This window comes from Agelaius tricolor, unplaced genomic scaffold, assembly GCF_023055355.1.
Source record: "Agelaius tricolor isolate 1412-34295 unplaced genomic scaffold, bAgeTri1.0.p SCAF_9, whole genome shotgun sequence".
NCBI classification, from domain to species: domain Eukaryota; kingdom Metazoa; phylum Chordata; class Aves; order Passeriformes; family Icteridae; genus Agelaius; species Agelaius tricolor.
Window position 1 is genome coordinate 30,153,996 of NW_027269269.1, and position 60,948 is coordinate 30,214,943.

The 60,948-nt window shown below is 38.0% G+C and overlaps 1 protein-coding gene across 1 annotated transcript; it reads left to right on the forward strand.

Annotated features, from left to right (window-relative positions):
* Positions 1-21,545: 21,545 nt before the first annotated feature.
* On the forward strand, positions 21,546-56,337 carry GUCA1C (guanylate cyclase activator 1C). The gene is made up of 4 exons (XM_071433460.1): positions 21,546-21,749; positions 51,626-51,775; positions 54,456-54,543; positions 56,207-56,337. Exons 1-4 carry the CDS (start codon positions 21,546-21,548, stop codon positions 56,335-56,337), a joined length of 573 nt encoding a protein of 190 aa, XP_071289561.1.
* Positions 56,338-60,948: the final 4,611 nt, after the last annotated feature.

Sequence of the window (60,948 nt, forward strand, 5' to 3'; positions counted from 1 at the left end):
TCCTGGGCTTCTGCTGAGCTGGGTTTGTGCAGCTCTTGAGCTGCTGGGCCACCATGGTAGCATTCACTTGCTGCACTGAAGCTCTGTGCACTAAACACCGAGAGATTACAGCAAGACAAACCTCCAAAAGGCATTTGTCACAAAGCAGGGGCTGATGTAAGATGGCCCCACGTACTGAATCTTGCTTGTTTTAGATTCATTGAAGAGTGAGTTTCTTGAAGGAGGAATTTTTCTCAGTATTTTTAAAGGGTTCTTTTAAAAATAAAATAAAAACAACTAAAACAAACTCTGGGTTGAAAACGCTTTTGGAGTGTGTATAGTAATTGCTTTTGTGCTTTCTTTTCCAAGAACATGAGAAACCTCATTTCAAATTCTGAGGTAGTTTTAATAATTAAAGAACCACTAATTTTTCCCAAGGGATCATTTGTGTGCACAGGCCAGAGTGTCACTGAAACACAAGTTTTTCCTTTTGTCATTTGACAGACAGAGGCACATGGAAGAGAAAACACAGTCAAATAAAAAAAAAATTTAAAAAAAAATCTGTTCTGTTAAATACCACATAGGGAAGACCAAACAATCAGATCAAACAAAGGGCAGCCTATGGCACAGTTGCAGGAACTTCTGTACTCGGTAAGTGGTATTTGACTTTATAGGAAGAATTAATACATTTAATGTTGAGCTGGTTTGGTTAGGTTTTAATGCATAAATTATGACATTCCTTAGCATTTCAATGGATACTAACTTCCCTGGAACAATCTCCAAGTCCCCCAGAAATAGGTGTGTGCTGCTTTTGCTGTTGTTACATGCCTATTTTCATGTAACTTTCTATTGTTTCACATTTGCTGCACATCTAAACACAAATCTAAGGTCAGCTCTAGCTTCTTTTATCATAGTGGTTGTTCAGGTAAGCATTAACATGGTAATATCCCTCAAGCATACAGAATTGGGTGTCTATTTGAAAATTTCTCTCCTAGGACCTTTACCCTGCACACTGATCTTAAAATTGTAAACATGGGGATTAAATTTTACCATATCTCATTTCTCAGTGAAAAGTTTTCTTGTAATTATAGATACTGGCTATATGTTTTAATATCCTCATTTTGAAACCTGTTGGTAGTTCAGAGCAAGATATGGATTTTTTCTTTCTCCCATTGACAGAGGCGGTGTGAAATTCCAAATTCAGAAATGTTAAATGTTTGGTGTGTTAGCAAGTGCTTTGAAAAAGGGCATTCATTTGCTAAACCACAAATATTTCTGCTCATCTTTTAGTTCACAAATGATGATGAAGCTCATCTTCTGTAATGGTAATTTTATTACAGTGATTGGATCAACTCAGGATTAAAGCTTCTTAGATTTGGCAGTAACCTCTGCAGGTCATGCTTTTGACAAGGGTACCAGTTGCATTGTTTATGTGAAGGTTTGATTCTATTTGTTTTTCCATTAGAATAGCTCCATTTTAGAGATAGTTACTCATTGTACTTTGTTACCTCTTTTTATTCAGAACAAAAAATTAACTTTTCTTCAATTAGATCGTTCTCACATTCCCTCAAGCATCAAAAAGATAGAACCACTTTTATTTCACATGGCTTAAAACTCTACCCACACACACATCTTGAAAGATTAAAGACAGGAGAAGGGTATATGTGTGAACTAAGCAAATGTCTTTGCCTTGAATAGAGACCTGGCCTCTCTTACTACAGATTTCATTCTCGAAGGAAAGGGATAAGAATGGTAATGTATATACAATTGGAAAAAACCATGGTGTTATGGCTCCTATAATTCACCTTGCCCCACATTTCTGTGTTGTGCTAGAAAAAATAGAATGTCAGAGAGTAGTAAATAAAGCTGTATGTTAATACAAGTCTAAATTATAAGGAACAGCATGAGTAATGCTTTTAATTAAACTGGCTGGTATAAAAATGTCTTGGTGCTGTCAGTCTTCATGCTTTAGGATGCACATTGATCACGGAAAAATTTATCCCCTCCCAACCCATTCTTTCTCCTTTCACTGTAACTTCATTGAGTATGAGCATGACTCTTTGCATTCTGGTTTGTTTGCCTTTCCCCGTTGTTGACTCCAGCTGAAGATTACATGAAATATTGGTTTAACCTGATAAAATAATGCCTGGTCATATTAACAGCAAGTAGTAGAGAGACATTATGTGGCCACATGTGAACTGATTAGGCTTTTATTGGTTTTCTGATTTCCTGAAAAAGAGGTGTGTCAGATCTGTCTTAACAAGATTAACCTGTCATTAACCTAAGTGCTAGGAAAAAGATAATGGCTTGCAAGCCAATAAGCTGGTAATAGAAAACTATATTTTTTTTCCTATAGCAGTTAATCAGTGAAATGCAAAAGCATCCAGTTTCACTCACATTTTTCTACAAAAACTGCAAGCAGGATGTTGCGCCTGAAAATGGTGCTTTAAAGAGATGCCTCTCTCCTGAAAGCACTTAAACCAGAACTGTGAACTGGGATTTTTTAGCATGGAGTTATGTTCATTCATTTTCCAGAAATGTGATTTAAGATCTCCTCCATGCACCCCAGGCACAGAAGCGCAAGTCACATGTGGAATATCTTCTAACAATTTCAAGACTTTTTCAAAAGGAAACATATTCTGCAATGTGACACAAAGAAAGAGACATCCCAGTGATTGATTTCAGATTGTGAAGGCATTCAATATGCATGTTTTTAAGGTAAAAATACCTCCAGCCTAGCTTGGCTGCTATGTAATTTTGCAGGTACCTCTTCCCAATCTCAAGGAAATCACCCATTTTGTGAACCGTGAATGCAGCTAAAATTGATGTGAAAAACAGTGGTCCAGAAATTATCTGTGTGAGGAATTTCTTTAAAATGCCAGAGCTGTTCTATGGTAACAAATTGCAACAAAATTGAACACAGGGGTGATGCTAAACCTCCTGCTGCTTAAAGAAACATCTTTTAAACTGGTGTCTTATCGTGCTGTACTACCAGTGCAGGTTGAAAGCATTTGTGCAAAAGTATTATTTTACCATGGTTCCTGTAAACCATGACAAAAGGCTGTGCTGTGGCAGGAAAAGTAACATGGATGGACTTTCAATGTCTTAAAGCTGTATGTAATACTCTTAATATGGTGACCAAGCACTCTAAATCTCTGGCTTGGGATATCATTTGCCTTAATTACTTGTGGATCATCTGTCTTAAAGTGCTGACTTGTTCTTGAAAACATCAGGTTGGTGATGCAGTGAAAGTCAACTGACAAATCTGATATATAACTTCAATTAATATTTTCTTAAAAGTAGTTACACAAATATAAACAACTTAGAAAAATGTAAAAGCCTCTAAATAGCAGGTTTATCTTTTCATCTCTCTCTTTACCCTCCTCTCCAAGTAAAAAAAAAAAAAAGAAAAAAAAAAGAAAAGAGAAAAGTATTGATATAGTATATGAGGGCTAAAGACCTTTAATACATATTAACTTTCAGAAATGGAAATTTTGATAGCCAAAGGCCAATATCCAAAATTATGAAGAAATACTGCAAAAGTAATTTTTTGGAAATACTTAGAATTGAATTTTCCAGAATCAAGAGGGCAAAGCATAAGAAGAAGTTAAATCAGGTAAAGCTTAGATGGTATTAGCAGGTTATATTAATTGATTTGTTGTAGCATTGGGATTTTTTAGAGCACAAGGAGTATAAAAAAAAACCCTAATGTCATTTTTTAATTGAACAAAAGAAATCTGCACCAATTTCTGGCAATTTTGGTGGAGAAAGAGAAGAACTTTCAAATCAAGGAGTAATAGCAGTATATATGGATAGCAGGTTTGCATTAGGAATTAGCAGTTAATTTAAGAGCAGAACATTCCTGAGTTGATTGAAAGCAAAATAATTCCATTAAGCTAAATGTCAGTATAGCTCTGAGTGCTTATTAGCACACAACTGTTTCTCATAAGGGATACAAAGTTTGACACTGAGCAAGGCTCCAAGGCTGTGTTACACCTATTATCGGATCTTGGAATTTATCCATTTTGGCGTGCTATCACAGGAAACTGTTTAGGTTGCAGTCCTTGTGGTCAAGATGAACCATTGTTGTGTTAATTTTGTTTACATTTTGTTCCATGCTTTTCCTTCAATTGAATACTTGACCGTATGCAAATAAACTCATTTTTAAGAGGGAGCATGCATGATAAAATTGCAGCATAAATTAGTATCATCCGGCCCAATTCTTGCAGATCATACCAAATGTTACAAATTAAATTTCCCACCAACTGTATCCTTTCTGTAATAGATGGCCTGTTCTCCTGATGTGGAAACAAAAGTTGAGTCTATACACAGTACTTGGTGCTGTGGAGAGCACCAAGACATCTTGAGGACACTTTTTTGTTTTACACTAATTTTTATTTGAGCAAGCATTCACCATAACACAACTTTTACTCACCCTGCATCATTCAATCCTAATCTGTTTTTAATTCCTGCTTAATTACTATTCTGGTTGTCCTACAAATGGTGAAAAGCTATAAACTTATCCCAAATGGCTATGCTTTAGACATTAACTTTTCAAAATTACTGCATCATTCTCCCCAGGTATGCCACCCCCACAATGCTTATATTTTGTGATTACATGAGAGTTTCTTTTAGCCCTTCATCACTGTCTCAGTTTGTTACACCTCTTCCACTGTGATTTGTCATTCCTTGCCTGGTTCTCTGCACAGTCTTTCTCTCATTTTTATGTTTTAAGCCACGCAAACTCTGGCATTTTGGCATAATAAAATAAGGTAGTAATTTTTACTACTACTAAGCCCAGACTCTTTGTGAAAACTGGCCTGGGTTTTCTTAAGTTCCTGGATATCTGGCAATTTCACATGCACTGAGATCAGCCATTTAATCTGTCACATGGAATAATGTAGGATACCTTTGATGGATAGTTTGCAGAATACGTTTTATTCCTGTTTCAGATCTAGCTGAAATGTCTCATAATCATTATACCATACTTTACCTCATTTTTATGTGTTCAGATAGGTAGCTTATTACTTTTAACACTCCTCATCATGCCTGAGTGGTGACAGTAATAGCTTCGCTATTGCTTTCTATTTGTAGGAATGTGTTGTTAAGAACTGGAGTAAGTTACATCTGTCCTGATCCTTTCCTTCCTTGGAAAGCATACATTGCTTCCTTTCCTCATCCCTTTAATCAGCTGTTGGGCCTAGCTGGCAATAGCTGCATCAACACATTCAATGGCACAGCTAAGCCTTCTCAAAACTGGATTGAAAACTCACTGTGGCCACCAGGGAGAAACAAGAGCAGTAATTGCTCTTCCTCAGGCTGGGCCCTTTTCATCCCCTGACAGCACCCTGCTCTTGAGGAGCTCTCAGTTTTCTTTTCTTTAATTCTGGGGGATTTGAGGTGAGTTTTGGTGTTGGATTTGGTTTTCTATTGTTGTGTTTGGGGTTTTTTGGTGGGGGGGAGAGTGTTTTTTTGGTTGGGTTTTTGGGGTTTTTTGGGGGGTTTTTTTTGGTTGTTTTTTTTTTTCTTGTTTGGTGGGGTTTTTTGTTTGTTTGTTTTGTTTTTTTCTTTAAGTTAGAAGTTTGCCTGTCTTGTTTTGTGAACTAATAATTCTTGACTTTCCTTGACTTCTACACTAGAAATCTAGCTCCATGATTAACTTTTGTAACCGGTCTGATTTCATTGTGCTGATAATCAACTTTCTCTTATGGTAAAAAACGTTTCAATACTGTACAAAGACACTACATAAAACCATCTTTCTGGGGCATCTCTACTGATAAGCAGCAGTGCACATGGACAGAAGATAATCAATGCCAATTACACTGTGAAAAAGAATCTGCTATTCTCAGATGGTAACTCCTATCACCTCTATAATAAAGGCCTGCTACCAGCCCTGTTACAAATCCCCTTTCTTCTGAAATATGTAACAGTTCTCTAAAATAAAGTTTTGTATAATAAACCTAATATACAAGAGCAAGTGTGAAATTACCCACTCACTTTTCAGTAGGCAATTAAATAGGGCAGTTGAAGTAGTTCTGTGCTCTACAGAAATGATGGGAAATTGTACGCCAGTAGGTATCTCAGATCAAACAGGGTTTTCAGTTTCTGTCTCCAATAGACAGCCTGCACTCCACTGAGTGCTTTCCCTGCAAAACCAGTCTTGTTTCTACTTCTTCCTTTTGGACTTTGCATGTCTAAGGGCAGAATGAGCAAAGAGACTGACCTGGCACTGGGAGGTTCAAGCTGCCTCTGTCAGATTTTCACAGCAGCTGTGAACAGCCTCATTAGTTCAACCACATCTCTTAGACGTCTCTATATCTGCTTATGATGTTATTTAGTAACCATCAGCAGACAGATATATTGATATATTTAAGATAATTAAGTCAGTCAAAGCACTTGCAAAGTTTAATCTTTTTCACCAGATCTAGTAAAATGCTTTGTGTGTACTTACATATATATATATATATATATATATATATATATATATATATATATATATATATATATCTTTGTTCTATATTGTGTATATTGTGGCCAGCAACTGGGTATCCACCAGCCACTCTCACACCCTCACCATCTCCATTCCCCAGGAGCTCGAGGAGAGAATAGGAAGAGAAAAAGTGAGAAAAATTTGTGGTTCAAGATAATGACAGTGTCATAATCTGTTTTATGATAACAATGAGCTGGTGTTTGAAACGGTATTGATTGAAATGGGAAATAACGAATACACAAATATTTATAGCTCAGCTCCACCATTTTAAACCCATTAACATCAGTGGAACTGCTTCTGATGAAAATGGAAGCAGAGGTGAAGTAGGATGCAGTTGCACCTGATGAACCAGTAGCATCTGACTCTTGTTAGCTACAACCTTGTTTTTAATCAAAAGTAAGGTAGGTTAACACAAAGAAAACCTGAATTTATTGTACAGGGCATTTTATAAACTTTGCTTCAAGAGGGGTCTGAGGACTTGTTTTGGAATGAGGCTTTTCCTAGATTTGGGTGTGATTTTAGTTGAGTCTTATGCATGCGATTTTGCCTTCTTTACCCACTGAAATGATTATTTTATTCTTTTAAAAATTTAAATCACAAGTGCAGTCAATTTTGAAAAACTAATAATAATTCTACAAGCCACATTTTTCTGTAAATAAATGCCTTTTGATATAAATTATATCTATAAAATTCTTGTTTATTCTTATTCTTCTTCATTTACTGGTAATTTATTTTATAAGTATTGGGTTAAGACAATAAATCTGACATTGTTGATGGAAAACAGCCTCAACTATTTTCAGAAAGATTTTTAAAGCAGTGATTAAACACCTATTTTCTAAACTGCAAAAAAAAAAGGTTATTTCTAAGACCCTGCTACTCACCCAGTGTATTAAAATCTAGGACTTGTCCAAGGCCTCAGATCCCTTAATCATGCTTAGTTTCAGTGGTACATTTTTAGCATGTAGTTAGAACAATATAATTGCTACTTTATGCAGCTGCAAAAAAATGCTTAACTCCAGTGTGCCAAACGCAACACGTAGTCTTGCAAGGCTTGGAGCAACATCTGCTCTCATAAATTTGATATAATAATACTCCCTAGGCCAGACTGTTGGATGTCTGACCCTACTCTTGACACAGTGGTTAAATGCAATGTAGCATTCAGCCAACTATCTTGTTCTTTTTTGAATATCCATCATCCGAGTGTAAAGACATGTAGACTGTGGCTGTGGCAGAGGTAAGATAAATGGAAAAGGCACCTCAGTAACACTAATGCAGGTGCTAAAATAGTATTATATCACAATGAGGTAGTATCTTGACAAATAGTAGTACCTCAATTATTTATCTTTATGTGGTATCTTGAACTGCTGCTGTGTGCAGCATCAATTTCTGCACTTTACAGTACATATCAAAACTGGGAATTGTTGCTTTGAATTTTTTCATGTGCTTCTTTTAAAGGTCAGTGAAAGGAAGCCCACCAACGTTTTCATTTAAGCTTATTTCTCAAATAATGTAATGTTTCTGAAGATGGCAACAGTCAGAATATTAGCGTGGTACTGAAATACTAGATATTTTAGGATAAAATATTCAACACTTTTTTAAAATCCAAAATACAGAACACTTTGTGTTTCTTAAAAGTTTTTGTCTGCTTAACTTTATTTTTGTGCAAAAGTGCCTATTCATAAATAGGCAATGATGAATTTTGTTAATTGTTTGATTTTGCATGTTTAAGTTAATTCATTTCTAAAGTTTCATTCCACTTCTTATTTGCCCTTTAGTAAAATTTACAACTCTAACTCACTTGTCTCCCTGCTAGAAAAGCACCTGTCTCCTGCTGGATGAAAGAATATGTTGAAGGATGACTTCTGCTCATCCCTTACTGATATTGAACTCCTTTGGGCAAAACAAACTATTTAATCTACATTTATCCAGCTTGCACTGTGTGTTTTACACTCTACCCTGCACAGCTAGGCTGTCAAGGATTCCATGCTTTTCCAAGAAACATGTACTCTTGTTCCCAAAGCACAAGCAAACATTTAATACCTGAGCTATTTTCACTCCACTTCTTCCAAACTCTTCCAACCCTTTCTCTTCTGGAGAAGTATTAGTACCATCATCGCTTGGTAGTACGATTAGTACCCTTCCGTACCATCGGAAGGGCTCAAACCTACTTGAACTTAGCAAGTTTTCTGTCAGCTCTTCGCTTTCACTTGGCTGTTATGCCTAATTTTGTTCTGCCTGGCTGAAGTGGCAAGGATAGTCACCCCTTGCTCCCTGCTTTCTGGACCAAGCATGCTTTAGGATTGTGCTGCAGGGTTGGAGAAAACCAGAGTTCCCCAGCACAGAGCCCTGGGAAGAGTATTCTCAGCCCAATGGAGGTTTCACCTGATTCCAGAGCCCTGACTCAAAAATAGGGACAGCGTTGTCTGCCTGATTTCAAGTTTTATTTTGACACCAACTGTGGTAGCTGTAGCATGTCAACAGCTAAGAAGCCATAAGAACTGCTGAGAAAGAGAACTTCTAACTTCAAGTTCTTCTTCTTCTCTCTGCTTATTTAGTATACTGAAGAAGTCTGTACCATACGGAAGCTGGTGCCATGACAGCATTCATGGGATCTTGGGGTCCTCCTTGTGCATGTCTAGGAGAACACTGGAAATGCCAATCTCTCATCCAAGACAAGCTTTCCTATGCAAATGATTTAGAAATCCTGCTGTGCTTCACCTTGTGTACAGATTGTTTTCAATAATTTTTCAGTCTGTTTCAGAGCCTTGTGGGCAAATTTGAGGACTGTGAAAAATACCCAGAACATAATAAACCTCTGACCAAGTTTCTACCAGTCTAGGACATGTGCCCTACAATTTTATTCTAACCAGAAATTCTCAGGCACTCGGTGATCACTCTGGAATGTGATTTTGTAACACTGTGCTTGGGTGAGAGTTAGTTTTGAGGGCTTGGCTGTTGTTTGTTTCTATAGGGGCAGTGCTGTTCATTCGTGTGAGCAGTGATTTTAATAAGGAAGGGAACTGAGAGATTCCTCCCTTCGCACGCTGAATTCCTATTTTACAACATTATATAACTCTAATCCCTGTTTCAGCACTTCAGCAGGATGAAAGTGGCAGGTATTTGGCACTTTTCCTGTCACTATCTCTATAGTGTAATGGTGGATTTAGCAGGGTGAAGTGAGGATTTTCATCTCTTACTGCCTATTATGTATGTCTCTGAAGCCAGTAATAGTCATCCCTCCTGTGGGTATTCAGGACTGGTGTTTAAGGGCCGAAAGACTGTTCCTTTTTCTGGACAGTGAGTTGAATAAGCTGCAAGTAGTTTGTCCTTGGATGAGGGAGGAAATATTTGGTTTAGTGCAGAACTCAGCGCTCAGGAAATTGTGTAAATTTAATATGTAAGTTTTTGGCATATGTTGCATTTCTACCAGATTTGGAGGAGGAATGAGGATTTGAGAGTATAGCTTTGAAACATTGCACTTAGAATTTAAAATGGGAGCATTGTGGCAGCAGTGCTATCTAAATTGTCTTTGTCACTCTCTTTCACTTTTTAGTGCATTTTTAATTTGGCTTGTGATGCACTACATGTTTTACATAGGCATAAAATACCAAATTTACTCACTTGGCAGACTTGTCTCATAAGACTGTCTGGTCTGTAGTAAAAAGCAAAGTGTTAAGTTAGGTTCTGAAGACAGAAGCAGTAAGTGGTTTAGATATATTCAGCCCATCTTTGAAAAAAAGGAGCAGTATACTAACTTCTTATTTAAAGATTATCAACTTGTGAAATAAAAAAGCAGAGATATGAAGAAGTTTTAAATGTAGTTATCAGCAAAATCATGACATTTCTGTTCTAGTGAATATAATTGCTGTGGCCAGCTGTTTCATTAAGATTGTTAATAAAATGACTCTAAGTTATTTTCTGAGGTAGAAAAACAGTTTCTTAATTAGAAAAAATGTTGAAGTCATTCAAAAACATTTTAGTAATTTTGACAGAGGAAAAACTGCTGTGTTGTGTTTGTTATTCTTTTATTCAGTAAATGCAGTTTGTAGAAAAGTGAGAGCATGCTGCAATTGAACTGTCAGATTTTATGTCATGCATTAAGCAGACTCTTCAAATGTGTGTTATAACCACGATACAGCAGCCTTATCACTATTAAGTGCCTGAAACTGAGCAGATGCCCAGTAAAATTGCCAGAAACAGCAGTGGCTCCCTAAGGTGACTTTTCTGCCAATAGAGAAAAATGCACTAAACCAAGCCTTTCAACACAATTCTGTGGGAAAAAAGAACAACCTTAAGGCCAGAAGCACAGACATCTGAAGTGCTACCAGTGTCAGACTCGTTGCAGGTAACACTAAGTTTGCACAAAGCTGATTTCCCCTGCTCTCCGAGTGCAGTGGCATAATAATTCAGTGTGTAAGGCAAGGTGTCACACAAGCTTGCAGTACAGTTTCTAGGTGTGTTTAGCCTCTATTTGTCATTTTGGTTGCACTTCATTTATTGAAATGACATCATTGACTGCTTTACATCCCTCTTAAGGCATTGAGTAATTCAATCAGAGTTATTAGGCAATGCAGATTAGGCAACATGAATATTCTGTCTGAAAGAAGTTCCTCCTTCACCCCTTTTCTCTGCTGTTAGTCCTACTCTCCTTGCCGAACTCACAACTACTATGCAAGCAGAGCATTGAGTAAATACACCCTAAAATGTCCAGTGGGAGCTGCTGCAGCCCCGCAGCAGAAGGGAGTTCTTCATCACCCCTTCCAAAGATGGAGACAGAGCTGTGGGAGGGGACCTCATCCCCAAGATGAGAAGTGACTAAGTCATGTGTCAGATCTGCACACACTCTGGCACCAGCATGGCTTTACTGCAGCTCAAATCTCTTTCTGTGCTGCAGCTTCTTATCTGAAACAAAGGAATTGTTTTTGAAACATGGACTCTTTCAATGATTGAAGTAAAATTAAAATAAAAAAGCTTTCTGCACTACTGGCACTGTGTGGAAGACACATTGATGGTGTCAGATAGTACAGATCCAGTGTGAAGACACATGGCATAGCAAAAAGAGTTGGCCTGCTGTCCAGTTCTTGAATTTTAATCACAGCAAATTATACACTATAGTGCCCAGATGGTTTGATTTCACTTTATACAGCTGGTTGAAAAAAACATAGAATTAATTATCATAAAATTGGGAAGTTTTCAGCTACTTAAAAGTGTACTAAATTAGAAACTGCCCATTAAGGACATTTTCTGCTACATCTTCTGGTGGAATGGTGTGCACTGAAGTCTTGTAAGCACTTTGCATGTATGATTTTAATCTTTCTCCATAAAAGCCCTGACCAAGTTACAAGAAGTTAAAGCCTTGTGGAATATAAAAGCATTGGTTTCATTTGTTGCACAGTTTGTTTCCCTCCACTGTATGAGGGCATAGCTGCATTAAAAAGTTCTTAGTAAGATGCTCTGACTGAGTGACCAAGACACGGCTTTCCTGGCCTTGGTGCTTTGGAAATCTTCATCACTGATGTGTATTTGCTTTTATTGTCATTGAACTTTTCAGAGATCTGCTGTTGGTTTTTTCTAAACATAGAGAGAGAGAGAACTGTTAAGAGAACAGTTTTCCTGCATACCTGAAGAGGATCTTACATCTATTTTTACAGTCTGGGAACTGCTGCTCGATTGTATTCACTCAGAATGCAGAGCTCCTGTTTTATGGGAAACCATGGTGACCCTGACTGTGGCATTGTCACAATTTTTCCAGTGAGTTCTGCATGGGAAGCGAGTGGTTTGTCCTGTCTTTCCATGCAGACAGGGTCTGCTTTTGTCCCCATCCTCAGCTGCACTAACATTGTGGTTGAAGCAATGTAGCGCATGCTGCGGGGGCTGCCGAGTGGCCTTGGTGAGGAGGGGTGGGGACTGCCCCATGCTGAGCATAGCCTGCTCCAGCTCATTCCTTGTGGGCTGCCCACAAGGCACAGCTGAACCCTGCAGCCACAATGGCAGTGCCATGTGAGAAAGGGCCAAATGCTGCACAGTGAGTGAGGAGAGAGGGGAGGGTGTGAAAAATAGTCCTGCAGACACCGAAGTCAGAAGAGGAGAAGATGTTCTAGGTGTCCATGCAGAGATTCTCCCTGCAGGCATCCACACTGGAGCAGGCATCCACACTGCAGCCCATGGAAAGGATTGCATTGTGGCAGGTGGACATGCCCTGAAGGAGCCATGGTTCATGGAAAACCCATGCTGGAACAGGTTGATCCTGAAGAGCTGTAGCCCATGGGAAGGAGCCACCCTGCAGGAAAGGAAAAGAATGCAGAGGAAGGAGAGGCAAAGTGGAGCTGTTATGGACTTACCACAGTCCCCATTCCCTGCACTACTTGGAAGGAGGGAGTAGAGGCGTCAGGAAGGAGAGAGTGAAGTTGAGAGTGTCAGAAAGAGGGACTTTGGGGAAGGTTTTGTTTTGTCTTTCTTTCTCTGTTTGGTACTTTATTTTAATGGAGTAGAAACTAAATTAATTTTTGCTGAGTCAAGTCTGTTTTCCTCATGAGAGTAATTGGTAAGCAAACTCCCTCTCTTTAATTTGACCCTTGAGATTTTTCATTTTCTTTTCTCCCCTGTCCTGCTGAGTAGGTGGAATGAGAGCAGTTGGGTGGCATCTGTCAGCTGGCCACAGACAACCCACCACAATCACAGCAGAAATTGTTACACTTGAGGAGTCGCTCTGGGTAAGTACAGCTACTCAGCTTGATTATTTTTACCACTCCAGGTTACATGTTGTAACCTGGAGTGGTAAAAATAATCAAGTTGTCATGTTTTGCCTTTGTGGACAAATTGCCACCCAATTGTTTCTACAAGTGTGCAGATGGACAATGAACTCAGAAGACAGCACTGCAACACCATTCAGAGAAGCTGCAGCTCACTCTGTTCCCATTACTAAGTTGCTTTCCTCCAACTTCTGCAAACTGCTAATTCAATTTAGTATTAAAAGCTTTCAAATACCTTTAAGGTGAAAAGTAAAGGTCAGATACTTGCATGCAAAGTTTGAACTGCTTCCACATCAAGGACCCAGGATTTTTTTTTCAGAGACCTTTACTCCAGTACTGCAGACTTACTATTTTTAAGTACTCCAAGGTCATCTTAAAGGCATAAGAGGACAAATCAACTATCGTTATTCACCTGCTGATGATAAAGAGTTAATTTGCTCAGCTAGGGCTTCTATACCCTCCTGAATCTAATTACTGTTCTCCCTCTATTAGTTCAGTTGTTTCTTCTTTACAAATTTTTTTTACTCCTTTTATACACACACAGTACCTTGTGAATGTAAATGCTAGTTATTTTTCTTTCTAAATAAGATTCCTCCCAAACAATTAAAATCATGCTATGTCCAGGTAAAAAAATTTCTTTAAAGACATGCTACTGAATGGATGTTACAATACTTTGTGGATGCTCTTTCCAAGAAAAAGAGTATGATTTTATTTGTATTCTTGAATTTATTAACAAAACTATGTTTAATACTTCAAGGATGTTTCTTAAATTATGTGAAGTAGACAAACAGGTCAAGCCTAATTCAGAAAACCTGAGCATGGCTTTAGCTTTCAGTTATTGTTGCAAAATATTTTGGCAGTCAAAACTAGCAAAAGAGTAATGAAGACAGAATTTATTTCACTTAACTGGTTTTTGTGATTTTTTTTTTTTTTCTTATTTGGGGGGGAGGGTGAATACAGTAATTTCTTTGCTAACAGCCTGGAAAATTGGTTTCAAACTCATTAATGCAAAGCAAGGATTAATTTTGAGTAACTCTTTACACTGAGAGGAATTGCTCCAAGAGGTGTATCTTATGTTTTAGACAAATCATATCAACATGGTGGTTTTTAAGAACTGTGATAGAAGAAAAACTATTAAAGGGTCTATTAAAGGGTGAGAGGAACCTACCTGGTTTCATAAACAGAATATGAAATGCCCACTTCTTAAGCTAAAGAGCACATTTCATTAAATTAAACCTTCAGACAGCTTCAGAACCCCAATTTAGTTCCCCCCCGCTTAGTTTCTTTTCAAATTGTGATTGCAAGTCTGAGCCAAATTTTTCACAGCTTAGAGTTCAAGTGATTTGCCCTTAATAGTGAATGCTGATATTATTACCTGTTCCATGATGATGAAAACACTTTAAAAATGAAAAAAATAAGTCTGTAATAGATCAGCAAAAATGTCTGGAAACAATGATCTTTTCATTCTAAACGCTAACAGATTTCCTTGCCTTTATTTTAATTGCATGTGCTGATTAAGCACATTAGGCGCATGCATTCCTCCTCTGAATACCCTGGAGTTGTGCCTTCTTACTCATAGAGCCCAGCTTCTCAGTGTAAATTCTCTAATGTGTATTTTTTTCTCAGACTAAAACAGACTAAAACACAAAGCAATACTCTTTGTCAATACTTAGTTAAAAGAACACTCGAATAAATGTTGTGCCTGCTGGTATTTTTTAATATCTTAAAGTTTGTCAAGAATTGCAGCAGCCAGGAACTACCTTGAGATTGCTGTGGCAGCATGAGACAACTTTAGAGCACAGTCAGAGCTGCATTGCACAGTAGTGATGAAATTCCTCTTGAGGAACATAAACTATAAAAGATTGAAAGACCTTCATGCATCTTTTTTTTTTAATTAAATTCCATGCTGGTTTTATCTTTGTGCATTGCCTCTCAGGATGAAATATCAAATGCTGATAGTAAGATAAAAAGATATTATTTTCCTTTTTGTTTTCTTTGTCCTATCCCATTATTATACTTTGCTCTCAACTCTTCAGGGTCCTTCTGACAGAAAAATACAGGACTAACAAAAGTTACCAGGTTCTTTCAGTCTGAACTCTCTAACGTAAAAAATTGGCATCATGGCTGGCCAAAGGTTTTGGGTATGGTGCAAAATAAGTTACTGGAATCACACAGGTCCATTCTATATCAGTTGCTGCTGACCAGGCATGAACCATGGAAGGACCTTACAGACCACTCCTTGCATGTCCTCTGTTAGGGATTGTTAACCATACTGAGTTACTAGTTTGTAATTCTCTACATGCTGAAGAATATTTATAGGAGTTCTCAGTAGTTCTCACTAGAAATATATTTTAAAGGGACTTTTGGGTTGCCTATATTCAGGATATAAAATGAAATGGTCTATTTAGATTTAAAAGATCTCATACTGTTTAAAAATGAAAGAGAAAAATTCTATCCATCACTATATCCACAAAGCAGACTGCTTGCCAACTGCAGCAAAGCTGTGAACTGCCAACATAGCTTTTCAAGGAAAACTTAATAGTCTGAGGGGAAAGATGGCAGAATTACTGAAGTCCCTTCACAGGGTAAATTACATTAAATTATATTTAATTTTCAAATATTTCTTGTTATTTAACAAAAGAAGCAAAATGTAGCTGATTCTGGGCTTCCAGAGTTAGTAGCATGTTTGGTTATAAGCACAGATGCACTCAGATAGCACAGATATCCATCTCTGGATTTTTCGTAGGGAGGCATCTCCTGCTGCACTGGATTTGAACATGCTCGTGTTTCCCACTGAGTCCATGAGGTTTATGAGAGAATCTGGTGCTTTGTGTGCGATGAATTCCTCTGCCTCTTCACCTTGCACTAATTTTGCCACTTAGATAATCCCACTCTCTATCCCAGGGAGGGACTGACAGATTACATGCAAACTGCTATCAAGTCAAATTGTAATTTATTAAATGTCAGAATTCATTTAAAGGTGGTGCAAGCATGTTATATATGTTCTTCAAATTGAGTTTATATAATCACTTACGAAATATTACTTGTTAAATTGTTTCATTAATTCCTTTTGGTGAATTTTAAGATATTTATATCATTCTGAAGAAGAAAAGTTTTTTTATCCTATCTCTTTTTTTCTACTTAGGTAGAGAAAAGGGGATTGTTGCCTTTTTTTTCTTTTCTTTTCTTTTCTTTTTTTTTTAATACAGAGTAGTGTGTGTTGTGTAAGAGTCCCAGAAAGATTATGCTGTCACCTTAATACTTTATAAAGGGCTTTAGTAGCATTAGAATATTACTTAAGTAACCTTAACAACAATTCAGAACCAACTTACAAAATCAATTTTAAAAGACATCTAATGAAGTTTGAGAACCACAAGAAATTATTATTAATTATAAAAAGAGAAGAGGAAGAATTAAAGTTTCATTGCCATCTAGTCATCTCCTCAGAGTAGGCTATCACAAGAATTTGTTCTCTTACTAGTTGATATCAGTAGAACCTTGCTGTCCCTTTATGCTTCATGACTTTGATAGCAGACAGATTTCTGCATAAGTATTTTTGTCATGTAAGAAAACACATACAGGACCTAAAACAATAACAAGGCATACAGCTTTATTATTGTGTATTCAGACTTGTGTATTTTCACATACAAGCACACTATGAAGCTTACAAGCAAATTAAATCAGAAAATGTCCTAATAAAGAAGCATTAAACCTGTGTGAAAAAATTATAGGAAGATGCAAAGAGAAGCTGTAGAGAAAATGTAATTTACATGAATGCTTTTATGGTAAATATGCCATTTGCAAATAAACCTGTTTATTTACAAATAAACCTGGGTACAATGCAGGTTTGCCTGCATTGTACCCAGACATCCATCTAAGACATGTTTCAAAACACCATAATTTTCCAAAATGATTGATCTTCAGTCAGTCAGTCAGTCTGACCATCAGCTGGATAAAGGTAAGCCAATTAAACACTCTCTGGGCCATGTCTGGTATAAAAATAGCCACACTTCACTAGACAGGTCTAAGATACTCAGGTCAACTCTCCTGTGTCTGCTCTCCTGTCTCTGGCAAAAGCCCGGAGACATGCCTAGGGAACAGACACCCCTCAGTCACCCTCTCTGCTTCCAGCAGCCTATGGCCACTCATTCAAAGAGATTCAACAAATGAGTTAAATGGGCTTTTCCTGCCTGAAATTATCTGGGTTTTTTTAACTCATATTTACTTTTAGCCTCCATACCACCTTGTGCTAATCAGTTCCAAATTATAATTGCACTAACATTCTTTTTCCTTTTCTTTTTTTTTTTTTTTTAACAAATCTAATTTCTCAAATTGTTTTGCAGGAATGTTTGAAAGAATTCCAGAGAGGCTGCCTTGAGGTTAAAGGAAAATAAGATTTTCATTTCAGGGACCTGTGGGTTTTATGTCTACAGATGAGATCATTACCTGTCACTGTAGTAAGGGGATCAAATAAAACTTTTAAATGGTGCTGCCCTCCTACATATGTATCCTTCCTATGTATCTTTAAGTCCAAATGTTTTATTCCTGTGGCATGCAGAGACTGATGGTGCTAATATATAGCAATGAGAGAGACTTAGTGTGAATTTTGCTTTGGGGAAAAGCTGGGGTCAGAGTTTAGTCTCTTGAAGCTTCTCCCTATAACAGATGTGGATTTCTGTGTACTGTGGATTTCTGTGTACTGATATTGTTGTTCTCATCGTCTGCAATTCTTAAGTGTCAAATGCTTCATTTAACGTTCCCCTATATTTTATAGCATCATCCATAGAAAACTTGAAATTTCCTAGATACAGTCTATCACGCCCTTAAGGCTTTTTATTTCATAACCTATGTTAGCAGCCTTGAGTCTCCATCATTACATATGAAGGTCTAAGTGCCAAATGGAACAGGGCTAGGAGGTTCCAGGTGACATTTCCAGGTGGTTCTTGACAATCATATTCAGAGGCAAATAAGCACATGCCTATTTGAAAGAGACACTGCTCAATAGGCAATGGGTTTCCGTGTGTGTAACCATTGATACTGGATTTAAGTAATTGGAACTAAATTTTGTTTTTTACTGTAAACATAAGTTCAGTTTTTTCTTTTCAGGCCTCACATTTCTGGCAGAATTTAATTTTTTTTTTTTTTTATTCTTTCTTGAAGCACCTTGCATTCAGCCGTTTGATAGGTGTTGCTTTTCTTTTCCATCTGCCTTTCCTCCCTTTTGTATTACATTGCTTGCAGATCTACAAAGAGAGTTCCCTACCTCTACATTCTCCCTCATTCCACTTCTGGACTTTTGTTGGAGGGTAGTACACATGAAAAAATGTACTCCCCAGCTAACGTGGATGTAGACATGCAATAGGTCTGAGAAAACTGTGCTTTAAATAGAGAAGTAACTTTTCCTCAGAGTGAAAGTGAGGATATTAAATGGCTAAAAAGAACAGTGTTGCCAGCATAGCCCTTCTAATCTGTGTGCACTTCATCACTGTAATCCCTTAGTAAAGCTATTCTAGCAGGAACATGGCCAAGAACTCCTTGAAAAGCAGCTTCTTCTCCTACTTGCACCTAATTCTGGCTTCCATGCTTCCATTTTAGTCTGGTTTATTGCACTGCTTCTTGAAGTCTTCTCATGTTTTCTTTTAATTCTTTTTAAATAATGACCTTTGCTGATAAGCATGTAACGCTTGTTCATATGCTTATTTTTTCAAATATTCCACATTAAAATTTGATGGGTTTTTTTCAGATTTATCAAATAGATAATTTAGAATATCTTGATGATTATCATAAAGAGTTATTTAAATAAAATGTAGATTTTTCTGACATTTTTACCTTGTCATCCAGAAGGACAATAACAACAGAGTTCAGAGAGTCTTCCGTGCTATCTGAAGGAAATATGCACATTTTCAAGGACTGAGATGGCTTATTTCTTAATATTCCCATTTATGCTGTTGCTTTTTTCAGAAGAAAGTTTGAAAATGAATATGTACAAAATAATTGTCTATGGCTTCTGAAACCTGTGGTTCAAAGCTTTGATTTTTTTTTTCCTTTGAACACTGCTGTTATTTCGGGAGGGCAGGGGAGCGGGGCAAAAGAATATTGAGTAACATTTGAGTTTTTTAAAACTTCCTTTTTCATTGAACAAGAAATTTGGCAGATATACACTTGGGAAATTCTGTTTTGGCATTTCCAATTCCTAACTATTGAAAATTTAAATTTTATGAAAAACAATAAAAGACTGAAGATTGCTATTTTAAGCTACCTTTCTTTTGCTTGCTGTTCTTTTTTATTTAGATTATAAAGTATTAATATTTAGATTATAAATTTAGATTATTGTTATAATATGGCATTTTTTGCCTGCTAGGGATATTTTGAAGTGACATATTTCTAAATACCAATTCACATGTTTCAGATTCCGGTTTTATTCAGTATTTCATAAAGAAAATCCCTGCTGCTTCTCAGTATTGAAGGTCTTGATCTTATAACGGACACGATGTTAGTGGGCAGCTATTTTTGCTCTGGGGAGACTATTAAAAGTGATGCAAGGAATAAGCAGAGATTAGGAAAAAAAAAATCACATTTTAATAAAACTACAGTATATGTCTCTGTTGAAGTCTTCCAGGCATCCATGTGCACTTTTTTCCCCCTCCTCTCCCTCCTCAGCAGCATTGCCCTGAATAGGTGCGGACTCTGGCTTATGCAACACAGGAGCAAATTTGTGCTGAAAGTCTGTTCCAGCAACAGCCCAGCTTGTTGCCCTTTTACACTGAAGGCTGATACCTGTTTCTGAAAAATATCTTGCAATTCAGATCTTACATGAGTAGAACATCACAGCTCTTTATTTGCCTAAAAATACTGGAGGACCACATGAACCTGCATGTATTGGCCCTAAACCTTATGTATCAGAGGCAGCCTGCCCAGCTGGTTCTGCCACCAGTGCACACCCCATGGATGCACCACCACAATGCTCATCACTCCTGGCATCTGAAAACCAGGACTCATGATATGTCCAACAGTAGCGTTCAGTTCCTTCACCATCTTGAGACCAAATTTGTCTCTCCTGACTGGTGACACTGCTTTTGCAACTGAGCAAGCAGGAGCCTTGGCCAGAGGAAGATTGATCTCATGCAGCTGCACAGCACTTGAGGACAATGGGACTGTGCCCTGCTCTCCAGAGCAAAGCTGCTCAAGTGGTGCTCAGCTTCCTCGGGTGAGACATCACTGCAGGGCCACTGGTGAGACCAGCACCTTGGCAGTAGCCTTAGGTGGAACAGCTGTACTTTTACGTTCCATCAGTTTAGTTTCAAACTACTGTATGCCATAGTATCTGCTGTAGGGCTTAAATGCTGTAAACCTGTACATTGCTATGTACTGCAATACAGCACAGCCATTATGACACTACAAGTTTCCACAAACAATTTTGAAGCAGCAGAAGCAGCAGTCCTGCACCCCCCATACTGCTGGCCACCCTTTTCCACCTTCACTTTTTCTGTTCTCTTGTAAAACCCACTATTGTGACACCAGGCAATGCAAAAATGTAAGCAATGTTTTCTAAAGCTAACTATATTTATTGATATTCAATCTTATTGCAAGCTTTTCCATGGATCTGTTCTAACACTTGTCCCCAAGTGCTACCACAAACTCTTCTGCTGGCCTAAGGGAAGGGAAAGGATGGGATTGAAAGAGCAATGGCAGTGGGGAAGCAATTTTCAAGACAACATTGGCTTACAGGAGACTCAGTTGCTAGTAGAACTGCTGTCTAAAGACAACAAGTTTTTTGTGTTTAGTATACAGCTGCTTTCAGTTTTTTCAGGTTATCCAAGTCAAATTGTGTTGCAGTTCTGACCTGTAAGGTAAGATTTGGATCACCATATATACAGAAATAATAAAAATGAAAAGTCAGCTGCACAAAATGTATACAAGTATTAAAATGGTTCTAAGTTTTTGTCAAAACTTTATAAATTGTAAAAATGAAGGTTTAGAAACTATCCTCAAAGTTCCTGCCTGTTGCTTTTTCAATATTCATCCAGTTTAAACACCTTTAGCACCACAGATGCCAGTACAAGATGAGAACTGGTATAATCAGTTCATCTGAGGCTCTGCAGACTGACTGTGCACAAAGACTCTAATTAGCTGCTAAAACCACAGGGTACTAAAACTGGGTGCCAGTAATCTTTCTAGGGTGCTATATTTACTTACTCTATCTTGGTAGTGATCTGTAAGAGGTTTAAAGTAGCTCTCAAAGGCAGAGTTGGTGTTTGAATGATCATTGTTTGGAAGGAAGAATCAACATTTGGATGAATTGATACTGAAAAAGATTACCTGGTATGTTTGATGCAATGGGTGCTGCTGGATCAGCAGATGACATTAATGCTATGGAAATTCATCACTGGTACACAAAGTTTATGAAGGAATGCCCATCCGGACAGCTTTGCCTGCATGAATTTAAACATGTCCTAGATCTACATGGACTTACTCCTGAAGCTAACAACTATGTTGAACAAGTATTTCACACATTTGACATGAATAAGGTAAGAATTCATTCTTGACTTCTGGGCTTTCTTATGGCTGTATCATTTGATGCACTCAGAGACATGTCTCAGTGAGCTGCAAGCTCCCTGCTCAGAGGTAATGGAAGGGATTCAATAGAAAACTCCAAGCAGATAACCAAGAATGGTTGGCAAATAATGTTGAATGCTTTGTTCCCAGTACATTTAGCCAACTTGAAAGTTTCATACAGTCATTCTAATACATGCTAATGGTTTCTCATCTTTGAAAACCAGATTTTTATAGTTATTTTCAGTGTGCATTAATAATTGAATTTTTTATTTATATAGCTGCTTGAAAAATCTTTCTAAGGCAGTGAGTGTTCAGCTGGATCCATAGGTATTAATGTTTTCAGTTTATGCAACATAGGCACAACAAGATTCCTTCTGTCGCGAGATTCATTCTGAACACCTTCTGTGGCCTAATTCGGTATCAGTCAATCCCCCTTTTCCAAAGGCACATCTGTTTGGTTTTGATCCATCATCCCAGTTTTAATGCTTAACATCCTAGGTCCTGCTAAAGACCTGTCCAGCAGCCGTTAGATGTATTGCTGTCTTATGTTATTCCAATGCAGCCTTCATACAGGTTCCTGCTGGCCACGAGACTCACCCAGAGTTATTTTCCCCTTAAGCCACAGTAACACTTTCTACCAAATGTGACAAAAGGAGTGAAGAGTCATCTGTAATCCCTGAAAGAGTCACAGAAATTAGGTTTAGGCTGAATTGTCAATAATACAAACTAAGCTTTCAGCTAATAGAACATATGGCCCCATCTTGGTATAAAAAAATATATTAAAAAAAATAAAGCATTAATGTTCTCTACCCACATTTTTTATCTCAATGAGTTCAGAGATACAGAATTATGTAATTAATTATACTTATTTCAGAAAATGCTGAGAGTATAAGGTACCTTGTGTGTTTTTACATGCAACAGTGCCTCTGTGCCACAGTTTTATTGTGTTTCCATAGATATCTCCACTCCCAATTCAGCTTTCTTTTTTGGAATTATGTAATTCTTTCTTCCATAATCCTCAAGGACTCTTCCTATAAAATGAAGGGTCTTCCCACCGCCAATTACTGGATGGTAAATCACTGAAATTTGATTAAGTAGTATCACCTACTCAATAAATGTGCTAATTACAGATGATGAGCAAACTTCCAGTTTGCCTGACTGGCAGAAATTGTTAATTTGCTGTGCTCTTTTGAATTAAAAATTTGATGCATTAAGTTCTCCAGAAAAGCTTTATGAATGCTAACGTTCCTGGACAGCGCGCATGGACAGTGTCTGAGCTCACCTAAGAGTTTTTCCAGTTTAAGTTGTTTGAACATTTCCAGTTTGTTTAAGCATTAATGTTTAAGCATTTTTGCACTGCAAAAAGCCCTTGACACTTCAGTGATCTTGAAAAATGTGGGGAGCTTTGGGTGTTGGGGATTTTGGCTTTTTATTTTATGAGGGAACATCTTTTTGGTGTTGTTAGTATTTTAGAAGTTCCTACATGCCTTTCTCCCACAGCAACTAGCTTATTACCCATGGAGCAGTTTGCTCAAGTCATCTGAGGAATATTAAGATGTATGCCTTAAACTTCTCAGGCTATATACACATCAGTTAGACTCCTGCTACCAATCAATCTCTCATCCCTTTCTCTGGTATCCCCAGAACTTTTTAATCAATTGGTGTATTTCCACCAAATTTCAAAGAGTAGGCATTTCAGTTAATCACTTCCTAATGTTTTCATAAAATTTGGCAGCTGGGTAGCAGGGACACACCCAGAATGAATGCCTCATTCATGCAGAATTAAGCTTTTATTCATTGTTTAAGGCAACAGTTGGCTGACAAAATGATCAGGCACTTGTTTTCTTTTGCCTAGAGAAAATACAGGATGGAGCTGGGGTACCAGCATTTGGTGTTTTAGGAGACAAAAGGCATAGTTTGTACGGGTCAAGCCTTTTGTTTTGCTATTCCCAGAAGGGCTTTTTTAATTAATATACCATGTTAGACAGAAAAAGATGCTTCAGTTTTTTATCAGTTTGGAACTCTTCCCCCCATTTTAATGAAATTTAACAATGATTTGGCCTTTAGGGCTTCATAAAATCCACTGTAAAACTGCTTTTGCTAGGCTTAAAACCTCATTATTTAATAATGTGCTCCCACTAAATATCTGATGTTCATTTCCTGTTCTGCAAGATGCTGTAACAATCATCTACTAGCTACTACTAATCTGAGGAATAGATTTTATTGTGTGCTTTCTTAATTGATCTGTTGCTCAGCTGCAGCAATAGGACTAGGCAAAGTTATTTAGAAGGCAGAACAGGAATGGCACATTTAGAATTTTCAGTTAAATAAGATTATATAGTCTGTATCCATTTGGAGATGGAAATAAGATGAAGAATGGGGCTTCCATTCCCAGAAAAACGGCTGGCAAGTTTTAATCCCTGCCCAATCTATTTGTATATTTTAGTAGTTGGAAAGACTTAAACACTTAGGAAAATGAATCAAGTGAACCAGAATATTTTATTAGAATGTTTTATGTTCTTCCTTTAAATACTAATTTAAAAGTCTATTTTTTTATTAAATGGCAAGAGTATACCTACATTATTCAGATACAACACATAGCATCTAGATAAGCTGTAGCTCAGTTTTATTCTTCTCTTGCCTTGAATAAAGTCTTGTGAAAGCCTCATTGAAAACCCTGTGGCAAATGAGAACCAGGATCTCTCAAACAATGTGCCAGGGTTTCATAAGTTTCCTCTTTGGCATTTACACTGCATCTGTTTAGTTAGACATGATGTGTATATTTATCTGCTGTAATTTATGTTTTCTGTGAACTCATTCTGTGGGGCTTCAGGCTGGTTTAGGGGACTGCTTCACATAACAAGCAGAATGAGCTCTGCTCATACCAGCTTGCCCAGAGAAATGCATTTGTGAGTTCTATGGCTTGGCATGGCTTTCTCAGTAACAGTATCCTCATAGTATTTTTGGTCATTCTGACTGCATCAACATTTCTAACGAGAGCAAGGCTCAGGCAGAGTACAATGGACAAGAATTTGTCGTCTGGATTCTGGTCTTAATGCAGAAGTCCAGCTCAAGACTCCTTTCCATGCTTAGCAGAGACAAAGAATCTTCGAGATGACTCAGCTCTTTCCAAGTTAGATGAACCAAGTCTCTCTGCCCTGCCTCATACATCAAGGGAAAAACAACTTACCTGAGTCAGTGGAAACTAACTCTTGCTTAACAGATTTTTTTTTAAATCAGTTTATGAAAAAATCCTACACGTAAATCAAGGTTCTGAAGTGGCATAACACGTATAGATGTAAAAAGCCATAATGCCATTTTATTTTGACATTGAAAATTGCACCATTAGTTTTCTTTTGTTTTCTTCACCCTGTCCCCTCCAAACACACTCTGCCCTGATTTTCTGCATATTAATTTTCTCTCATCGAGGATCAAATTTTCTCTGCTGCCATGGTGGTAAAAATCACTGTCAGATCTATGACATTAGTGGATGAGGAAAAGAATTTGAGATGAAATTTCTTGCAGCATGCATGCATTGAGATTTTAGGAAGTGAGATTCCAAGCAAACAACAAACTTATGTGAAGGCAAGCTTCTCCCTGAACCTGAAATTGCTGAAGATGACTCTGTCAGCTTCCAGTTTCTATGATAACAAAAGTGCTATGCTTTAAATATTCAAATTTCTATCACTTTATTATCTGAAAACCCATCACTAAGCCTGTGAACAGAACATGTGTGTTAAGTGGATTATGCAAATGAAGCAATATGATTACTTTTTAGTGTCTCCCCATGCCCTTGCTGTTTCAGAATTATATACATAAAGACATGTTGCTAGTTGTTTTTAACCTTAGGATTATATTAGGAAAAGTACTTATACCATGCTTGGTTTAGATGGGATGTTAAATCGAAGTATGTACTTTTAATTGGAGAGCCATGAAGAATCTGGTCCCTGTAATAAGTTCCCTTCCCAAATTTCACTAGCTCTGATTTATACCCTTTCTTCAGGGGCTGTCATGTGAACTTCACCCATGTTTGTATTTAAGTAACGTGATGTTTTCTGTGAGACATTTCTGTGAGATCTGAACATTTTTTTCCCGATGCTAATGATGGTGTATTTTCTATTTCAAGTCTAGCAAGAGTACCAAGGCTGCAAACCTGACACAAGCTCTTATATAACGTAAGCATAAATGTTTTGTCTTCAAGAGAGTCCCTGCAGAAGCACCTGAGAACATTTCAAGGTCACTCCAGACAAAGAGAAGGACCCACCTATTGACAAGCTCTTTAAAAATCTCTTAAACGAGTTTGTTTCCTTGTAGGTGGGGATGGATGAGAGCCTTAAAACCCTCAGGTTTTCCCCTTTCACTACGGGTGGGTGGTGTGAATATTTTTGTCTTCACGCTCCTTTTTCAAAATTATTTTCCCCACCATTTCTAAAGTAAATTCTGTTCAGAGCTGCATTTTCAGACAGTTACAATGAATCTTTGCTGGTTTTCTTCTTTATTTTATCATAGCATTTTTTTTCTTATTTAGAAAGCTTGTAAAAGACTTATGCAGCTGTTTTACTTCCCTATTCACCTCTTATAAAAAACAACTTTTAAGGCTAGGTGGTGGAACGCAGGCAGACTCCAATTTTTGCATAGATCAGAAAGATTTTTTTACTTCAAGAAGATAAATTGAAAGAATTTATAAGTGCAGTCAAATAAAAAACAGGAATAAACAGGAATAAGTAGATAACAGCTTTTGAGGGGAGGGAAGAAACAAGTGAAATGTAAAAAAAGTAAAATTTACAAAATCAAGGCACAAGTATAAAGAGATTGGGAATAAATGTTCAAGGAGTGGAAGGAGGAAATAGTGCCTCACCCCTTCTTTGTACATTAATTGAAACCCTTGTGGAACTGAAATGCCAGCTACGGGGAAAAATTGTTGAAAAGATTGTTAAAATCTTAACCAGAGATTCATTCTCCATCAGAAAGAGAGCTGATAGTTGGACAGAAACAACACACAGGAATAAATTTGGTTGTTTGCTCACTGCAGTGAGAGAGAGAGAGGGCTGGCAGTGGCAGCCTCAAGATCCAACCCCTGGAGGTGTCTCTTCACAAAGCCTCTCCAGTGTTCCAGAAAAGCACTGGAACAGGGATTACTGAAGCCAGACATACCAGGGCGCTCTTTAGCAGGAACACGAGCACTTGTCTTGCGAGCCCAGGCCACTAGGCGATGCCAGTGGCTCAGCGTCTGCTCACTTCGGGAAAACACTTCTGGCAGCCGGAAGGAAAACGTCTCCAATCAAAACAACGGCCCCTAATTAGGGAAGACAGCCTCGTCTTTGAATTAAATGTTTGCTATTGGCTTGGCTTTCCTTTTTCCAAAGTGCTTAACTCAGGGGATTCTATTGCTATAAAGAAAAAAAATTAAAAATAAAATTCAAATTTCTTGCAAATAGCCGTGCTGTGTAGGCAGCTAAAAACAGGAAACCAGGATTTAGAGTTGTTTAAGGATCTATATGTAACATTATTAACTGGAAAAATCCAATTTGTCTAAATTGAAAGCCTTCACAAAAACAACCTGTGGCATCAAAACATTGTTGGGGGTGAGAGTGTATTTGGATCTATTACCATTAACATGAAGATTTCTGGAGATCTCCCATCTAGTTCATCAGCATGGAAAAGTTCCATGATTTTTTTCTTCTTAGTTGTCCCAGTTGGAGCCAGGACATTTCATTGGCCTCTCAGATTGTCCCTGGATGAGAGGACTCTTTCACTTCATTTCTAATAAGACCACTGAAAAGTAGCAGGTTAGCAATAGCAGGGATTGTTAGTCCCACTTGCAGTTCCCTGGAAAAAATTCTTTACAAGTGAGTTTAGGAAAATAAATGAATTCACAATAGCTACTAAAAGAAAGTATTCCTGACTTATTCTCCTGAAAAAGGAGGATGCACCTCTTTGGCAGCTAGAAACTTTGATGAAAATAACAGCTTCAGCAGTGGGTCTTCATTGTTACTTATGAACTAAAAAATGGAAAATATAAAATTGGTATCTCAGAGCACTTCCCATAATCATTGAAACTAAAGGAACGGCACTACAAATGGTTCTGTGGAAAGGGTAAGACTTGTTATTTCATTATGATTTGTTGGCTGGTTATTTATAGGTACAGGCACACTGTAGCATGTGTGGCTAACAATACCCACAAAATTACATCTGTAACTGGTTTGATGACCAAAAAAACCCTCTTAGACTGGGCTCTGCACAACTAAGATAAGCGCAGTTGACTTTCTCATCACCAAGATATGTTTCACTGAGCTATACTCCTAATCTCCATGTCAGGAATAATGAAGCAGTACTACAAAAAGAAATCAGACCTAATAGGCTCTTACAGATGTATTGCTTTAATGGTCACTGCCTTCTTTATCAGTTTTAAAGCTATACAAAAACTCAAGGAGTTAATTGTTTGTGCAACTGTGGTAGGAAGCATACAAGTAATGTGGCTGTGAACTAGCCAGGTTGGGCCAGTGCATGACCAGTGTTTTCAATAAGAGAATAATTCAGCATTTGTGTGTCCCACAATGGTGCCAGGGTTTAAATGCCAGAGAAAGCAGCAATGACCTCTCTTTTCCCCATCCCCACTCTTGAGTTAGTAAGAATTTGTGAGTCCTCTTACCTAGGGCTAGGGGGTTGTGTCCTACTAGAAATTTGTCTCACTGGGGCAAAATCTTTCTGGTTTATAAAGGAGAGAAGTACAGCCCTTAAAAGCAAGCTACATTCTGATGAAGATAAAAGAAAAAAGGTCAGCTTGGTCATCCTCCTTGTATCATGCATAGAAGAAATGCAGAAGAAGCTTTTAGAAGCTAAACACTCATTCAAATTGTTAGAAAACTGTAGAGTTTTCTAACTGTAGAGTCCATAGGGAGAAGATGGTGATGGTTGGGTCCTAATAGTTTGGGTCTTAAAAATCAAAAAAAAAAGCAAACAACGAAAAAAGAAAAAACCCTTAACAGTGAAAGCCTTCAGAGGTAAATTTTCTAACTAGGATAGGTAATTTCAGCTTTTCTGGGAGGATAACCTTCTCTTTCCAAAATTTTATGTCTTGTCCATTAGGGCTGTCTAGGTAGTCTCTCTGAAAACACCTCAACCAGAGCTGGGAGGTAGGTTGCATCTACCTTAAGAGACATAAATGGACTCTGAAGTTGGCTACAGATGATGAGTGGCCACATGCCTATGGGGAGTCGGAAGGTACTAGAGGGACATGGCAGGATAGGGGGAAGAAAACCATGCTCTGAAGTCAGGGACATGGGAATGCCTGCAATGGTGCTTCCTCTGGCCCTGCCCACACAGAGCCCCTCTGCTACTGAAATGAGCAGTGGCAGATCTCCATATGCACCCAGCACTGGTAGGATCCAGACCTTGATAGCAATGGAGTGCTGGAAAGAGAGGGATAGAGAAAGAGAGAAATGAAGCAAAGTATAGAAGCACAAGCTGAATCACACAAGCAAGAGATGTGGCTTTTTTTCAGAGAAAACACCACATAGAAATTGCCAAGGAAGGAAACAGAAAGTGAGGCCGATAGAGCTGGAGCAGATGCAAGAAGTTAATTGGTAAAGATGACATGAATTTAGACAAAAATCTGTATATAAGCTTTTTATTCAAATATAAAACTTGGCATTTGCCACTTCACACAACAGCAGTTCTCTTTGTTGTATTACACTTCAAAGAGGTAGTGTTCAGCTGCGTCCATCAGTGGGGAAAGATGTGTGTCCTCCTTGCTCCACAACACAGGGATGTAGTACGGGCTGCCTACTACCAAGATACCACTGTTTTCACAATACCCAAGAGAAAGAGAAAGTCATCTTTATTATTTTAGTTTTCTGCTTTTTTTATATTTCAAGTTTGTCCTTGAACACCCTGCTGGGAAGTTTTGTTTTGTTGTTGTTAGGAAAATTAATCCACAAACATCAGAGGTTTATGTCCAAAAAGGAGACAGAGAAGTCCTTTTACTTTATTCAAATAAAGGTAGAGGTCATGGGGCATTCCCCTGGGGTCTCTCGAATTTTTGGAGGATGCAGCCTCACTTTTTATCCTAATTTCCCAGCCGTGTTTCGCTTTTCTCTTTCCCATTGGCTAAGGTACTTGAGAGGTACAGACTTCCCGAAACACCTGATTACTGAAGATTTCTCTCTAATGTATAACCCTCCCTTTTAATTTTTAATTCTTATGGAATTTAGGGGTTTTTCTTCCCCATTGTTTCTTTCATCTTTCAATATCCAATTTAATTAATCAGCAACCCTAAAGTTTATTTGTAAAAGCAAGTATCTTTTATCATTCTTCAATCAGTGGAATACTTCCTATTGTTTCTTTTATCTCCCAGTGCTAGTTTTACTTAACAGCAGACTCACAGCTTATTTGTAAAGACAAATCTGCCATTTCTCTCATTGTGATGTGGGTTTTTATTTTTAAAGGCTCAACCTCTATTTTCAACCTCTGTCAAAAAAGTACCTTTTTTCACTTGTAAAGAAATCTAAATTACATGATATCTTCTAAAACTGAGAACTTGTAAACCATTTTCAGAGCAGAACTAAGGAATCTGATCTTTTTTTCTCATGGTTCCCTACAGAGACAGTTTTGCTTTACCTGCATTGTGCATTTTCTGTGTGCCTATGTTGTTGCATTGATTGTCCTTGAACCAAAAATCTTTATTATGGAACTAGCATTTTCAATTTAAGTGTGCAGTCCCAATTTTGTCTGTTTATATGATTTTTTTGATTCCCAGGATATTGTGCAGGTTCCAGAAAGGTTCTTGGCATCTCAATAGATTCTGTAATTTTATCTTCACCTTTAAGAATCAGCTTTGTTTGGTTCAGATAGCTCATCAGGAATTGTTTCACTGTGTTTTCTATACACAAAGTAGTCTCTACACCCATTGCTTCAGCATTCCTTGATATGTCTTTGCTATATTAATTTATTCTGTTTGGCTCATTGTTATCATTTTTCTATATTTATTTATAAATAGAAATGCTCCAATGCCCTTGACTTCTGGAACAGATGATTTCTATAGAAATTCTACTGTCTCAGCACATGCTTTGTCTGTAGCTCATTAAGTGCCGTCAGACTATGCAGAGGGTTATAAATTTTTGTCTTTTTGTGCCCCATAAAACTCACCTTTCTTTTTATGTCAGATGTTATATCAACCAAATTATACCGTTCTAGTCCCCTGCTAAAGGTGAGGGATGCTGTGAGACAGAACTGTAAATCAGATCATTTTTTACCCAGGCATTTTTGCTGTCTTTACAGGTGTTTTAGTTATTCCTATTAAGCTGAAGGGATTCTGAAAAAAGGTATTACTTTAAAAGCATTCCAACCTTGACTTAGCATTCTCTTATAAGTCTTTTGCCAGAATGTACAAAATCTGACACAAAGTTGGACTTCTAAGGCCTTTCTTTAAGGCAGTGCAGCAGTCTCTCATGTGCCTCAATCACTCTGGGCAAACTTCCCCGAGACTTGCTATTTGGAAGCAACAAACAGAGGTAATGTATGATTTTTTCAGGGAGAGAAAAGAGGAGGGAGGGTAGAGGGATCAGTATGTGTGAGCAACTCCCAAGTTCCCTGTGCCTAGAATGAAATCCAGTGACCAGTGTCTGTACAAGATCATGTGAAGATATGGAAGGGAACTGTTATTGCCCAGGAGAAAGAGAGAAAAGAGGAAGGATGACTAGCACTGGGTGACTTATTGATGGATAGTTCTTATTTTCAGCCTGTTTGTCTTGTTCCTGACACTCTGTTGTCTTGGTTTCATCTGGGATAGAGTTAATTTTCTTCCTAGTATCTGGTACAATTTTTGATTTAGTAGGAGTAATATTGATAACACACTGATGCTTTGGTTGTTGCTGTGTAGTGTTTATCCTAAGTAAAGGACTTTTCAGTGTCTCATGCTCTGCCATTGAGGAGGTATGTAAGAAGCTGGGAGAGATCACAGCCAAGACAGCTGACCCAAACTGGCCAAAGGGATACTCCATACCATGGAATGTCATGCTAAATATATAAACTTAGGGGAGCTGGGAGGGGCCAATTGCTGCTCAGGGATGGACTGGGCATCTCTTAGAGGGAGGTGAGTAATGTAGTTTACACCACTGGTTTGTCTTGGGTTTTATTCCTCTCCTGCATTATTATTATTAGTTACTATATTATTTTATTTCAATTATTAAACTATTCCTATCTAAACTCACTAGTTCTACCAGTTTTTTTCCTATTCTTCTCTCCATCACACCAGGGGCAGGGTGGGGTGAGAGTGAGAGCACAGCTTCCTACAGTACTCAGTTGCCACTTGAGGTTAAAACATGATACCTGTCTTTGCTGTTTGACACAATCACTGGTCATTTCTTTAAGAGCAGGGCAGGATGGCTGAAGAAGAAAGTTCAGAATTGTCATCAAACTGTCCATCCCCAAGAGGTTGGTCTGCTTTCCTTTCACCTCCCTTGTCCTTGCATCCCCTTTATTCACTCTCAGTGTTCTATCCAGCACACACCTGCAGATGAAATGCCTACACAGGGTGTGTTCCCATCATCTCTCACTCATTGGGATCACACAGCAGGTCTAGGGCTGGGATGTGGTCTCTGCAGAAAAGGCAACACACTGACTAACCACTTTGTTCTATGTTCTTTGCCTATTGAACCAGTTTGGGCTCAAGTGATGGCAATGTCTGTATCTTTCTGTTTGGTCTTCAGAGGTTCATTGGCACCTGAGAATTGTCCAAGATTTCTTACTCAAATGCCATATTTTGAAGTATATGATAATAAATTTGTTGATGTCCTTGTGGAGAGAGCTGAAGCACAGACCATTAGGAGTATGGGAGTCCTTCTCAAAAACTGACCTGATCCTGTAATATTGATTGTTCTCTGACTGAATTCAGACTGGAAAATGGTTGCCATTTTTCATGGGCATTCACCACCTCACAGGACTATGCTCTTAAACTCCCCTGATTATAAATGGAAAGGATGAGTGGCAGTGTCTTGTTTCTGTATCACTAACATCCTACATATTCACACTGTTATTTATAGCTCCTCATTTCTTTGGCCTATAGTAACGCCCCTGAGCTGCTCATCTCCTTGTATAAAAGCTAATCAGTACAGAAGTATTACTGATACCTAACCCCTTCCCTGAGCCTATGGAGGAAGAAGGAATTCAGCTCCTGAAAGCTGTAAAATAAAAAGCAGGACTACAGCACTGACCAAGAGCAAACTTGTTTTTAATTTACTTACCAGACTAAGTTGAGTCCTGTTAAGGAAGTTCCTGTAAAACATTCATCCTCCACTCAAATTCTGTTACAAGGCTGCTGACCAACACCACATCTGGAAACCCATGCTGAGAGGGAAAAAATAGGATATGATTTGCACATAAATACAAGATCCCACACAGCATATATATGATAAAAGGTACATCAAGGAGGAATCCAAAGGGGTCAATTTTTAGAAAGGCTTAATCCACTTACAGCAAAGAGGACGTAATTACAGGTATTGCTGTTTGCACTCTCAACTTTTCCATCCTTATTTGCAGCAAAAATTATAGATATTCCTTACAACTATTCCAGAATTAGACTCTGTGTGTTGTTAATGGTTTGTACATAATTCAAAATCAATCACTTTTATAATATCCTCTTTATTTTTTTAATAACAGGCATGTTTGTAGTCAATGGAAGCATGGTGAACTATAATTTGACCATGGTGCTCTTTGCCACAATTTGAAATCCCATCTATTTTAGACTTGGGCATTAAAGGTAATCTCATGAGTAGAGATAGGCACTACATAAAAATAGAAACTTATGCTGTAAGATGTTTAACGTAGCCATTTAAAAGCCATATTAACCTGAGCTGTGGTCATGAGCAAGACTTTGAACCTGGGAGATAGAAATGTGAACAGACAAAAAGGGACGCTTACTGTGTAACAACATGGGCTCCCAAGAATCTGTACCAGATCCCCCTGCACAGATGCACCATTATTACAGCAAATTTATGAGAGAATGTCCATCTGGGCTGCTTAGTCTGCATGAATTCAAGAAACTTTTGGATCTTCAAGGGCTGGATCCACAGGGAGACCTATACATTAAACGAGTGTTTGATATCTTTGATCTGAACCAGGTAAACCTTCTTTTCTTTTTGGTTTTTTTTGGGTTTTTTTGTTTTGGTTTGGTTTGGTTTTTTTTGTTTGTTTGGTTTTTTTTCTTTTTTTTATCTCATACTATTGCTTTGTTTGTGAGTTGTAGTCTGCAGGCTCTTTTTTTGTGCTATCCTCCCAAAACTGCTCTTTTGGACAGGTTTCCATTAAGGTGCACTAGAAGAGAAAAAGTGAGACTTTGCTTTGAGGGTTTGGATTAGGACTTTGTTAGTACTTTCTAGGGACACTTAAAAAAATTTCAGGAAACAATTCTTAAAAAGAGAGGTAACTTCCAGATTTCCAGTCACCACAGGAGAAAGCATTCCCCCCTGCTGTCTTCTCCCTTGTCTGTATTTTGTAATTCTTGGAGTCACATATACCAGACCACTGAGGGGTGTCCTGTTTGATTACACAAACTGGGTATGTTGGAATGCATTCCCTTCACCAGAGAAGGTCATGTGTGTCCAGATGGTGTCTTAGTGTAGCACCTCTACCAGTTCCTACAGATATCCTTTCTTTTCAGGTGTTTCATAACTAGTTTTTCTAAAAATTTCAGCTTTCCACATAATGTGGAGTTGAACAGCAAGGACATCCCAACCTGTAGATCAGTTTCTAAGCAAAAAGAAAAATGAGGAAATAAACCCCCAGAAAACAGAGTAGAGAAATAGGTATTAAAAAGTAGAACAGCTGGGAATGAAACTAAAGTGCAGCAAAGCTCAGAAATCTATGCTGATCTATAGCCTGTGAGTATTTGTAAAGGTATTTTAGATATTGATACCAACCTTGCTAGGGAAGGATGTCAGGCAAACGAAACTAAAACTGGCATATTTGAGACCAACAGATATTTTTATTCAGAAAAAAATGAAAAGGAGCAATTTAAGATGCAAGATTTATATCCTGTCCCCATGGCAATTTTTCACAGAGCTTTACAGATTTGCTGTATTTTAATTTCTATTCAGTATAATGATTGTATTACTTTTTCTAGCATTGTTAAAAGCACTCTGTTTTCATAAATTTTTTTTTTATTTATTACCATGATGAATCACCACTATGTTTAAGGAATACTTTTAGAAACAAGAAGCATTGATCAAATGCTTTTCAAATACACGGCTGTGATGTTTTTTATGTGATTAAGCTGAGAAAAATGTGGCAACAGCCAGCTTCTTAGGGCAGGAAGAAAGGAATGTTGTATGTTGTTGATGAGGTAAAATAAGAGGATCTCTTTATTCCATATACTCGCTTTTTGTCTTATAAGCTTTCTACAGATTTTTCTCTCCCCCAGGATTTTTGGCAAAAATGTAGGATTTCATCCTGAAAAGTTTTTAATTAAGTATAGATGCATGAAGAGTGGTCAATGGGTGGCTGACTGGGGGTATCACACTATGGGCTCTGAAATGGCAGCTATGATTGTACAAATAAGGTGTCTGTGACATTATGTCAGAACATTTAGGCATTGTGCTATATTAAACAGATGAGAATCATTCATCTTCAAGACACAGAAGTTATTGGATGTAAGTGCATAATGCACAAATTCAGAAATAATTTGGTCATTTTTGCTTGCATTCAGTTCCTTCGGTACTTTAACAGCTTCTGTGGTGTTAAGATCAAAATTTTGCTTCCTTTTCTGCCACATTCTGTCGGTGATAGAGAGAGACGGGGAGACTGACTCGGTGACCAGAATTCTGACGGTGATCAGAGTCCGATTTTATTGTGGGATACAAAAGCTTATATACTATTTCAGGGAGACTAGTAATGTGTACTACAATGATTTAGGTTAAAATCACATACACAAATGTATACATATAACAACATGTCTTGCCTGCAGAGTTTAATGAGATTTTCTTTCTCTGGTAAACCTGTCTGATTGAATCTTCTTGCAATCTAGGTCTAATTTTCAAAGTTCTTTTTGCTTTTGCCAAAGCATCCTGTTATCAAATCTCTTGTGTTAACCAGGTCCAAAATCCATAGTCTGTCTTGTGTCTCCTAACATCCCAATAACATTCTTTTCTGGTTTTTGCTTCCTAATCAAGGGGTCACTTTCCCAGTGACTGGCGGAGTATACAAAACTTCTTGATAGAAATTATTTCCTTTGTCTTAAAAGTATTCTTCATACAAAAGTGCTGTTATAAATAGATGGTTGGCAAACTTGAACCTCCTCCCATGCTTCCCCCAGCTTTTATAGACTTTTTATAGATATATGACCTGATTTTTTTCCTACTCTAACCATGGTTTAATAGTGGACTTTTACAGTTTAAAATTGTTATGACTTCTATTGCTGAAGATTATAAAAATCATATAGTTTAGGGACTAGTTTACAGTTGATCTAAATATAGAGTAACCCGATATGGAAAACTTGAGTCATTTAATGCAGTCTTCTCAGCATAAAATGCATTTTTCACATGTAGGCTTCCATTTTCTCAAAATAGGAATCTGCTCAGAAAGCTCTGCTAAAGAGTTAGTCCTGTGATTAATCTACAATTCCAATTATAGCAGCCTAATGCCTTGAGTTAATCTGAGGACATCCATGTCTGGAGGTATTTAATATAGATCAAGATAGTAAAAAACAGAGATCAAGGTGGTAAAAAACACTCTTGAAAGGTGCATAGATTTTCTCCTCTGTGTTTCATGCCAGTTTAAAACCTCTAGCATGTAAGGTATGGCATACTGTAGGATGTAACTACAGTAGTGAATTTCACCTTCTCATCCGCTTTGCTGCTTCCAGCTGAAGCCTGTTACAGACACTCTTCACCCTCTTAGGATTTCCAGCAAAAACCCTAAATTTCCAGTAAACTCAAAATAGTTTAAAAGGAATAACAGCAGCATCGTAAGATTCTTTTGACAATTTGTGATACATTGAAAGCCCATTCAAAACTCATTACATTCAAGTCATCCATACAAATACCAACAGGAATAGTTGCAAGCCAAATCTTATAATTCCCTGCCTTTCTCTAGGTTAGAGATAAAAAAGTAGTTCAGCTCCCCACTCACAGAAATTAAGCCAGTGGACAAATGACAGGGAAGGGGACATCTTCACAGAGTAATTTAATGTCATGTGGAAGATTGTGGTCTCCTCTGGTCTCAGCAGCAGGCAAATCATTTCATGCCAATGAGGCAATGGTGCTGTGGCTGTTTGGCTCCTTGGGCTGAGTTGTGTCCCATGCTAATTTGTGTAGAGGTACATCTGTGAGGTACAGGTACATCTGTGAGGTGCAGGCACACTTGTGAGATGCAGGTACACCTGTGAGGTACAGGTACATGCATGAGGTGCAGGTACAGCTATCAGCACTGCACAGGTATTTGTGACTCTGGCTCACCAGAGTGCCCCTGTTCAATGCATAAAGGCCATTTCCAGGCGGGGCCTCTTTCTGTGCAAGGTTAGTGACAAAGTCTATGTCTGAAAACCTTTCTTCTCAAGAACATACTAAATAAGCACTAGTGTGTCTCTTGTGCAGACCACCAGTGTTTCAGAACTAAATGACCCTATGCACCAGGAACACAGATATCTTTTTAATTTTTTAAAAAATCTATAGATTTTTTAAAAAATCTATAGATTTTTAGGGGGGGACTACCATGTGACGGTTTTTTCAGGCCTTCCTCACCCTTGGTGGAATGCTTTGCTTCTAATTAAACATACAAACAAGCAAACAAATAAATATGCTAGTGAAGTTTGAAAGCTGTTCTTCATCATTCTTAACAGCATTGAAAAATAAAGGTGCTGAACATCCAGAACTGTAATTGCAAAATTTACTTTCCTTGAGATTCTCACAAGGAGTGCAGAAGGTAACATTTCAGCAAGCATTTTGTTTGATGACTCATACATTAATACTTGTAAGCATTATCTATATAATGACATTGGCAGGTTAATAAGTGGTAGGTTTATCTTTTGCCACAGCTTTCCAATGAAAACTTTCAAAAATAATTTTTTTATTAAAGTACAAGTACAACCAAATTAATTTTTAAAGTATTTCCTTTCTTAGACGTGAAGAGTCCCTTCTTAGAGAAAAATTATCTCAGTCTTCTTTGCCCTTGAGCTATTTGTAATACAAAAAGGATAAATCTGCAAGCACATACAAATACATTTAATTCTTCCTACTTTTTTTCCTTCCCTTGTGTGTCAGTCCACTCATAACTGGCAGTCCTAGTTCATGAATCCTAATGATGAATTTTAGAGAGGAAACAGTTATGTTCACCTAAAATATCTCAGTAGTTGCCAAGTATAATGATGTATATTTGGTTTTCAGTGAGAAAATATTTCAGTGCTATTATATCCATCAAAATGATGTTTCACTGATGTTAAAGGAGAAAACATATATAGAAAAATAATGTGTGGTGTATCCATAATACATTGCAAGTGTTATTTGCTCTTAGGCAGAAATAAGGACAAATTCTACAGTCAGCACTGCTGCTATGCAACACTTATTCTGAAGAATCTTCTTTCTTTAAATCAGAAACCCAGATCACTGCCATTCATTTCTCATTAGCTTGCAGATAGGTTTTGCCACCACTAAAAATAAAAATTGAACACTGTGATTGATTGATTGATTGAGTTCTTATGACCTCTGAAGGACAAAATTTGCATAGCCATTTAACAAGTGAAGCAATGGACTGAAAATGGGATGCTGCTGTTGTAGCTCTCTTACTGCTTCTTTTGGCGTTATTGAAACTAGCTACAGGAATAAGTGTGTGTTGCTTTGTAAGAAAATTGGATTTTAAAAGGTAGAATTACTGTGAAGAGTAAAGAAGATTAATAGGTTTGTGGCACTGAGGTAAAATTATACAAGTTCAAGGACTTTCTGTTAAAATTTATAAAGCATTGGACAGACCATGTCAGAGAACACTATTTTCTGCTACTTCTTATGCAGAGATAAAGTTGGTAGATGCACAAAAACAGACACTCCACAGCAGTTTTAGAAATCTTTAGATAAGGAGCCACCAGCTGATGTCAATCCTTAATCATTTTTCTACTTTGTGTTTTTCATTTAAAATGTAAAGTAGTTGTCTGATAGAGTTCATCTGACATCATTATGCAGATTAGAATTATAAAAAAAGATTTAAAAACGAATCCATTTAAAATATAAAGAAGAAGGATGTTTGATGTAGAACAGATAATAAGAAATGCAAAAATATGTTACTTCAATAGAACTTTATTGTGTGTAGGGATGACTACTTAGCAATGTAAACTAAATCTCAAGTTAAATCCTTTTTTTCCTTTTCTCCTTTTTTTTTCCTGAATCATAACTGTTTCTCTTCACTCCTTATATTTGAACAAAGCTAAGAAGTGTTGGGAGGCAGACCACCTTTCCTTTTTTCTCATCCTAGCTTCTTCCCCACTGTCCTGCTGTGTCTTTATAATTCAAATTATCATGTAGACTTTTCAGCATCTGATTTTGTGTTCTAGATATAAATAGATGTTATCTTCCTTTGGTTATAGGGACATGAATGTGGTTAGCCAAGTACAACATCTTTAGTATTGTAATAGAAGGAAATGAGAGTCATTTGGCCATGAAATTCTCTATTAAAGCAGTTGTTGCACCTCATATTCCATGAAAAGCCTACAAATGTCCACAGAAAGGTGTCATAATTTTCAGAGGTCTTTTGCTACTTATTGTAATTTATTCTTCATTTGACTTTCAGCTGTTTTTTTCCTTCCACTTTTTCCACCTTGAGAATTGTGAGAGAGAGAAGAATGTTATTTTCCTCTCTATGAAGCATCTAGTCTAGAGATTCTAGTGAATATATTATTTTGTTAAAGACTGCAGGGCCAAACTGAGCAATTGTTACCTAGCATGATGTGTTAGCTGCTTTCCACATGATCACAGAAGGTATGAAGAGCTCTTAAATGATTAAAAATATAGGTGCTAGAGAGCAATGCTTCAAAAACTACCAGGAACCTAAATATTAAGCATTTCCACTTCTTGTGGGATTAACTATAATAGCTCAGGATAACTTTGCTAACTGTCCTTTCCTGGAAAATAGAATTTTCAGTTGGGCTTCCTTTCCCAGAATGTCTTGCTCTGCTGGGTCCTCAGAACAGCAATGGCTGTTCTGGAATAGCAGCTGTGATATGAATTGTCAGGCTGCCTAAGCAGCCACTTAGCCCCTTTGCTACATCCTTACATGTTCACAGGCATTACCAGAACTGACACAACAAAATTGGGTGCAATAGTTAAAAGAAAGTAAGGATGATAATCAAAGAAACATTTTCCTAAACTTTCCTGAACTACTTTCCTCTTTTGTGTCATGAGTCTCTGAATAATTGAGCAAACATAAGCTCAGCAACACACGTAACTTTAGGGACATTTTCAGCCTGAAATTACTCCTTGGACCCTTGTCTTATGCTACTCTAACCAACCAGCTTAGGTAAATCAACAAAGTTGCAGCAGCAACATCTGCATGACACTGTGGGGCCAATAACCATGTAAACTGATATTATATTGAGGCAGGATGCTTTATGTTATTCCTTTTCCATGGTTCTTGTATTGGCCCAGCACTTCCACTTTGCCCAGAGAAGTCTAACTCTTGCTTTTTCTGATTTTGAAGATTGTGTCACTCTCATAAATGTTTCCACAACAAGAAAACCCTAGAAAGCATATTTTTGTTTTATGACAGTCATTGCTATCACATTGTAGTTAGCAATAAAAGCCTGTATGTGAAAAACTTAATCAGCTTCTAAACCAAGGGCTAGAAGAAAATAAGACTCTAGGTATGTCTTAGACAGAAAGAATTCTTCTGTCAGAAGTAACAAAAATCTACAGCTTTTACTTCCTCATATATCTGGACTTTTTGAAGGTGACATGTAAAAATCCTGTTCCCATTAGTTTCAGACACAATCCAACAAAAGCAACAAAGCCAAATCATTTGCTTTTCCTTAATTTGGAGTAATGTTGCATAAAATTATCTCAAATGTAAAGTAACTAGCCTGATTACTGTAAATTAGGAAGTTAAATTATGCTTTGCTGTGTTCAAGGCAGGAGAGTTACCTAATTTTTCTCGGTATGTTTAAGTGCCTTTGAAAGGTGCAGTGCCCTGATAAAAAATTCCATGTTCTATGAATATTTCACCGATTTCCAAATGCTACTTTATTTATTTACAAACTATACTAAAGAATGCCTGTATTCTTCTTCTAAACTGTCTCCCAAAAATTTTACATTCAATTTTATATATTGGTTCCAAAAAAAAAAAAAGCACTCTGTAATACTGTAAATACTTCACACAGTTATTGGTGCAATTGCATAACCTTAAGTTTGTTTTCTATTGGTTTGTCACAGGGCACACTGCTGTGATAGTACAAACTTATGCTAGAATAATGTGTCATTACCAGCTAAAAGTCTACATCATTAAATCATCACTTGCTTAATGCAAGTACAGTTGAATTCTTGACTGAAGGATTTAACATTATGAGTTTTAAGTTATGAGCTAAAAGTTTTAGACCAGAGGTAATTCCCCAGTAGTGACACAGCACCATCAAGCATGGGAGACCAATTCTTTACATGGGACATTAAAGAAATGCCTGTCTCAGATCTCTCTACAGCACTACAGAATTCAGTGGCCTTCTTTGTTCTGTTCTTGGTTTATTGGGTTTTTTTTCCATTTCCATTTATTTTTTTCCAAATAAATGTTTCTCTTTAAAATCTAATTTTTAAAATATTCAAATAGGTAAGTGTTACAGATTAATACTCCATTGACTTTTCCTTGCATCATACAGCCTTGATTTGTAACTGGTTTGGATTAGGTTAGGGTTTCTTTGAAATATTCACTTAAGTGAAAACAAATTAGCATGTATTGTGCAGCTGTCATTGAGTTTAAGAAGCATTTGGAGCATGCCATTATCAGGTAACACTGTAATTTTGTCATGTTATGTGAATAGGCAATGGAGATTTACTTTGGACAATTAATCATAATTATTTTTAAGCATTACTTTAAAAATTATTATGAAGATAAAGGGTAAATTAATTTTAATGGGAAACTGTTCAGGCAAGTGCTTCTATTATTCAAAGAAATTTTAAGATTTCTTTTAAGGCATAATTGTCTTTTTTTCTATTTATTTATACATTAATTAAGAATAAACCAGTTATTATTGTAACAGTCTACTATTATAATACAAGTAGTTTAGACAATGATAGTATATGCATGTAACTTTTAGGAGCTTTCATACATCCCTTGAGACTCACAGAGCATTATATAGAATCACCCAAATCTGCCCAATAGAACATCTTTGCCACTATAAAACATGTATGTCTTCAATGTACTTTTGTTGGGGGTTAGGATTTTTCCTTTTGTTTCTTTCTCTTATAGAATTTTGTCCCATTTGTTGGTAAGAGACAGACTAATGACTGGTACCTTGTAGGTGTAGAAGAAGGAATTACAAGTGACCTTGCCCCTGATAACTCACAGTTGTACTAATTACCAAAAGAAGAACAGTCTTGCCCTTAATGGGTCACAGCTGTGACTAATAAAGTGCGATAAAAGGGGTGGGCTCCTCTGATTAGGGGGAAGTATAGAGGAAGAAGACCTTGAGAAGGTAGAGGTGCTCTGAAGAAGAAGTAATGATCCAGAGAGACACAATGAAGAATGAAAATAGGAAGAGAGTTACTACTGCAAAAGATTTGCTATGAGTTTAGTCTGGGTCTCATAGAGCTGGAGCCTGCAATCATAACTGAGCTAGGTAAAAGCCTGTAGTCAGAGGTAGCAAGGAAACACTTGCAGTCATATTCCAGCAGGATATAGCCAGCAGTCAGTCAGAAAAGCCAACAGTAGGAACTTGCTGTAGTCAGAGTCAGGATGGCTGAGGAGTAGAGAAGAATAAACTGGGACCCTTTCCATATTGTTAAATGACAGTCTATGTCTTGGTTCATTTCTACCCCTAATGAAAGGTCTGCTGTTAACAGAGAGACAAGAGAAATGGCCAAGGTGGAGGAATTTGTGGAAAGGATGGACAGCATGGTAATGATCCTGACAAGGTCAGGTGCACAGGGCAAATGTTGTGGGTCCTGGAAGAGCTAGGGCAGTCTCAATACAGCAACTTCATTGCAACAATTAATGCCATGGACAACCAAGAGACAGTGGGTTCCATTGCCAACAGGCTCAGGTATTAGAGAGTATAGTCAATGGCCCAATGCAGGCTCATGTCTCTGCTTTGATTTAGGACCTTAAAGACATTAGGGAGGTGAGGAAGAACAGTGTGGTACCAGTGCAAGTCACAGTCCCCAATATCAGAGCCTGATGTGCACCAGCTAGGGAGAGGGAGTACTCCCCATGAGCTGAGGTTCTTCCTGTGTGACCACGGGGAAGACATGGGAAGGTGGGATGGGAAACCCACTTCTGTCCTGGCAGAACAGGTGCGTGAATTCGAAGAGGAAAAAACACTTACTGACAGAGTTCTACTAAAGTGAAGGCAGCCTCAGTCTCCCATGACCAAGCTTCCTAGTATAAGAGAAGGGAGGATGATCTGTTGGATCCCCTTGAAGGTACCTCTATCATGTATGCCCAGGAAGAAAATAATAACCAGGGTTAGAGGGGCCCTGCCTCTATCCAGGGAGCGGCATAGGAAAACTGGATCTTCTGGATGGTGTGGATCCGATGGCCTGGCACATCAGAACCACAAAAATACAATGCCTTAGTTGATACTGGTGTGCAGTGTACCCTGATACCATCGGGACATGTGGGGGCAGAACCTGTTTCCATTGCCAGGGTGATGGGGGGATCACAGCAATTGATCCTGTTGGGAGCCAAGGTGAACCTGACTGGGAAAGAGTGGAAGAAACATCCTATTGTGACTGGCCCAGAGGCCCTGTGTATTCTGGGCATAGACTTCCTCCAGAATGGCTATTACAAGGACCCAAAGAGACTCAGATGGGCTTTTGGCATAGCTGCTGTAGAGGCAGAGAACATTAAGCAGTTGAACACTTTGCCTGGACTATCAGAGAATCCTTCTGCAGTTGGACTTCCGAAAGTGGAGGAAAAACTAGTACCAACTGCCACCTTGAGTGCACTGCTGTCAGTACCAGATAAATTGAGATGCTGTGATTCCCCATCCACAAAATGATCCATGAACTGGAGAGCCAAGGGGTGGTCAGCAAAACCCACTCACCCTTCAACAGTCCCATCTGGCCTGTGCACAAGTTTGACAGAGAATGGAGGTTGACTGTGGACTATCGTGGCTTGAATGAAATGACTCCACTGCCGAGTGCTGCTGTGCATGCTGGAACTCCAGTACAAGCTGGAGTCCAAGGCAGCAAAGTGGTACACCACTGTTGACATTGCTGACATGTTTTTCTCCATTCCTCTGGCAGCAGAATGCAGGCCTCAGTTTGCCTTCACCTGGAGGGGAGTGCAGTACACCTGGAACCAAGTGCCCTAGGGGTAGAAACACAGCCCCACCATCTGCCATGGACTGATCCAGGCTGCACTGGAAAAGGGTTAGGCTCTGGTACATCTACAGTACATCAATGGCATCATTGTGGGAGGGAACATGGCAATGGAAGTATTTGAGAAAGGATCATCCAGATTCTTCTGGAAGCCAGCTTTGCCACCAAAAAAAGTTAAGTGACCTGCTCAAGAGATCTGGTTTCTGGGAGTGAAGTGGCAAAATGGATGGCATCAGATTCCCACTGATGTCATCAATAAGATCACCCCAATGTCTCTGCCGACCACCAAAAAAGGAAATGCAAGCTTGCCTAGGTGCCATAGGCTTTTGAAGAATGCACATTCCTGAATACAGTCAGATCCTGAGCCCTCTCTACCTGGTCACCCATAAGAAGAATGAGTTCCACTGGGGCCCTGAGCAGCAACAAGCTTTTGCCCAGATCAAGCAGGAGATCGCTCATGCGGTAGCCCTTGGCCCAGTCAGGATGGGACCAGAGGTGAAGAACATGCTCTACTCTGCAGCTGGGAACAGTGGCTTGTTCTGGAGCCTTTGGCAGAAGGTGCCTGGGGAGATTCAGGTCACTGGGATTTTGGAGCCGAAGGTACAGAGGGTCTGAAGCCAGCACTGCTGCGATAATACAAACTTCTGCTGTAATAATTTGTTATTACCAACTAAAAGCCTTAATTATCATAAAATTATCACTTGCTTAATGCAAGTACAGTTGAATTCTTGACTGTAGGATTTAACATGAGTTTTGAGTTATGGTCTAATTTTAGACCACGTGAGGAAGGTGTGACTGTGCTTGCGCCACAGCGCCCCCTGCAGCTATGGGGGAATCATTGCACCTGCCCTGCCCAGCTGGGAGCCAACAGCGCCCCTGCTGGCTGTGGGCATAACTACACCAAAGGGGAAAGTGCCTGCGGCCGAGAGATGGCTGCACCTGGGATTCTGGCTCTGTTTGTTGTCGTTTGCCTTGTTATACATACTAGTAAAGAAGTGTTATTCCTTTTCCCACATCTCTGACTGAAAGCTCCTTAATTTCAAAGTTATAATAATTAGGGGGGAAGGGGGTCATATTTCCTCCCACTTTCCTTGGGAGACATCTTTCTTTCCAACCAAGACAACTTTTCCTGGAGGTTTGTCCTCCTGAGTTTTTGAATTTGTCAAACAAGAAAAATCTGCTAGGATTATCAGCAAGGAATTTCCTGGAAAATGTGTTAAGATGTCACAGCTACATTTTTCAGTCTTTTTCCTCTCTTGCCTACTGCTTTAATTTGGAAAAGATGTTTCTAAAAGCACAGGCAGAGGCTCAAAATTAGGAGTGCAGAGAGCTAAAACCCCAGCATCCAGGAGAGGATGGCAGACGGCTAGGTCTTTACAGTATAGCCTTCCTGGGCAGAGGCCCCAGCCTGGTGACTTCCTTGTCTTCTCCAGTAATCTTAAAAGAAAATTGTCTATGGCGGCAAGGAGTTAGGGGGTAGTTGTAATTTTAAAGAAATACAATTGTTTGTCATCTTAACATTTTGGATTTCACCAGGTTTTACCAGGGTAGCCTGCAATTCTGAGAGCCAGGACATACAGCTGGCTCTGTATTTCCAACTCCTCCAATGCAAATGTCCTGGTAATTTTTAAGTCTCCAAACCTTGGAGGTCCTCTTCATCTGGGCAAAGCAGAACGTTGTGTAATGGCCTGGTCAATACAGCCTCATCCCTTTACATAATCATGAGAATGCACTGATTACAAAACCGCTTAACAATCTGCAGCTCCTAATTCCCTGCTTTGTTCTTCATCCTTGTTTAATAATGTTTGCTTGCTGAGGTCTACCCTGCCCCATGACAAATGCCAGCTCTGTTTACTTACAAAACTTGTGAGTCTGGCCAAGCCCAAACTGCAATATCAGATCCTAGGGAAGTATCAAAGTAACAGAGTTACAAGTAGCTCTTTATTTCTTCAATAATTGCAGCTGCAACCTCTGAGGAATGGATGAAAGTACTCAGAAGCAAAAACAAACTGAGGATGGTTGGACTCAATGATCTTTGTGGTCTTTTCCAACTAACACGATTCTGTAATTCTGTGATTCCATGAAACGGGGGAAGAAGAAATGGAGTGAAATGAATCCTCTTTTAGGTTTCTGAGGGCAGAGAAAGCAGTGCTACATTTGAAATTGGACCCAAAAAGAAAGAAAGAAGCACATAGGATTAGCTATAAATTTCACAGTTATTCTGAGCTGTTTGACCCATGCTTCCTCCCTCTCCCTTAAGAGGTTTAAGGACTATTCTGAAAGACGGGCGGTTCGGAAAGAAGGTGGCTTAATGACCTAAGCCTAGGTTTGAAATACCTGCACCATTTATGTTTGCACACTTATTAATCCTGATAAACAATTTGAGCTATTCTCCTGCTGTCAGATTGAGTTTAGAGATTTTTAAGGAACAAATTTTGGAAACAAGTCGCTGCTTATTGTGTATAAACTCTTGGTGGAGCCCACAGTGGTTCAAGTAAAATGATAAGCTCACTCACCATAGGGTTTTCAGGGACAGAAATTGTCCCTTTCCACATGCCTGGCCACAGCATGTGGTATGAGATGGCTGACTATCCCTGTAGGGGATCCCTGTCACTGCTAGAAAATCACTCTCAGGGAAGAGCTAGGCAGCCAAAACACCACGTTCAGATCACTCTGGCACAGCCTTGGATAACGGTGCTGTTTCAGGTCAGCTGTGTATTCATAGCTGACAAGTCAATTATTTTTAATCTCTACTACAGTTTGAAGTCCTAAGAGTGTTTTAGGGATCTGTGAAGATTAGCAGTGCTGTTCTGGAAGCCAATAATGCCCTCCTACAGCTCCAGGGCTGGAGTATTAATGGCCGTTGTATAACGTGGCAGTCCCGCCCTGCCTAGCTTTGCCCCCGGGGACACACATCTGTATCCTCATCAAATAATGGTGAGCAGCCTCCAGTAAAGGTTCAACTGACAGCCTGAAGCAAAAATCTCTCATAAAAGGACAAAATGAAATTCCTTTTTCCTCAGGAGATCCAGTAGCTAATGAAAAACTGAAATGGGCTCTGGGCCTTAGGCACTCACAAATGATAGTGCCCTGAGGAGCAATTTCATACCATCAGCAAGCTCTACTTGCATTTTTGGAGCCTCTTTCTCTTTTTGTTGTGTGAATCAATCTGTTGCAAGAGGCTTAAAAAATCACTCATCAGCAAAAGCAAAACAAGTTCCAAAAGCACAGTATTAAAGGGCACAAACACATGCATGACCCGAAAGTGTCCTTAAACTTCTAGTTCAGCCAGTCAAGCTGTTAAAAGACTAAAAATAGGTCTACATTTTTATTAAGCCTACTATGTATAGAAATACTGGAGACTTTGAGGCATATAAAAAAAGTTCTGAACCCGTTCTTTTGGTATGTCTCCAACCCAGAACCCGTTCTTTTGGTATGTCTTCAACTCCTCAGAACCACATTAGGAGAGTTCTGTTCCTCTATTTTACACCACACGCAGAAGGGTACCCTGGGAACTGACTCCACGTGCCCCTTTCTGTTCATTTGGGCAGGGGAGGGTGCAGGACTTCACCATCCCCACAGGTGCCCATGGCAATGTGCTGCAGGCAAGGAAGGCAGAGCCAGCACCATGCAGACATGTAAAAGAAACCTTCACACACCCAAATTTGTCTTGTATCCTAACCTGATGAATAAGCAGGTTTCACTAGCATTAATTCAATTTACCAAAAATATTACAAATATTTGACAATTACACAGTTAAACACCAAAAGTAAATAATTTGTAACTTCCACCACTGGTAATCAGCTCTGCTTATTATGATGTTGAGCATTATTTAAAAATTTATTTTATTATTCTTACAGTAGCTGTTTGTTTGTAAATTAATGACTTCCTAACAGGCAACAGATACATTGCTGTGCATGCTGCAGAGAGGTATTTTACAGAGCCCAGAGACACATAAGGACTACCTAGATACTTGTATTGAGATTGATTATAGAACAGCAGATGGGTAAATCAGCACAGCAGTATTATTTTAATAACATCATAACACATTTATTGCACTCACAGAACCACAGGATGATCTTCTTAGGTTACTGTTATGATGTTTTTCACTGTTTAATGTAGTATTTTGAGATGCTACTGTAAAAAGTGCAGTATTTCTCTTTATCTCAGAAAGTTCTGTATATGTGCAACAAGATCACTGTAGCCTTCTTTATCCCATAAATGTTTTCTTTTTTACCTACAATGTATGTTTTTTGGTGTAGAAAGGAAAGCATTACATTTCTCATCACTGCTTTTATGAAATGCTTCTGATTCCACATCAAGCAGACAAACATGTCTAAGTCTTCTCAGTATTTTTATTCCTGAGAAATAGAAACCGGCTGCTAGCTACCATGTCACCAGTAGTGTTCCCATGACTGCAGAAAGTGGCAAGGGCTTTCCTGACAACTACAGTTTCTCCCAGGTATTTTTCAGAGGTGGGAGTTTTTTCATCCTGGCCTTCAGTCCCTTCCTATTTGGGACAGGCCATATAATCTACCAGATCAGAATTACATACCCAAACACATTAGACTGGTTATTACTTTGTCCAGATTCCTGATGTTTTGTCAGAGCAACAATAGTGACACCAAGATGCAGAAAGAAAGCAAACAAAATTATATTTTCCAAAATCCCAAGTGAAATGTAAGGGAGTAAGAAGAAAATTAATCTGCTCATGGATATCCAGCAATCCTTAAATTAATCTGTAGTTGCAATAAGCAGTATGAAATGCAATAAAAAAGCAGCAATGTAAAATGCATTTAACCACATTCTTAATAGATATATCAAATCAGATGATGGAAATGCAATCAGCAAAATACATTTTGACCTCCAGTAAAATACTTTATGAGATCCTTCTTGAAATAATACTTGCAAAATAGAAATTAAAGCCAGTGTGCCAAAAAGAAGATTAAGTTTGTAGTGCGTGATATGACATTCTTGGTTAAGCATCTGCTTTTAACACTGGGCCTAATTTTGTTTGAAAATTATATGTAGTTACTGTCAAATTTTATTTAATCTTAAACAGTGTCTTTGCTGCATTTGTTTGTGATTGGAATTACAGTAAAACAAGCAACTACTAGAGAACCTGCAGAGGGTCTGTGAAGCAATGGTCAGTCTGCACGGCTTATGCACACACCATTTCTGCGTGAAGGTTGAATCCAGTGTGTTTGAATACATTGGATTTATCTCTTAGGTGCCACTCTGCTGTTCAGCCTTGCACAGAAATCAAAACAAACACTACAAGGGTCTCCCAGGAGCTCTGACCCTGATCAGTATCATGAGGGCACAAATGTGAGGAATCTAAGAGGAGAATGAAGAAAAAAAAAAAAAGAGGATGGATTCCTATTTCAAAAAATATATCCAATCTTTGAGAACCTACATTGACTTCCACAATCGTGTAGATGTGTGGGGATGCTGTTAGGAAAATTAATCCACAAACATCAGAGGTTTATGTCCAAAAAGGAGATAGAGGAATCCTTTTACTTTATTCAAATAAAGGGAGAGGCCATGGGGCATTCCCCTGGGGTCTCTTGAATTTTTGAAGGATGCAGCCTCACTTTTTATCCTAATTTCCCAGCCGCATTTCCCTTTTCTGTTTCCCCATTGGCTGAGGTATTTGAGAGGCTCAGACTTCCCAGAATGCCCGAAACCGAAGATTTCTCTCTAATGTATAACCCTCCCTTTTAATTTTTAATTCTTATGGAATTTAGGGGTTTTTCGTCCCCATTGTTTCTTTCATCTTTCAATGTCCAATTTAATTTATCAGCAACCCTAAAGTTTATTTGTAAAATAAAACATCTTTTTCCATTCTTCAATCAGTGGAATCATTCCCACTGTTTCTTTTATCTCCCAGTGCTAGTTTTACCTACCAGCAGACCCACAGCTTGTTTGTAAAGACAAATCTGCCATTCCTCTCAATGGTTTAGGCATTTTGGTTTGTTTTCAATGGAAAGTTAGTCAGAAGAGCTCTCAATTTTAGTATATTCTAGCCCTTATAAATTCCTGTTTGTTGTCATTCTTTGCATGCTCACATGTTTGGTTCCTTGTCACAAAAATATACCGATAGGAGGTCTTCAAAAGACGTGTAAGGTGTGGCACTTAGGGACACAGTTTAGTGATGTACTTGGTAGCTGTGCATTAACTGTTGGACCTAGTGACTTTGAGGGTCTTCTCCAACCTAAATTACTTTAGGATTCTGATTTTGGCAATGAGTTGCAGTGCATCCTTACCTATCTTCTTTTCCTGTAGTACAATACTGAGGGACTGATTAATGCTTGCCTGATTAATGCCTGTAAACCTCAACTGGCAAGATGTCTGTTGATATATGGCAATAAAACTAAGTAACATGCTAAACCTACTGAATACTCATCCAACCTTCTCTTTTCAGTCAAAGGCCATCTGAAACTGACAAGTCTTTCCAAGGTTTTCTGAGCAATTGGATTCTGACCAATTGGATTTTGATCACAAGACTAAATTTACCAGTTGTTAATTCTTTTTGTATGCACATGAGAAACAGTTGGAGCAAGTAGGATCCAAATTCAGCAACTGCTTCTTCCATCCTAACCACATGTCTACAGAAACAGAAGAACCTGATTATGGAGGCCTGTCCTTGACAGGCTTCTATCAGAAGCTTGAGAAAAGCAGTAAGAAAATGATTCTAAAGTCAATCTGAAATGTTGTCTCCCTATGAATATCCCCAATCCTCAATATTTAGAGTTTGGTTTATGCCTTGAAGGCTTTGTATCCCATGCAAAATGTTTATCAGAGCAACTTGATTTTTATTTGGATAAACCACAGTACTTAGGGTTCATGTCAGAGTATTTGTTACAATTTTAAAACACTTATTACATGATCCCTGAGATGAATAGCACCTGGAACAGCACTGGAAATCATACACAGTTCTGCAGTATAGATGTAAACAACTCCACTCTAGGTATCTCATTAGTACCAAACCAGATATCCCAAACTCCTCTTTTCCACATGTCAGACTGTCACAAAACTGTTTCTTTTCCTTTTAAAAACTGTCAATAACAATTGCTCAGAACAGATTTGCCCCTCCCCTCCACAACACCCGGATTTCAGGGGAGAACCAAACTGTCCTTCCTATAATACCTCTTCCTATAGCTCTTCCAGTTGAGCACATCCTTTTATCCTTTTTTGATACCACAGAAAATTTCTATATTAAGATGCTTCACAAATCAATGTGTCTTGTAGGGACTTTGATGACCTGTTCCTGTGCAATTGCCAGAAAGAACAGAAAACCAGTGTTATTAAATAGATGTGGTTTTTTCTCTCCCTCTCTCTCTTAGGATGGATTTATAGACTTCTTGGAGTTCATAGCTGCAATAAATTTGGTTATACGAGGGAAAATTGACCAAAAATTGAAATGGTATTTCAAGCTATATGATGCTGATGGAAATGGATGCATTGACAAAAAAGAACTATTAAGCATATTCAGGGTAAGTAAGTTATGATCAATAGCAAGAGCATTTGATATAGTGTGTTGCCCTGAAACAGTGGTTCATCATGTGCTGTAAATGGATTGTCAGTACTTTATCTAATGTTTTATGGTTGTAAAACCAGAATTAACAGTGGCTACTAGTGACACTCCTGACATTAGTTTCTTCCTTATTGAACACATCTAAGTAGCATTTTACTTTAAACCATAGTTCTACAGATAAAGTACTTTACTGAAAGTGAAATGTTTTGTAGAAACAGTAGAGACATTACTGTGATAAACTGTACTATAAGGCAGGGCAACACAGTAGCAGCATAATGAACAAAACATGGTTACAAGTATATGTGCCAGTCTATTGTGGAAAACTGGCTTCTCAAACTGATCTTGCAGCAAGAAAAATATAGATGTCAATAAAATATTACAATATTTTAATTTTTTGAAAGGCTTTTTTTGTTTACTACAAACACCATTACCCCCATTTCAAAACTAAATCACGGAAATATAATTTTACTATTATATCGCTCAGTGATATTTGGATAAAAATACTTCCAAAATTTTCCAGAAAATGGGTCCACTTCAAACCCATAAAACCAAAGAAGTACAAGTCTTTCTTTAAAATTATCTTCATAGTTTTCAACTTGCTTTAATGAAATAAAAATAACATTATCCTCTTCATTAGCTGCTGTCATCCGAAAGGTATGTTAAGGCTCCTTACAAATATATATGACTCAATACAGTGCCCTAAATGTACAGGACTCACTACAGATCAAAGTTTTGCTGGAGGGAGCATCAAAACTAAATAGAGCTTTAATGCCATAACAAACAAGGAATATACTTTTCCTGGATTCTGCATTACTGCTGGTGCCAAGCCAGTCGCTGTTGGAGACTTTAAATAGCTGCTGCCAAAACTGAAAGGAACTGGAGCCAGATGGAGCTACCAGGTCAAACAAATAAAGCTGATCACCTAAAGAGCAGCTTTCTAAAGATAGAAGTAGAGGCTGAGTCTTCCAGATTTCTCCTTTGAGACTAATGAAATCTTTCTTTCACAAATATTCTCCATTAATTTTCACCCAGAGCCAATGAGTCAACGGTGTTTTGTCTGGGGCTATCCAAAGTGAGAATTAAAATTAAAATCCTTCCAATGTAAAGAATATTTATTTTTTAACTTACCTGGTTTTAAAACCACTTTTACCTTTGTGTGTTTCCATCTCTTTTGTAGTATAAGAACTTTAACTTAAACCTGCCTAAATCATTGACCTAGACTAGATTAAAAATGGTGGGTCCAAAAAGAAAAAAAGAACAAACAGGCTCACAGCCATTAAGGGGTGATCAGCTTATAATAAGCATCAGTAAACAAGGGCTTGTCCAAAAAGATGTGTAATATCTGAGACATTAATTTAGAAATACAGAAGTGCTATTAAAATGAAATCTCTCTCTACAGCTATGCAAACTATGGACCAAGATACCACTACCCAACTCCTTCCAGATAACCATGCACCCTTTCAACGCTCAGTATTTACTATTTAAGGGGCTTCTGTGGTAGTCAGTGACACAAACACTTCAGGAACCACTGCTTTACTCTTGGCACTGCAATAAATTTAACTGTGGAAGGGATACAACTTTCTACTTAAGACTGTGGGAGGGTCAGACATATAAAACACCAAAAGTACCTAAAGTATGAATTAGTAATAGAAACAAGTTTATGTAACTGTTTTTGTAAAATTATTGCTGCTTTTTGAAACAGACAGGAAGTTGGGGCATTCAGAGGGGGCATTTTTATGATTTTATTTGGTCAAGAATTCTAGATCAGTGAATAGATTAATAGATTGTTTTAAAATATGAGGTCTAATATAATATTTGGAAAGAGACACCAAAAGAAACAAGTGGCACATACAGTGACTTATCTTACACAACACAGTTCACCTCAAGATAATTCAAGTGCAGAAAAACAAATTCTATAGTGTGCCCATTATATAATGCATATGCATGTTTATATATATGCACATATTTTTCCAGTCAATGGGACACAATTTTGCAAAAACATACATTTATACCTTTACTCCAAATATTGAGTCCTTTTGCCACAAAAAAAACCCAAAAAAACCCAAACCAAAACAAAACAAAAAAAAACACCAAACCAACCAACCAACCAAAAAAAGTAAAAAAGTAGAGGGGTTTCTTTTGGTTTTCTTAATTTCTCTGGAGGGCAAGTTTACTGCCAACTTCAGGACGGCCAGTCTGACTTTATTTGTGATTACTAAATTAAACACGTCTTAATAGAAAAATTACTTAGGCTTTCTCTGCATGTGCTTTCAGATGGGAAAAACAATACTGCATTTAAATCACACAGACCAAAAGGCACTCTCTGAAGGCATGGAACTCTCTAGGGCCAGATAAAAATGCTGATGTAGAATCGAAAGTGAATTACAGAGCAGAGGTGCCACAGGGTTCTTCAGACCTTCAGAAATATGCATATTAGTGTGTAATCTCTAGGCTGTGTTATGTTAATTAAATTTCCAGTCCTTATTACTGACAATTTACTTGAAGTAACTATTTATTTAGTGATTTTTGAAAGGGTTTATGAACTAAAGAGTTGCACTTCAAGTACTGCTTTTGACAGCGTATTGTTTCACACTTGATGGGAAAAACTCTGAAAGAACTTTCTGTGTTTCTGCCCTCAGGCAATTCAGGCTATTAATGGCTACACCAACATGACTGCTGAAGAGTTCACAAACATGATATTTCAGAAGATAGATGTGAACAATGACGGTAAGAATCTAGGTTTTGTTGGCATTGGCAGGGACTCTTCTGCAAGAAGGGATTTCAACATACAGCTGAAGGATGACTGGTTTAGATAGCCGAAAGCCCGAATCTGCTCTTCTTTGCCTTTATTTTACTTCAGTTTCACAGTGGAGTGTAAGTCAAATGAACAAAGGAATTACATGCAGTAATTACATGCAATAAAAACAGCTCCAAAATGCCAGTTCTCAGATTGAGTAGCAAAATGAAAATTTGTTTGGCAGTGGGGGAGTAATATATTTGTGTTGGTATAATCTATTTTAAATTCTTAAAAAAAAAAAAAACAAATAGGATGAATGGTTGCACATGTTCTAGCATGTTCTAAAGACTGGTGAGCATATTGGATGTTCCTTGAAGGCTGACTGTCAATGCATGCTAAGATACATGCTCCTGGTTTTTCCTCAAGATACTAAATTAAGCCAATTGGTCTTGCATTTGGAAACTATAATTTCGTTTCACTGCTTCAGAGTTGTTTCTAATTGAAAATTTATTACGGATGAATGTCCTCCCTCATACTTCTAATCATGAAGATAATAAGATAATAATAAGAAGAATAATAATAAGAAAAAACCAACCAAAGAAACAAACCCCAAACCCACAAAAAACCAAACCAAACAAACAAACAACAAAAAAAAACAAACAAAAAAACCACCAAACCTACAGGGACTACTTAAACCTGAAAACAGCCAAAAGTCAGCACACCAAGCATTCACCAGACATACACATGACTGAAACTGCTGCTCCCTGGGGCCTTAACTCATCCAGCTATTTTCCTCTTCGCCTGGCCCTTGTAATTTCTAATTTTACAGAGAAATCATTCATTGTTGTGAATTTAACAAGAAACTTTAAACCATTCTCAGAGGAAACAATCTGGCTCTTCTTGTTAAACCAAGATTTATTTCTACTCTTAAAGTAAAACAGTATCACTGGAATAACCCCTAGACAGAGAACTATGGACATTTCTGTGTACTATGCAAACAGACACATGCCTAGAACTGGCCTTTGCTGACAGGGAAAAGAGCAGGAAAAGAGGAAGAATATTAAACAATATCCCTACTCTTCAATAAAAGAGATTTTATTGTTGTCTTGAAACGTCGAAGTTATTAGCTGATTTTGACATGACCCCAAAAAAATCACACTGTAAATGGCCATTTCAGTTCCTTGAAAGAATTTATCTATCAAACCACTTTGCTGAATTTTTTTCCCCTACATCTGATAATGGTTCTAAATAATCCTAGTAGTCAACACGGGGACTATGACCACTAATCCTTAGCAAATCACACCCTAATCTCTTTTAAAATCAGCTCTAATATAAATTCTAGTTAGCTCAGTGAGAAGCGGCCAGTACATCCAAATTCAGCCCTGATAGAGGCTTCATTAGAGCCCCTTTACACACATTTATGAGCACTTATAGTTATTTCAGACTTCAGGGAAAGCTATGTTTGACCTGTTTTAACAGAAAAATGAGTGAGGATCTGACTGATGCAAAGTGAGAAATCATTCACAAATACTCTACCTGCATTTACCTATCAGCAACTTTCATAAGAGATTCAATCGGGCATGAATGTTCTTTTGTTCACTAGAGAGATTGCTGCATTTCTCAGCTTCTAAAGACTATGTGACTTTCTTTTAGGGGAACTGACTTTAGAAGAGTTTATCAATGGTGTGGAAAAAGACGAGGACCTAATGGAATTAATTACGAAAAGTTTTGACCTTTCCAACGTACTCAAAGTCATACAGAATGGCAGGAGAAACAGCGTCTGAAGGATCCAGTCATGGAGGTGGTCTCTGTCTCATAATTTCAAGGATGATAATATTTGCTATATTCAGAAAGGCTGATGTTGTCAAAGCCTGCCCAGGCAATACTGAGCAGCCTTCTCCAGGAGTAACAATTTTCAATCTTTCTATATCTCATATCTCATTTTATTTTCTTTATTCTTTCCCTTGCTAACGACTGTGGCAGCCACAGGAAAAAAAAAAACTGAAAAAACCCCAAAAACTTTTGCCTGCATATAATAGAAAAGATATTTGATGCAGTAAAAGTCTCTATGATCTAGATCTCTATGAACATGTGGCTGGCTACCCTGCTGGTAGCTGGCCAACCCTGGCTGGCTAGCTGCTCACTCACTCCACTCTAGTGGGATGGGAAAGAGAATTGGAAGAGCAAAAGTGAGATAACTTGTGGGCTGAGATAAAGACAGTTGAAAATGGAAAGAAAATGCGTGCAAGCAAAGCAAAGCAAGGAATTCATTCAGCATTTCCCACAGGCAGGAAGATGTTCAACCATCTCCATGGAAAGCACGGATCCAGCAAGCATAAGGGTGAATCGAGAAGACAAATGCCATCACTTTGAACATCCTCTCCCTTCCTTCTTCTCACCCAGCTTTACATGCAGAACATGACTCCACACAGTGTGGGACATCCCTGTGGCCGTTTGGGGCCAGCTGTCCTGGCTTTGTCCCCTCACAACTCCTTGGCACCCCCAGCTCAGTGCTGGAGTGGGGTAAGAGGCAGAAAAGGACTTGTCACTGTGCAAGTGCTTCTCAACAGTAATGAAAACATCTTTGTGTTATCAATATAGTTTTGGTCACAAATTCAAAACAGTCTTATACTAGGTACTATGAAGAAAACTACCACTATCCAAACTGAAAACAGGACTATCTCTTCTGTTCAGACTAATCGATAACATAATGGAAATTATGTAAATTGCAACTTTTCTAAAAGACAAAAAGTTAATTTTTTTCTTTTAATAATATGTTGTTTAACCTACTATCTAAAGTGTGGGCACAAACTTTTAGGTAGGACTGTGTTCTATCTAGATGAATTAAGAACAAAGCCTGCTTTGTATTAACCTAACATTTGCTCTAATCAGTACTCAAAATTGGATTAAGTTCTCTGGGAAACACTTCAGCTAGCTTAATATTCCCAAGATGTGTATCCTCCTTAACAAGCTCTCTACTACTCTTGACTTTATTACATTTGTTAATTAAAATAATGTGGTATTTTGATGTTTTTTCCAGGGCTCAGCCACTGTTCTTTTAAATTAACCTTTTATAAAAGTGTTGGAATTAAAATTTGTTGTCTTTGTAAAGCAAAATTAGAAGTTCAAAGAATAGCAAAACTCAAATCATTTTGTAAGTGCTCCCAGATATTTGTGTCCTTTGACTTTATGTCCTCCTTTGCAAAAAAAATGTTTTTACTGGGCTCTTTTCCAGGGTTGTATGAAACAAAAGGTAAGAGATATAGGGTCACTTGTACTTCTGCAAAACAGACAGCCTTTCCCTGACTAATTTAGGTATCTTTGCCCTGTCCAAATACCTTGGTGGAAGCTTTTAGCAATTGTTGTCTTTCTGAGATTTCTACCTCCTGTCAAACTGGCTTGCAATTGTCTCTGAAGGTGGTAGCCAGGACTGCAGGGAAGGCATCTGCAGGTGGCATGATCACATATTCTTCATTCTTTTAGGAAAGCAGGCTCAAAGCACAACCTTACTTTGTAAATAACAAGACTAATTCTATGAACTGTAATGGAATGGCACGAAATGTGTGCAAAGGGAAAACTATAGCTCTTTCTGGTTCTATCGGCATTGATTCTCTCAAGTCTGTAAAAAGTTTTATCAAATTACTATATTATATCATAGGACTAAGTTCTCCTTGAGTGACAACGCCCTGCAGGAATTACACTAATATTAATTAGTATTAGAAACATCAGAATTAATCAAAATAATTTGTGGAAGGATTGGTGCAAGTTGAACAAAACAGTTTTTAAGACTTCAATATGAAAGAGCTTTTCTTCGAAATTCACTTCAAATCTATGTCCAGTCGCACATGAAATGTAGTACCCCATCATCTACAGTTATTATCCCAGATTCTGGTTGATCAATGGAATATAGAAAGAATATGCAACATGAATCACTTGACATTACAAACAATTCTGATATTATAGATCTGACATTTGAAGCTTTTGCATCCTTAATAAAAAAAAAATGTATGAGATTGCTGGTGTTTTGAATGTTATGTTTTTGTATTTATTCATCTTTGACACATACATGTGTCAAAGTTTTCTCACACCCAGACTTCAGAAAATCACTGTTCATAGTCTGATGCTTTTGTATTTAAAGCCTATGAGGGTCTTTCAGAATTGGCTTTACAATATTTAAAATAAAATGGTCCTATCTAAGCAGCTTGGGCATATGGAAACAGCTGCATTTGGGATTTTTTTGTTTTAAACTAATAAAGTGATAGACTTGCAAAAATAGCTACTGTGAAAAACTCTAATCACTTTTTTTTTAATTTTAAAAGTTTAATAGTAATAAAATTGTTATAAAAATAGTAATACAATTAGAGTAATAATAATTTGGACAATTTGAATTAGGATAATATGAGACAACAGAAACAAAGAGTTATGGACTCTGGGTACCTTTTTCTGGGCAGCATAAGCCCGAAAAAGGACACCCGTTAATGAAGGATTAACCCTTAAAAACAATAGCCTGTTGCATATCCATACATCTCATTCATGATGCATAAATTCCATTCAAATACATGATTCTGTCTGGTCATTGTCAACTTCTTCCTCATAAGCCTAACAGCGTCATCCTGGCTGTGCGAGGCGGGAAGAAGTTCGTTTCTCCTGATAATGGAGCAATAAATTCTCTTTCTCTGAAAGATTTAAGTGTCCTGTGACTGCTATCTCAGTGTGAGTCCTTTCTTTAGAAAAAAAGTATCCTACATAGCATAGTTTCTATTTTAACATTTTGTTATAACCTAAAACTAAATTTACCACACTACTTAAGAGAATTAATACAGCATTACTTTCTAACACAACACATATAATATTCATTTTAATATTTGCAAAAAGCCAATCATAAAATACGCATTTTTCACACTACTATCTATATACACTGACTCTTTTTTTGTAAGTGGATTTTTTAAAGAGTATTTCCAGTTAAATTTGCCTAATTTTTCTGCATAACTGTAATTATATGAAGTGAATTACCAGTTCTGGGAGAGTTCTGTTTGCATTATAAAACAATGTATGTGAGGAAATTCTTGGTCATATTTTTCTAGATTAAATTAGGAAGGTGTAGATGGAATGCTCATTTCCTACACTAATTTGAAATCATTTAGCAGAAACCTGTGTAATTAAGATGCAAGTATAAGTGTATTTTAATGTAAACACTGTGTCGCATCATTTCAAAAATTATTTATCTACATTAACTCCACATGTGGGCAACTATACATAAGATTCTACACAAAATTTTTTTGTAAGTCGATTAACGTACATTTCCTTGGACAAGTTAAACACAATTTGATCTCAAGCAGCTGCTTGAGATAAATGCATTATAGCCATAACTTCTATGTAAACTTGTCATCTGCCCATCAAGTGTATCAGTAAAATCAGGTGACACATGGAAAACCTGTCAGGTGTGACCCCTCCTCCCAAAATCTTGTCCTGAAACAACATGAAGCTGCAACTCATCATTCTGGAGGCAATTTGTAGTCACAAAGCTATACTGTAAATTGACCTGACCATCAGAATGCCTGACCGAATTGCTGATTGAAGGACAGCAGAAAAGGAAAAAGAAAGCCCAGTGTTAGTTCATGTTATATACACACCTTAGCAAACACTTCTGTGGTTCAGGGCATTGCTGACCTGATGATCCTGAGGGTGCTTGAGCCCACAAGGTGCTTTTGCTTAGAAGCCCTGCATGAGAGAAAAGGTTCTTCACCCAGAGGGTGATTGGTCACTGCAACAGGCTCCCCAGGGCAGTGGTCACAGCCCCAAGGCTGCCAGAGCTCAAGAAGCGCTTGGACAATGCTCTCAGACACAGGGTGTGACTCCTGGGTGTGGTGCTGTGCAGGGCCAGGAGTTGGACTTCATCGTTGGATGGACTGGAAAAGTGACATCTCCTGCTTAGGCCCGCACTGATTTTTGCTTCACAGCAGCCACGTGACAGAAGAGTCAGCCATTAAAGGTAACTTAGTTATTCTAAAGGTGTTGCTGCATCACTGCTTAATTTTTATTTCCCCCTCATCTGCAGTAGAATCATAGAAGTGTTTGGGTTGAAAGGAACATTAAAGAGTACCTAGTTCCAAATCCCCTGCCATGGGTAGGGAACCTTCCACTAGACCAGTTTACTCAGAGCCTCATCCAGCCTGATCTTGGACACCTCCAAGGACAGGGAGTCCACAACCTGCAAGACAATCCAAGACACCTTGCTAGGCAGTTTTTACTGCGCTTAAAAACAACACTGTATTGAAACAATAATTTTTGAGTTCCAAAGAACCATCTGGCTCCAGTTTGAAATTAAGGCCTGAATTTTTTGTCACATTTCAAGCTGCACTGTTTACAGAAACTCATGTCCTGTGCAGAATACT

Excerpts from the sequence above, each read along its gene's own strand:
- GUCA1C (XM_071433460.1), top strand. The coding sequence starts at position 21,546 with ATGTTTGATGCAATGGGTGCTGCTGGATCAGCAGATGACATTAATGCT. Across the intron at positions 21,750-51,625 it reads ACACATTTGACATGAATAAG|GATGGATTTATAGACTTCTT; the intron begins GTAAGAATTCAT and ends TCTCTCTCTTAG. Across the intron at positions 51,776-54,455 it reads AACTATTAAGCATATTCAGG|GCAATTCAGGCTATTAATGG; the intron begins GTAAGTAAGTTA and ends TTCTGCCCTCAG.